Raw genomic sequence first — 72,089 nt, forward strand, 5'->3', positions numbered from 1 at the left:
TGCTCCAAATATCATCAATAATGGTTTGGGCAATACCATGTTATATATGGTATTGATAATTTATATATATAATAATTTATATATACAGTATATAAACACACCTACAGTTTTGATCTTAGGCATTTCATTAAGTTATTTATTTCTACTATAACACTTGTGTTCCTGATATTATTGCATTTAATGTGGCCTCGTTGTATTTATTCTTACAATAGATTCCAGATGTGGTCAAGCTACAATTTTTTGACTAAAACTAGACTAAAATTAAAAGACTTTTAGTCGACTAAAACTTGACTAAGATACCTTGAGTTTTCTTTTGACCAAAACCAGACTAAAATGACGGGACTTTTAGTCGACTAAAACTTGACTAACAAAAAAGAGATGTGAATGACTAAATATGACTAAAACTAACAAGGACATTTGGCACAAGACTAAGACTAAATTAAAAATAGATGACGAAATTAACACTAATACATATAAATACATACACACTGTGAACTATATATATTTTGAATTTTTATTATATTAATTCTTTATATTACTCCTTATGTTTACCTTCTGCTCTATGTTTATGTTCTGTGAAGCTGCTTTGAGACAATGTCCATTGTAAAATGTGCTATACAAATAAACTTGAATTGAATTGAATTGAATTGAATGAATGTCAGGTTCTGAAAGAGTAAAAAGGGGTAACTCACCTGCCCCTCTGACCAACACCTGCTATGGGTCAAACATTTAAGTATTTTTTGATGGTCCTCTTTCTAGAATAAAGAGTGTTAATATTATTAAAGTTAAGAGTATTAATTTACCATCATGCATCTGCACCGCCTTCAGGTAGCTCATACATCAAATCAAATCAAATTTTATTTTTCACATACACATATCAGAGTATCACATACACATACATCAGAGTAAAGAGCCAAAAACACATCAGCTCCCTCTTACCTCAAAGCTCTTATCACTCCTCACACTTCACCTCACTCCCTCAAGCCTACCAGCACTTCTCCACTGGTCCCACCATCTCTCAGTGTAAGAGGTAGGTACACACCTAGTAGGTGGAGGTAGGTATTCTTCTCTGTTCTGGCATCAAGGTGGTGGAATTAACTTCCCCTAGATGTCTGAACAGCTGAGTTACTGGCCGTTGCCAAATTACAGGTTAAATCCTACCTCTTATGTAATTAAAATGAAAAGCTCCTAAAAAAGTTTTAGGCTGACGGTTTCCTAAGTCTGTGTCCTAGTGAACCAGTGTTTTGTTTCATTGATGGAGATTTCAAAGCACTTTTTTCTGTCGCTCTGGATAAGTACATCTTCTGTACTGTTAATGTAAAAACACTAACCACGGCTGTCTCTGAAAGGGAACAAACCAGAACTCATTATCCACATCAATAGCTGAAAACAGCAGTGTGAATTTGGAATGCTGTCAAAACAGGTCAGCTAGACATAGGTCTGCTCAGGTCAGCTAGACATAGTGGAATGCAATCAATATATGTATTAGTTACATGACAATAAACTGTAACTCCAGAGAGATTTTTGTGCACTTCCTGCTACAGGAGATGAGGAGCTGCAGGTTTTAACTACAACGTCCTGTTTGAAATCAGTCATTATAGGTTGAATTTCCTCAATAGCTTCCTATGAAAATGAAGTTTTTCCGCTGCTGATGTGTAGCGTGATGTTAGAGTGAGTGAGTCTTCATCCAAGAGCCATGTGAGCTGATAACATATTGAAATGGCTTTTGTTACAATAATAAAATATTCATATTTTTTCAGAATTCTTAGCAGTCGGGTCTAGCTAGCAAGCTGTAAGCTACTCCAGGGAAATTCTGTAATATACATGCATCTGCTTTGACCTTACACTAGACTAGACTGTTGTCCTTGTTCATATTTATCTATGCAACTAATGATTCTTCTTAAAAAAATTGTAAATGAATGTCAAGTATTTAATGCAAATCAATTTAACATTTATGGCATTTGGCAGACTCCCTTATCCTGAGTGACTTACATTTTATTTCATTTTATGCAACTGATCACTTGAGGGTTAAGGGCCTTGCTCAGGGGCCCAGCATATCCCAGCTTCCTGGGATATTGTTACGGTGCAGGACAAAGGCGAGTGAGGATCCAAATGCAGATTTTCAAGTTTAATAGTCCAAAACACAAGAAACAGCTAAACAGACAGGCAGACAGACAGAACAAGGCAACAAACAGGGCTAATAGGAAACGGGAACAGGCACACCAACATCCAACATGCAACAACGACCAACACCAGGGAAGTGAACAAACAGAGTATATATAAGAGACAAGAACCAATCACACAGCAGAACTAATTAGAGACAAAGACAAGACACCTGAAGGAGAGAAGGAGTACAATTAATGTCCATGGAAACCAAAGAGTGGGCGGAGCAAACAATTAACAACCGGGAAAGACAGCAGACAGGAACAGGACAGAAACACAGACAGACTCATAACAGATATAAAGCATCCAATGAAAGAGCAAGTCTGAGTGACTTGTGAGAGTGGTCAAGAGACAGCATCCAATCATCCCAGTTCACCAAACTCTCTATGACCATGAACCCTCCAGATCTGAGAAAAGCTATTCATAAAAAGTTAAAATAAATGTGTTTTTAGCCTGGATTTGAACACTGAGACTGTTTGAGACCGAGTCCCGGACACTAATTGGAAGTCTGTTCCATAATTGTGGGGCTCTGTAAGAAAAAGCTCTGCCCCCTGCTAGAGACTGTAGTACTTAATGGTACAAACAAATATCCTGAAGCTTTTAATCAAAGTAGGTGTGATGGATCATAAAAAAAAAGTAGGAGTGTGACAGATCATAAAAAAACTAAAGATCTCTCAGGTACTGTAGCTATTTATTTGTATGATACAGCTGCAAATAAGTATTTGAATCAATGTTAATATTTGGTACAGTAGCCTTTGTTTGCAATTACAGGTCAAACGTTTCCTGTAGTTTTTCACCAGATTTGCACACACTGCAGGAGGGATTTTGGCCCACTCCTCCACACAGAACTTCTCTAGATCAGTCAGATTTCTGGCCTGTCGTTGAGAAACACGGAGTTTGAGCTCCCTCCAAAGATCCAACCCACAAGCCACGCCAGAACCTTGATATGCTTCTTACAGAGCCACTCCTTGGTTATCCTGGCTGTGTGCTTCGGGTCATTGTCATGTTGGAAGACCCAGCCTCGACCCATCTTCAATGCTCTAACTGAGGGAAGGAGGTTGTTCCCCAAAATCTCGCAATACATGGCCCCGGTCATCCTCTCCTTAATACAGTGCAGTCGCCCTGTCCCATGTGCAGAAAAACACCCCCATGCTTCACAGTAGGGATGGTGTTCTTGGGATGGTACTCATCACTCTTCTTCCTCCAAACACGTTTAGTGGAATTATGACCAAAAAGTTCTATTTTGGTCTCATCTGACCATACAGTAACTTTCTCCCATGACTCCTCTGGATCATCCAAATGGTCATTGGCAAACTTAAGATGGGCCTGGACATGTGCTGGTTTAAGAAGGGGAACCTTCCGTTCCATGCATGATTTCAAACCAACAGTAACCTTGGAAACGGTGGTCCCAGCTCTTTTCAGGTCATTGACCAGCTCCTCCCGTGTAGTTCTGGGCTGATTTCTCACCTTTCTTAGGATCATTGAGACCCCACGAGGTGAGATCTTGCATGGAGCCCCAGTCCGAGGGAGATTGACAGTCATGTTTAGCTTCTTCCATTTTCTAATGATTGCTCCAACAGTGGACCTTTTTTCACCAAGCTGCATGGCAATTTCCCCGTAGCCCTTTCCAGCCTTGTGGAGGTATACAATTTTGTCTCTAGTGTCTTTGGACAGCTCTTTGGTCTTGGCCATGTGAGTAGTTGGATTCTTACTGATTGTATGGGGTGGACAGGTGTCTTTATGCAGCTAACGACCTCAAACAGGTGCATCTAATTTAGGATAATAAATGGAGTGGAGGTGGACATTTTAAAGGCAGACTAACAGGTCTTTGAGGGTCAGAATTCTAGCTGATAGACAGGTGTTCAAATACTTATTTGCAGCTGTATCATACAAATAAATAGTTAAAAAATGATACATTGTGATTTCTGGATTTTTTTTTTTTAGATTATGTCTCTCACAGTGGACATGCACCTACGATGACAATTTCAGACCCTTCCATGATTTCCAAGTGGGAGAACTTGCAAAATAGCAGGGTGTTCAAATGCTTATTTTCCTCACTGTACTTTATAGGTTAATAATAGTGTTTTATAATTAATGTGAAACTTGACTGGAAGCCAATACAATGAGGATAAGATAGAGGTGATGTGTTCATATCTTCTGGTTCTAGTTAGCTGCTGAGTTCTGGACTAACTGGAGCTTGTTTATGCTCCTACTGGAACATCCAGACAGTAAAACATTACAACAATCCAACCTAGAGGTAACAAATGCATGAACAATAGAATAGTGTTTCTGACTTGATGAATTTAGCTATTTAATGAAAATTGGTTTGGTGTAAACACACACAATGTTTAATTATTATTAAAATAATTAAATCTTTATTACAGAGACTTTATTGACGTGCAGCTACAGTTCATACAGATATCTGTTCAAATGTTATTAAACCTCAAAAAATATGATCTACCGAAATGATACTACACACACACACACACGCACACACACACAAGCATCGGGCATTGCAATTCATTAGGCCTCCAGTAAAAACAAAAGCTTCTCATTTGTAAATATTTCACACTTGTTATATGCATTTGTCCAGCTGGGGGCAAAATCTGATCTACCAACAAGCTTCACACACACACACACACACACACACACACACACACACACACACACACACACACACACACACACACACGGGGGTGTGTGTGTGTGTAGCCTGTTGTTGGTTGATCAGATGACATCAGGTGGGCAAAATAGATATTACACACAGAATGGTGATCATTGTAAAATTTTTGATTTATAAGAATTCAAGTCAATTTGGCCTGGAAAAAAACAGGTTTTATTATTTGCTGACATTAAAAATGGTCAAAATGGTTTCAAAACAATCTCCTGCCTTTGAAATATACCAGCTTGTAATTGTGCATCAACTTTTGTGCCTCTAAAGTGAAAATAATTCAAAAATTTTTTAACTAAAAAATTAGGCATTTTTTAAATATAAATAAGGTTTATTATACCAAATATATATAGCTTTTTTTTTTTTTGCAAAATATATTGGACAGGATTAGGAACGAGTACATCAGAGGGACAGCCCATGTTGGACGTTTGGGGGACAAAGTTAGGGAGGCAAGATTAAGATGGTTTGGACATGTTCAGAGGAGGGAGAGTGAGTATATTGGTAGGAGAATGTTGGACATGGAGCTGCCAGGCAGGAGGCAAAGAGGAAGGCCAAAGAGGAGGTATATGGATGTAATTAATGAGGATTTGAAGCTAGTGGGTGCAAGTGTTGAGGATGCAGAAGATAGGGTTAGGTGGAGAGAGATGATTCGCTGTGGCGACCCCTGAAGGGAAAAGCCGAAAGAAGAAGAAGATGTTAATATGTTAGACTAAACAAGTTAGACTAAAAAGGTGAAAAAAAATGGCTATCATATATACTTCATTTTTTATAAGCAGACAAATCAGACAAGATCAAGTTGACTCGGCACTCCTAATTTGCATTGGAGGAAATTATAAGGGTTAAATATTTTTTTGGTGATTTTTGTAGGTATTTTTGCTTGATTAACAAAAAAATATATATATATATATATATATATATATATATATATATATATATATATATATATATATATATATATATAAAATGAGTAGCCACACTGAACTCACATTTATGATCAATGGTACAATGACCACACCCAAGAGTCGTGTTAGCTCATGTTACAGCAGATTGTGTTCTGCCTCATGAACAGTACAGCAGCGAGGCCTGAAACTTGTCTGCAGCATTTCAGAGGCATCTGGTTAAAAGTATCTGTATTAGATTAGATTTACTTGTTACAGGAAATGCATCAAAAGCTTTTTGCAAATACTGACATGCCATACTTTCTGCTAAGAGATCAGATTTAAATAAATATTTATTGACTACCAAGCATACAGTTTTACAACACTTTAAAAACGTTGAACAGAAAAGTAAACACTTGGTTAAAAAATACTATTGGTCTAGTATGCTTTTCACATGCAAAGAATTTGGACCCTCAAAGATACAACCTTAATAACACCACTATACAGTCTTTATAGCATTGTCTATAAACAATGGTATCATATAAGAGAATGAAGATCCTTTTTGTCCTGAATGAAGACATTTCTCTCCTGTTGTACTTAAGATAAACACAAATTTATTATTTACTCTGTACATTTTGTCTTTCTTTACACATAGACCTGTATAAAGTGAGCTCGCTTATTTTTTTTACTTGTTTTCACAACTTTAGTATTTCTAATTTTTTTTAAAATCAGTTAAGGGCGGTGAACAGCAGAACCTCCTAAACTCATAACCTTTATATACTTAGTACTTAATCGTAGTGAATCAAAAAGAAATGTTTTTCCATCTCCAAGGTAAAGTTGAGTTTTAAATGCTTTTCTATGTTTATCTAAATCGGTGGACTGTACTTTCAGTTACTTAATAGACACCACCTTATAATCTACCGATTCATCAGTGTGTTAGATTTACCAACAAACTCTGTACATTTCTATTTTTTGTGTTTGTATAAAAGCTGATGTAACGGAGTTAAAAATAACATTGATACTAATTATATTCATGGTGTTGAAATTACGATGGCCGGGAAGTGCAAAACAAATTAACAAAACCCAAACCAAATTAACAAAACGGAAAACACATTAACAAATCCCAAACCAAATTAACAAAACCCAAACCAAATTAACAAAACCCAAACCAAATTAACAAAACCGAAAACACATTAACAAAACCCAAACCAAATTTGGTTTGGGTTTTGTTAATTTGGTTTGGGTTTTGTTAATTTGGTTTGGGTTTTGTTAATGTGTTTTCGGTTTTGTTAATTTGTTTTGCACTTCCCGGCCACCGTAATAAACACTAGTTAAAATATATTCTAAATAGTGATATTGCTATATAACATATTGTATATTCACATTGCATTAATCAGCACACAGCTAAATAAGAACTAACATTTTAAGGTAAATAAAAGTTCCCAATTACGAGATGTTTCTATAAAGTCACTCTTAATATCTGCTTGCAAATAGTCTGTATACAATACAGTATATATAATTTTACATCACACAAGATTTCAACAAATGTAAGTAAAACTTACTCTTCAGAAATTATATCCTCGCTCGCGGATCAAGTCGCTCTTCAAAATACAAACGTTCGTCGCCGGAGTCCTGCTCTTCATCTTCATCTGAGGAAACTTCCTCAGCTGTAAAGCGTGTCATCTTCCCAGCGCGTTGATAAGTGAATGAATCTGTTAAAACTTTATGCTTCTTACATTGTTTGGGGGCGTTGATCTTATTTGCATAGCCCGCTCAGGTCATTTTCATATGAATGGCGCGCACGGCGGTAGGTGGGATCACATTAGTGGTAATGAGGTCGAGCCAGAAAAACTGTACCACTCTTTACTTGCATACAGATTACACAAAAAGACAATATTTGCTTTTGATTTTAATTACCTCATTTAAAAGTAGACATTTCAAGCTTTCATTAGACATATGTATCATGTTCGTGTGATAAGTATTGGCGGAGTTATCAGTTCATGTTTGTAACGTGTTTCAGGAAGAAGGTCAAGTTCACAGAGATGTCTGAATGCACACCCTGGATATTTTCTTTATTTGCCAAAAGCACAGCATTTTGTTGTTAATATAAAGGCACTCAAATAAAAGTAGACACTTCACAGTTTCGAATGATGTATTACATGTATGTGTATGACTATGAATGACGGAGTATTTTAAGTGAACTTCACGTTGAAGAGGAAAAATGCGCCAAAGACGCGCCGGCGCGTCTTTCGACCCCAGAGGGTTAAACACACATACCTGGAGAAAACCATGAATGGGGTCCCACGAGAGGGCGGTGCCAAAAATGACGCATAGCCAGGTAACACGAACCCTGCCTTTATATAAAGTACACGCATCACGTGATCAGATGAGCAATTAATCTCTCACTCTGCTACACTGACATATTCAACATTTCCCTGAGCAGCTCTGTTGTTCCAACGTGCCTCAAGACAACCACTGTTGTACAGTGTCCTGCTTCAATGACTATCGTCCCGTCGCACTCACATGCATTGTAATGAAGTGCTTTGAGTAGCTCGTCATGAGGCATATCAAGACCCAGTTTTCACACTCACTGAACCTTCTACAGTTTGCACATTGTCCAAAATGCTCCACGGATGATGTTATTGCCACGGCCCTTCATTTAGTCCTCACCCACCTGAACAATAAAGGCACTTACATATGAATGCTGTTCAGAGACTTTAGTTCAGCATTCAACACAATTGCACCTGATTGGGAAGCTGAGCCTGCTGGCCACCGCACTGAGCACTGGAGCCCCTCAGTGCCAACAGGCTTTTGTGGAGGTAAATGTTGCCCCCTGTGGTGCCCCACTTTTACATTTCCCTGACTTCTCGCTCCTTTTTGTTTTAAAAGACTGACATGACAGTCAGGGAGCTAGGGGCCATGTTGTCCCCAGTGGTGAAGGTGGGGAGTGCCCTATGCTGAACATCAGCTGCAAGTGCTTGATATTAGAGAGCAGGTACAGCATGATAGAGATGGAGTGTCTGGCCATCAAATATGCTGTCCTCACCCTCTGACACTATCTGCTGGGACAGGCCTTCACAGTATATTCGGACCTTGTCCCACTCCAGTGGCTCCAATGCATGAAGAATGACAACATATAGACCATTTGTTGGTATCTGGCACTTCAGCAGTTTAAGTGGTTCAGGTGAACAGATAGCTGTGGAGGATTTTCTCTTTCTTTTATGTCCTGTGGTGGGAGTTGGAGTCGGCTACAGGCTGGATCGCTCCTACCGAGTTCAGACATTTGTGCTAAATTATATCAATGTCTGTTCTCTGTTGCAGTGAGCTGTGACAGAGATAAAAGAGGGAAATACGAGAGCTGGAGATCTGTGGTGTATCATAGTGATGGTGGACCTTCTGCGAGTTTCTTCAAGCATGAACTCTTTAGCTCAACTAGATCACATTGGTCACCTCTTACCAAGGTCCTTCTGTCTAATTGGTCAGATTGATCTCAGATTGATCTCAGAAGAGGAAAGGTAAGAGTGTAGGACTGAGAATAGGAACTCTGAATGTTGGTACTATGACAGGGAAAGGTAGAGAGCTGGCTGATATGATGGAGAGAAGAAAGGTGGATATACTGTGTGTACAGGAGACCAAGTGGAAGGGTAGCAAGGCTCGTAGTATAGGAGCAGGATTCAAGCTGTTTTATTATGGTGTGGATAGTAAGAGAAATGGGGTAGGTGTGGTCCTGAAGGAGGAGTTTGTGAGGAATGTTCTGGAGGTGAATAGAGCGTCAGACAGGGTGATGAGTCTGAAGTTAGAGATTGAAGGGGTGATGTTGAATGTTGTTAGGAACATAAAGTGACTTACAAGAGTGGAGGTAGGAGAACACAGGTAGACTACATCCTTTGTAGAAGAGGCAATCTGAAAGAGATTAGTGACTGTAAAGTGGTAGTGGGAGAGAGTGTAGCCAGACAGCATAGGATGGTGGTGTGTAGGATGACTCTGATGGTCTGTAAGAGGAAGAGGTCAAAAATAGAGAAGAAAACTAAGTGGTGGAAGCTGAAAAAGAAGGAATGTTGTGAGGAATTTAGACAGAAGTTGAGGCAGGCTCTGGGTGCTCAGGTAGTGCTGCCAGATGACTGGGAAACTACAGCAGAAGTGATCAGGGAGACAGGGAGAAAGGTGCTGGGTGTGTCATCTGGAAGGAGGAAAGAAGATAAGTAGTAGTAGTAGTAGCCTTTATTGTCACTGGTCACAGGTACCAGCGAAATTAGCCATCAACCTGCCCATACATACAATACATACAATACAAGGGGAGGACAGGACAGGAAGACAGGGGATTGAGAAGAGATACAGCATAACATGAGGGAAGGGAGGAGAAAAAAAAACAACAACCCCCAGACTATCCTCCGGTGGGGAGTACAGTGTGGGAACAAGAAAAAAACACCTCAGCAACATAAGCACATAAACAGTACGCCATAAACACATGACTTGCAACAGGGGAGGGGAGTGGGGGGTGGAGGTAATCCAGCACAGGCAAGCAGCCATCAGGTCCTGCGGCCTTTCGGCGCTGGTCACAGACCCGCTTGTCAGACTGGCGGTACAAAGTGGCGAAGGCGTGGGATGGGGGGTGGGGGGTGAGTGCATATCTTTATATATGTATGTGTGTGTGTGTGTATGTATGTAAGTGTAGGCCTGGAGAGTCGTTGCTCCCGGCATCAAATCTTGGTGTGCCTCAGTCCGCAAGATTGTCATAGCGATACACAGCAAATTGCCATGGAGACAACCTTGATTAGTCCCAAAGAGAGTCAACAATCAGCAGGTGTCTGTAGAAGTGGGGGAAGGAACGCAAGAGCGTCTCGCTGCAGTGCTCTGCCGGGGGAATTGTTGTTCCAACAGCGGCCTTGGCCGAGGCCAGTGCTGGTTGAGAGGAGCCGAAAGCAGATAAGATTGGGATTGTTTAGTAGATTGGGATTGTTTAGATAAGGAGACTTGGTGGTGGAATGAGGAAGTTCAGGATAGTATCCAGAGGAAGAGATTAGCCAAGAAGAAGTGGGATATGGACAGGACTGAAGAGAATAGACAGGACTACAAGGAGTTACAGCGCATTGTGAAGAGGGAGGTGTCTAAGGCCAAGCAGAAGGCATATGACGAGTTGTACACTAGGTTAGACACTAGAGAAGGAGAGAAGGACTTGTACAGGTTAGCTAGACAGAGGGATCAAGATGGGAAGGATGTGCAGCAAGTTAGAATTATTAAGGATAGAGATGGAAGGCTGCTCACAAGTGAGGAGAGTGTACAGAGGAGATGGAAGGAATACTTTGAGGAGCTGATGAATGAGGAAAATGAGAGGGAAAAAAGAGTAGGAGGGGTGAACTCTGTGGAACAGGAAGAAGATAAGATTAGAAAGGATGAAGTCAGGAAGGCTTTGAAGAGGATGAAAAGTGGAAAGGCAGTTGGTCCTGACGACATCCCGGTAGAGGTCTGGAAGTGTCTAGGAGAGGCAGTAGTGGAATTTTTAACTAGTTTGTTCAACAGGGTTTTAGAAAGTGAGAGGATGCCTGAGGAATGGAGGAGGAGTGTGTTAGTGCCGATCTTTAAGAATAATTGTGATGTGCAGAGTTGCAGCAACTATAGGGGGATAAAGTTGATGAGCCATACAATGAAGTTGTGGGAAAGAGTAGTGGAAGCTAGGTTAAGGAAGGTGGTGGAAATTTGTGAGCAGCAGTATGGCTTCATGCCCAGAAAGAGCACAACAGATGCAATTTTTGCTCTGAGAATGTTGATGGAGAAGTATAGGGATGGTCAGAGGGAGTTGCACTGTGTGTTTGTAGACTTAGAGAAAGCGTATGACAGGGTGCCAAGAGAAGAGCTGTGGTACTGTATGAGGAAGTCAGGAGTAGCAGAGAAGTATGTCAGAGTGGTGCAGGACATGTATGAGAGGAGCAGGACAGTGGTGAGGTGTGCTGTAGGTCAGACAGAGGAGTTCACAGTGGAGGTGGGACTGCATCAGGGATCGGCTCTGAGCCCCTTCCTGTTTGCTATAGTGATGGACCAGTTGTCAGAGGAGGTCAGACAGGAGTCTCCTTGGACGATGATGTTTGCAGATGACATTGTGATCTGTAGTGAGAGCAGGGAGCAGGTGGAGGAAAACCTGGAGAGGTGGAGGTTTGCGCTGGAGAGAAGAAGAATGAAAGTCAGTCGTAGTAAGACTGAGTACATGTGTGCCGAAAGAAGAAGAAGAAGATCTCAGTTTTGATGCACACCTCTAATCTAATTTTATGTTTAAGGTGTTGGGCTACTGATCGGAAGGTCTTGGGTTCAAACCCCAGGTCCACCAAGCTGCCACTGCTGGGCCCCTGAGCAAGGCCCTTAAACGTTGCAAGTCACTCTGGATAAGGGTGTCTGCTAAATGCCGTAAATGTAGAGTAATCGGAGGATCTGCACTTTCTGTGGGAGAAACATTACAATCTAAAAGATTTGTAACATTTTACAAAACATTGTTGTGATATTTGGGGGGCACGGTGGCTTAGTGGTTAGCACGTTCGCCTCACACCTCCAGGGTTGGGGGTTCGATTCCTGCCTCCGCCTTGTGTGTGTGGAGTTTGCATGTTCTCCCCGTGCCTCGGGGGTTTCCTCCGGGTACTCCGGTTTCCTCCCCGGTCCAAAGACATGCATGGTAGGTTGATTGGCATCTCTGGAAAATTGTCCGTAGTGAGTGATTACGTGAGTGAATGAGAGTGTGTGTGTGTGCCCTGCGATGGGTTGGCACTCCGTCCAGGGTGTATCCTGCCTTGATGCCCGATGACGCCTGAGATAGGCACAAGCTCCCCGTGACCCGAGGTAGTTCGGATAAGCGGTAGAAAATGAGTGAGATGAGAGAGTGTTGTGATATTTGATTCAATAGAAGGACACTTCTGTCTTGTTGGTGTTGTAGAACCTGGTCACTCACCCACACAGGCACAGACCCATAAGATGGAAATATAAAGGAGGGACATGATGTCTGGAAGACTCTTGTGGAGTGTTGGCAGATTTTCTGAAACAATCCAAGAAAAGTGCTCTGTGTAATTGTTTTGTGCAAAATACATCACTCTTATTTACAATGCCTTGTGTTTGTATTCACCTTTAACATGGTATGGGTTTGCTTGCCTCTTATTGGTGTATTTTAATTAAGTGTCATAACAGTGCATATGAAGTAGAGAAATCTTGTTGTGAACTGACTCTGTGACTGACTGGTCTTAGTGGTACTAATGTTATGTAGTGGGTTTAGGGTTAGGGCTTGTTTTGCTTGAAACACGATAAAGATCTCTTTTCTTAGCACTGCTACAGGGATCAGGATATGAGTTTTAGTGTTTTTATTCATTATCAGATTGATAAGAGACTCAGTAATATCGTTAGTTCATGCAATATTCATACACACTGTGAACTTCCTGTCTATGAAAGACAACTTGAACTCAGTGACTGCTGAGAAAAACATCCAGTTAACCTTCATTAAACAATGTCATGAAACACAGTTGTTTAATCAATTAAAAATCTGCTCAAGGATTGTTGGCATGCCTCTAGAGAAGCTATATGACTCAACTTATTATAATAATTTGTTAAGACTGGCTAATAATATAATTTCTGATCCCAATGGTGTTCTGCATAATGAGTTCGAATTATTACCATCAGATCGGAGGTACAGAATCCCAAGATTTAAAAAATTGAAACTGAAATACTCCTTTGTGCATCAGGCGATCCTTGAGCTAAATAAGACACTTAATTGTAAATCGTAATTTTTTTTTTTTTTTTTTTTTTTTTGAGTTTGTGGATTATGTGATGTTGTGTAAGAGATGATTGCTGCAAACATAGAAAATATACTGTGATGCAAGAAAAATTTCAGACATGTTCTGACAAACTATTATATCGTATCATGAGCTAAAACCCTGCTTTATCACATTACACCATTTCTGCAGATTTTAGTTTACACATAAAAAATTGAAGAGGCCACAAAAATTCACATGCGAACATGTGACTGTACACAATAATTCCAACAAACGTTGTCAGTGTAACAATTGTTGTCCGTTGTGTGACACACAACCATCACGAACTATAAATTTAAAAAAATTATGAGATGTGGTAGCTCAGTGGTTAAGGAGTTGGGTTACTGATCGGAAGGTCATGGGTTCGAACCCCCAGGTCCAGCAAGCTGCCACTGCTTGGCCCCTGAGCAAGGCCCTTAACCCTCAGTTGCAAGTCACTCTGGATAAGGGTGTCTGCTAAATGCCGTAAATGTAAATTGACGACGTACACAAGACTCTGGTTGTCTGTTCTTTATTTTATTCACCACAGCAGTGTCAGCAATTTTCTGCTGAACTCATACAAACATGTAACAATTCCATATTAACAAAATAAGAAAAATAAACTTGAAAATCACATACCTGAGAAATACATCAAAATGTATAACACTGGGTGAAAACACTGCAGACATAAACCACTGAAATAAGAAAAACATAAAATAAACAAACTTGCTCTCATTAAAGGCAACTGTGTTTTCCATTTAGCTATCAAAAAGTGATAATAAGTGAAAATAAAAAGTGATAAGAGTCATATTAAACACACTATTATCACCCTTATAAAAGTACCATAAACAGAGAGAAGAGAAACACTCTTAACCGCAGCAGTGTCAGCCATTTTCTGCTGAACTACGGCAAGCGCGCAAGGACAAAATAATAAATGTCTGCAATGCATTAACCACTAGGGGCGCCAAAACACCATTTGACTTAATTTATCCTCTAATTTCATGTATTTCATACGGTGGCCGGGAAGTGCAAAACAAATTAACAAAACCGAAAACACATTAACAAAACCCAAACCAAATTAACAAAACGGAAAACACATTAACAAGTCAGACAACCCGGAAGCGGTTGGTATAATTTGTGAATGGAAACTTACCATCATCGGACGAGACACCTTTCATTCACATGTATATCTTTAATGACAGTCGTCTTGTCCAATGATCAGTAAGTTTCCATTCACAAACTATACTTACCGCTTCCGGGTTGGTATAGTTTGTGATTGGACAAGACACCTGTCACTCAAAGTATACATGAAGTTCAACAGTCTGCCACAGGGAAAAGTTGGAATGGATTAATGGAATGGATTACTGTGGATTAATTCTGTTATTTTCTTGAACGGAGAACTTTATTTAAACGGAGAACTTTATACATTACACATAAGATTCCATACCTGTATATCTTGAGTGACAGGTGTCTTGTCCAATGATCGGTAAGTTTCCATTCAAAAAACGATACACTACTGTTTCTGGATTGTCTGACTTGTCGTTGTGTTTTCGGTTTTGTTAATTTGGTTTGGGTTTTGTTAATGTGTTTTCCGTTTTGTTAATTTGGTTTGGGTTTTGTTAATTTGTTTTGGGATTTGTTAATGTGTTTTCCGTTTTGTTAATTTGGTTTGGGTTTTGTTAATTTGTTTTGCACTTCCCGGCCACCGTAGTTTATGCCTCAACTAGTCTTGTTTACGTGACTATCTGTTCGGGTGTAAATGTATCGATGTGGTGTCGATGAGCTGTAAATGTGCCCGGAGATATGTCATGTGTTAATGTTTAGCCATAAATATGTCCGGTAACGGCCCGTTAACAAACATATAGAGCGCTTCTCTGTACCCAATTATTTTATCTCAGCTATGTTTAACTGCCTTAGTTATTGCTTTATAAGTTTGTTACTGTGGAGAATACATTATATTAATTATTAAAAACTTTTGTAGGAATGTGGCTGCATCACTCTTGTCTTCACCTGCACCGGCTGCAACACTTTCACCTTCGTTTGATGCTCGCACGGGGGCGCGCAGCAACGAGAACAATAAGGAGTACGTCCACATGTAACCATTTTTTTCTATTATGCATGCAGAATATTTGTATTACTGATGTGGAAAATACATTATATTAATTGTGTTGCTTTGTACTTTGCAAATACATGATACTAATTATGATATTTTTTTAGGAATGTGGCTGCAACACGTTCACCTTCGTCTGATACTCGCACGAGGGCACGCAGCAACGCGAGCGACATTCATCCAGTGTAAGCCACATTTACCCTTTTTTATGTTCTCAGTATTAGTAATACTGGTGTGTTGCTTTGTACTTTGCAAATACATGATACTAATTATGATATTTTTTTTAGGAATGTGGCTGCAACACGTTCACCTTCGTCTGATACGCGCACGAGGGCACGCAGCAACGCAACTGGGAACAAAAAAAGAGTATGTCCACATGTACCCATTTTTCTGTTATATTGTATATTAGTATATATTAGTTATATATTATTATTACTAATGTGTTGCTTAGTACTTTGGAAAATACACGATGAGACTAATTATGTTTTTTTTTTTTTTTTAGGAATGTGTCTGCATCACCTTTACCTTTACCATCACCTGCTACTCACACACGCTGTAGGTCTCTTTCAGTTCTCAAAGCAACTGAGACTAATGTGTGTTCAGTTAAATAGGAACTGTTTTGTGCAATGGCATGACGACATTTAAACTCCATTCTCAAAGATTCACAGTGTGTGATGGCTTACAAATTTATATCTTATTTTTTATATTGTAAAGAATCATTCCATACAATAAAGCTTCTTGACTCTTGACTCTATTGTATTGTTCATGTTTTTTTTACCATTGGTAAAATAAAAGTCTTATTTTGTCAAGTACAGATATAAAAGTCTTTTGTACTTTATTGTACACTATTTTATTAAACTACAAGCAAAAGATTTTCTCTTTGAGTCTCCCCACACTCATTCTTTTGTCAACACAATCCAGACTAAGCCATTAGGGGGTTGGGCCTCCTCAAGTGTGAATCATCAATATTCATGACCATTGACCCGCCCTCGCATATTGCCTTTACACAGCAAAAACTGTCTTACAAAAGTTAAATCAATGTATTGTTTCATGTGAATGAGTGGGTAAAATGGTTTTTACATCTTTTTGTAGCAAATTCTCAACTCTACAAGAGTAGAGAACTTTATTGTTTGTGAACAAATGTTTAGTATGTGTTTCTTGGCCTTATTTCAGCAACTTTTCTTTTTCTTTTTTTTACTAACCACGCATAAACATAATTTACTTAAAAATACAAACATGTACATACATTTTACGTGCATATTATTGTAGCCCAGTTTGTGATGAATACAGTGTTATGTGATATTAGCCATTAATATGTTTTGAATTAACTGAAAAAAGACCAAATGTAAGAGCATGTCAGAACCTCTGCCAGTGTCACAAAATGGTCAGACCCCAGAGGGTTAACAGCGTGGTAATTTGTCAGACAAATTTTATATGCGTGCCTACTCACGTGCCTTGTTTAACTAGGACGATATTGTTCTGCTGTTGTTGGCGTGGGCTGCCTGCTATCTCAGGTATGTGCGTTATTTTTTTGTTTGATACGAACTGGTGTACTGAAACTTACGCATGGCACAATTTCAGTGTGGGTTGGCATCCAGTTTGTGAACCAGAAAATTCCAACTAGAGAAGACGATTGCATTTAGTGAGTTTTATAACTGCTAATCGCTGGTATGTATAATTTCGGTCCCTGTTTACTGCGATTTATTTATTTATTTGTAATAACCTACTGTTATATGCTCGGCAGGTTGATCTGGTTGTCCAACTGTTTTCTGAGGGATGAGAGGGTTAAGTCCATGGGTATGACTGTGCTGCTCTTTTGCCTCTGAGAATACTGTCGTGGGTCGTTCTGACTCCAACTCGGCACAACAAGGCTTCACGCCGTGTACCGGTATTTTAGTCGGCATCTCTGTTTGTTGTATGTTCACTCTTCCCTCTGCTGAGGCGTTGAACGGCGAGTCACTTAGTCGATGTCTTAGTTTTGTTTCTTTATTTATTTAATGTAGTTATTTGTCTTAATACTCCTCTCTGTGTATTTTGTTTGTTTATTTGATGGATGTGATTCAATATTATTATTAGTTTGCCCCTTGGTCCTGGCTGAATGGAAGTATGCATCATTAAATCTACATGTACACAATTTGTATTGGTGATAGTAAATCTATTAAATCTGTATGTACTAACTATTGTTAATTGACACCATCTCCTACTGTTACTCAGTATGTCTTTTGCTCTTTCTGAGTTTGGGCTATTTGGGTTTCATTAGTGATTAGTTTTATTTTGTTGATTTTATATTGTATATTTAATTCCAATTGAGAGGAATTTCTGTTATTGTTTTGGTTTTGTAATATTCATTTTTTTGTATTTAATTTACTTTTGTTGTGTTTAATTTACTTTTGATATACTTGTGCTGGGCGGGTTGTCTTTGGAGGGGAAGGAAGTAATTGATGTACCTATCCAGGGTGACTTTTTTACATTGGGTGCTGTGTTTGATGTGTACCTTTCACACGTGTGAGTGGTGTGGCTTGACACTGTGCTGTAGCTGGGTTGGATATTCTCTTCTTTCTCCCTGAGAGGCCTAGTCATTTCAAGTATGTTTTATTTGTTTTGTTTTTTTGTTATAAGTGACGGAAGATTTTATATTCATTTTGAAAATCTTAATCCTGCACAACTGTAATAATAAAGCTTTATTGTGTTATTCTCTTGCCCTCGTCTCTTGCTCAGTCTCATTAGGTAACGAACTTGTGCGGTGCGAACTTAATCATTGGGGGGAGGGCTGGTCTTCCTTGCTCCTACGTTGTTCTGCACCTCAAACTTAGCAGAAATCGTTCAGTGCATCTGGGAGTGAGGCATCACTATCACAGTCAGGTGAAGCTGTCTTGTAGTTCGTTATCTCCTGTATGCCCTGCCACATGCGCCGGGTGTCTCAGCTGTCCTGGAAGTGGCTGTGGATTGTCTGGGCATGTGTGTGCTTTGCCTCTCTGATGGCATGGGACAGTTTGGCCCTTGCTGTTCTTAGGGCCACCCTGTCCCCTGTTCTGAAGGCTAGGTCTCTAGTCCTCAGAGCACGCACGTTAGCAGTCATCCACATCTAATGTGTGGTGATGGTCTTGGAGACAGTCATGTCATCAATGCTCTTGGTGATGTAGCTGGTCACTGATGCCGTTTTCTCCTCCAAGTTAATGGTGTCGCCGTTGGTTGCAGCCTCCCTGACGATATTCCAGTCAGTGCACTCAAAGCAGTCCTGGGGTCTCATTTATAAAACTGTGGAACAGGGGACAGGGTTTTAGTAGGATCCCTACTAAAAGTTTACGTACGCCCAAAAGCCAAAAATGGGCTATGCCAAAAAAAATTCCGATTTATAAAACCGTGCGTACGCACTCCTCTAAGCAATGTTCCCTTTATAAATCACAGATCACCCACAGATGTGCGTACATGAACCAGCCTCAAATCCCGCCCTGTACATGCCCATTTTTAACCATAAATAGTCAATGCAAATCACTGCGTGGGCACGAGAGTGGACCTCGTTATAATGAGTTTCCTCTGCGCTCTGCGGGTTTAAAAATGGGTTGAGGAGCCAGCGTCTCAGGGGGTAGCCACTGTCGCCTGCAGGTTATAATTATATTAAAAACAAAATTGTTATAATTATATTAAAAACAAAATTGTTACAGTTTCTACTTTTTAATATTGTTAAACTCACTAAGAAGCCAGCCATCATGTACTGCGCGTGCATTTAGTCTGTTCCCTACACTGTTATGTGTAAAGATAAAGGAATCATGTGTTGAACCAGGCCAGCGTGCCACAATGTTTGTGAGGGTCATGTTGGAGTCACATATGATTTGCACATTAATAGAATGCACATGCTTTCTATTATCATAAGCAAATCCATTTTCAGATGTGAACTTATAGCAACATGAGCGCAGTCAATTGTGCTGATTACATTTGGGAAACCAGACATTGCTGCAAACTGCATTTTAATTTCGGCCTGTTCTCACACAGTGTAGGTGAACCTGATGTATCGACTACCCATATTAAGTATACCATTCAAAACGACAGATATTATGGCACTCAGGGACGGCTGTGATATACCAGACCTATAGGGTGAGATGATAGATTCCAATAGAATTATTTCATATACAAAAAGGCCTTAGAGACAAAGTTGAGGATTACTTATAGTTTTTTTATATAAATAATTTACCTGTCTGCCAATTCCCGCTGGAAACAGCCAGTTGCCAAGAACCCCAGAGTGGTGAGGACTTGTATTTGGACTGGGATGGCATGGTTCTGGCGTGTTGCCCTCTCTAATACTGGACCCAATTCAGCACATAGATCTAAGAGCACAGCTCTAGGGAATCTAAATCGGCTTATTAGCCAGTCATCATCATGGTCCCTGAAAACTCGTTCTCTCCTTATTCTGCCATTGGCGTAATCCTCCAACAGTGCCAGCAGTGCCATCATGAAGCATTACATACCCGGGTCACCGGAGGATTTATATGTTTCTAGCAATTAGACTGACTGTTATCATCTTGACAAAATCACAGAATTAATTTGTGGGTGAAAATTTAAGACGGAAATGTTACAGTGAACACAGTAACATTTACAGTTTCTTCATGACGGTTTGTAATGAACACCGTAATAGTTAGGACCGATGATGAGTAGCGATTGTGCTTCATGACTGTATTTGCAGACTTTGACATTTTATGATATATGTACATTAAGGAAAATATTTCGTTTTTACACTGTGTTCTGCAGTTCTCTAATAAAAGGGTATTTCATGCTATTCTGTATCACATGTAGTCACGCCGTCTCCTCCTGCGCTCCCGTTGTGGACAATGTGACTGTAAGGCAGCGCTGATTATTCATTCATTCATTCATCTTCTACCGCTTATCCGAGCTACTCGGGTCACGGGGAGAATGTGCCTATCCTCAGGCGTCATTGGGCATCAAGGCAGGATACACCCTGGACGGAGTAGCGCTGATTATTATTATTATTATTATTTTATTTTTAATACATTTTGAATTACGTTTGGATTTTACTAGATGTATATAGCCTAAAACAATCGGCACAAATAACACTGTTGGATTTAATCCTCATGATAATGTGGATATAACGTATGAAATGGGGTGAAAATTAAATGTCATTAATTCTTAGAATCGTTCTTCTCACATGTATTTTCTACAATCTAACTTCAGTTCACGACCTCACCATCTGTGTCGCCAATTCCCTTTGTCTCCAGAATGTGCGTACGCACGTCTCAAAGTTTGCTTAAAGGTGCGCACATTCTCCCGTCAAGTTTGTTTTTTATAGATCACAACCTTTGCGCGAAAACTGGCGTACGCACGTTTCCAGCCCCGTTTTGTGCGTACGCACGCTTTATAAATGAGACCCCTGGACAGCAGAGGTAGCTCCTGCTGGCCAAGTTTTATATAATAATAATAACCTTTATTTTCTATAGTGGCTTTAAAAGCACATCTCAAAGTGCTTTACAAAAGCAAATAAAACAACAAAAATACACCACATAGTATAAAGATTAAAATTAAAGCAACAAGAATAGACTATAAAATAAGCACAATGTAAAATTACAATTAGTCAATTAAAAGCTACCCTAAAAAATTAGTTTTAAGCTGAGATTTAAAAATGCCAAGAGATTTTGCTTGCCTTATCTCAGTTGGTAAAGAATTCCAAAGTTTTGGAGCTAGTGAAGGAAGGCAAGTTTTCACCTGCCTCAGAACCGGTTTAGAGTTAACCGTCTGAACAGTGGTCTATATCCTGGAATTAGCATAACAGAAATTTTTTGACTATTGACTCTTGAGATGTGGTCTGAGTAGCCGAGGTGGGGGCGGGGCTTCACACAATGTTTGTGTAAACAAGATCCAGCATGTTTTCCCCTCTTGTTGCAAAGTCCACATTCTGAAGGAATTTAGGGAGCAGTGACTTGAGATTTGCATGATTAAAAACTCCAGTGATGATAAACGCGCTCTCACTTTCTACCGCTTATCTGAACTACCTCGGGTCACAGGGAGCCTCTCAGGCGTCATCGGGCATCAAGGCAGGATACACCCTGGATGGAGGACACCCCTGAGGAACGGGGAGAACATGCAAACTCCACACACACAAGGCGGAGGCGGGAATCGAACCCCCCACCATGGAGGTGTGAGGCGAACGTGCTAACCACTAAGCCACCGTGCCCCTGATGATAAATAATTCAATTCAATTTATTTGTATAGCGCTTTTAACAAACCCATTGTCTCAAAGCAGCTCTATAGAAGTACTGAAACAGAAGAGAGAGAAAAAAATAAATAAATATGTAATAATAAGAAGAAAAATAAGGATAAAAATAAATACATGAATATATACAATTAATGTTTCAAATGAAATTAAAAAAGATTAACTTAAAATTTAAAATACTAGATATCTCTCCCTATCCCTAATGAGCAAGCCGGAGGTGACGGCGGTGAGGAAAAACTCCCTGAGATGATAAGAGGAAGAAACCTTGAGAGGAACCAGACTCAGAAGGGAACCTTATCCTCATTTGGGTGACACTCTACAGTAAATAATGTAAATAATGTCCTTTCTACAACAGTTTATAATAGTGCAGCCGAGAGCTCCTGAGGAACTAATGGGTCATCGTAAAAACTCACCACAGACCTGATTTCTGATAAAGACCAGACCAAACAGCTGACTGACACAACATTGGTTCAAAGAAGGCATGACAGTCTCAGGGCGGCTTCATCCACAACAATCCAATAAAAGTTATTAATTAAATGAACAAAACCACACCAAGGTTATTGATGCTGAACCGATAATGTTCCCAGAAATCGATTTTCAAGCCGAGTGACCTGTCATGACATGATCATCCACCAGAGGGTAGACCAGTTTGGAGAATAAGTTTGGTCGTCATTCTCGGTGGCCTAGTGATTACTCTGCCCCTGTGTCTTGTTATCTAAGACTTACAACCTTAAATTTTGCTCAGTTTGTAAAAAGCAGAAATAAAGAACTATAAAACAAAGACACCAAATGCAACACATCTACTAGAAAATGTTGAAGAAAAGTGTTCTTGATAACAATGTCATACAAAATTCTACAGCAAAAAATAAATCTCAGTATATCCCACGGTTATTTTTATCACCAGTGGCTTTTATGATCTAAGCCTGTTTGGAAAACCTTTTCAACCCTAGATCTACCAGGTGAAGACCCTGTGCACAAAGAAAACAGAAACCATCCCAGGTCGGAGCTTCAGTGAATAGACTACGTTCACAAGGTCACTGAATTCACCATCTTTACAATGTCACCCACTCGTGTCCAACATGAGAAAGACAGGAGAGAACATTCCAGAGTGACCATCTCAGCACCTTCATTTACCCTTTTTGGTGAGCAACAGAACATCTTTTTGAAGGTGGGCCATAGTGCATACTCAGTTCAGTCTTTTGATGGCCACCAAACCTTTCAACATGACCACTAACAAGCACATGTTAAACAAAGCCCACTAAGATCCCTGTGTGCTTACTCTGTATATGGCTCTGGATCTTTGAAGATAAGTTTTGTATTTTGAAAGCATGGATATTTGAGATAAATGTAAGTTGTTCTGGATGAGGGTTTCTGCAAAATAATGTAAATGAAGCACACCCCAGGTTGGAAGCCATGGTGGATTCTTCAAGGCCACCTGAGTTAAGAAGGTGGTCCTCTGTTACAGGAGGCCAAACAGCAATGCAGACCCACACCCTCTTTCCATCCAGACCAAGATGTATGACTTTCTCGTTTCATCTCAAGAAGTTCATACCATGAGATTCTGGACCCTTCAAAGTAATGATTCAAAGGTCACCCATGTAGACTTATAGTTGGTCTGCTTCTCCACTCATCTTTTATATGTTGATTTTATAATAAACCATTTTAACCCTCTGTCTGGTCTCTTTTCCTGTTTTCATGTCAGTGTAGGCGACTGCTTGTCTCCTGACAGGACAGAAATTGCTCTAAATATCTGATCAATTTGTGTGTCATCACATCACATCCTGGATCCAGAACCTGAAGACGCCACCTGAGCCAACTGATATTTTCCATTGAATTCACCTAGAGGGTTTGGTGTCCACTAGAGGATGACAAGTGAATCTCTAGGAGCTACAGAGAGGGAAGGTCCCGGGAGTTTTGCCTGCCAGTTTAATCCCATTTATTTTCTGTAGCATGTGTCTGAAACCTTTCTGAAACCTTTCTTAGATTTTTTTTTTTGTCCAGGTTTGTTCTCTCTGGGTTTTTGTGTGATCTCGGCCTTGTTTTGGCGTGTATGACTTTTTCTTGTTGTCTGTTGCATCTGTTGTTACCTGGTTAAGATTCTGTATTTATTTTTGCCTGCCATTACTGTTCATGTCCCAAAAATATCTGATTTATTTGTTTAAAATATCTGATTTATCTGTAAATGTTCTGAATATATCTGTATACTTTTGGAAACCCCCTTTTGTGGTTTATTGTCTTGTAAACTTCAGGCTCGAGTCCGCTCTCATCACTGAAGGTCGCTCGGTCTGGAGTGGGTCTGGAAGCCATGCTGCCGTGTGAATGGGGGTCATACAATAACGCCATATCTGCGACGCCGTATATCCAGTGGCAGACTTTCAGAAACATGGTGTTCGAGCGAAAGGGTCCAGAGCATTTTCAGGGCGAGGCTTACCAAAACCGTGCTGACGTTCCAGAGGATATGCTGTTGAAGGGGAACTGCTCCCTGCGTTTGACTGACATCCGCTTTAGTGATGCAGGAATCTACGAGTGTTATTTGGTGGTTGGGAAGATGGGCAACAGGAGGAGGATCTTCATCCAGAGTGTGCAGCTCTCTGTTCTCGGTGAGGCCTCATATATGAGTACATTTCATTTATTAGGATTTCGACTAATAGCACAAATTGACACAAAAATGTTAATTTGCTTCTTTGTCAATTTGAAGAACTGCCAAGTCGATATTTTAGACAGACAGAAGTGGAGTAATTCACTGTCTTCTGTTAAATACACAGTCTCAGTAATGTTCGTATATTAATTGACAGCCACATGTATAAGATTTAATAATACAGTCAAGAATACATACGAGTTTTATATAAAACATTTTATTAAGCAATTTTCAAAAACAAATATTTTCTTACACAAAATATTTTCACACTGTTAGTTTAGTACAGAGTTGTTTTATTTATTGAACAAACGTACATTATGTACAATATGTTTTAAATTTCTCCTTTCTTGGCACAATTCTATTTGATTACAGTAAAAAATCTCCTTTCACGTGTTGTATCGTGTACGATTGTTTACGTGACTAGTAAAAAGTGAATGTGAAAAAAACATTTGAGCTGGAAAACTTTCAGACCAAATGAAAACTGGTGGAATGTGTAGGAATGTGATTCTGCTGGGGTTTAAACAATCATGCAGCATGTTTATGTAATATATAATAACTCTTTTTGTTGAATTGCTAAAAAACTTGGACACATGCAGTTATAACTTCAGGACGGCATCGGTTATGCCACCCAGCTTTGTGTTAGGATGATGAAAGTTCTGTGAAATATAATTGTTCACTTTTAGAAACGATAAAGTTAAAAATCAATCATTATATTTAATTAAATGAAAATCACAGACTGCATACTGTGTATATACTGTATCATATAATCATTATAAAATCCTTAGATATTATTATTTGTTCTGTTATCTAATTGTTGTTATAAATTCTTCTTCATATGTTTTCAGAACCTTCTGAACCCACGAGACAGAACACGATGGATAAACAATTATATTTAGGTTTGTGAGAGAACAAAGAGTCTATTATAGAATTTATAAAGAATCACATTTCTCATATTTATGATTTTTGTTAATGGTACAACATCATTAAAGTTTATAAAAGGTGAAATAAGAGACTTTCTTCATGTTCAGTAGATTCACATAAGCAAACAGATTAACATGTTACTAAAATAATTCACATATACACAAATACATACAAGACAAATTTTAAATATTATTTTTCATTCATCAAATTTGTATTGTTACTTCGTCACTAACAGTTTTTAAAGGCCACATTGTGAAGTCTCCTTCTTGATTGATGATGTAACATTGGAAATAAAATATAACTGCTATGTACACACGTGGACAAAATTGTTGGTACCCTTCGGTCAAAAGAAAAGAAAAACTCACAATGTTCACAGAAAAAACTTTAATCTGACAAAAGTAATAATAAATAAAAATTCTATGAATGTTAACCAATGAAAGTCAGACATTGCTTTTCAACCATGCTTCAACGGAATTATTTAAAAAAATAAACTCATGGAACAGGCCTAGACAAAAATTATGGTACCCCTAACTTAATATTTTGTTACACAACCTTTTGAGGCAATCACTGCAATCAGACGATTCCTGTAACTGTCAGTGAGACTTCTGCACCTCTCAGCAGGTATTCTGGCCCACTCCTCATGAGCAAACTGCTCCAGTTGTTTCTGTCTTTTCTAGACGGCATGTTTCAGCTCCTTCCAAAGATGCTCAATAGGATTGAGGTCAGGGCTCATAGAAGGCCACTTTAGAATAGTCCAATGTTTCCCTCTTAGCCATTCTTGGGTGTTTTTAGCTGTGTGTTTTGGGTCATTGTCCTGTTGCAAGACACATGACCTGCGACTGAGACCAAGCTTTCTGACACTGGCCAGCACATTTCTCTCTAGAATCCCTTGATAGTCTTCAGATTTCATTCTACCCTGCACAGATTCAAGACACCCTGTGGCAGATGCAGCAAAGCAGCCCCAGAACATAACAGAGCCTCCTCCATGTTTCACAGTAAGGACAGTGTTCTTTTCTTGATATGCTTCATTTTTCCGTCTGTGAACATACAGCTGATGAGCCTTGGGGAAAAAGGTTCCATTTTTGTCTCATCTGTCCATAGGACATTCTCCCAGAAGCTTTGTGGCTTGTCAACATGTAGTTTGGCATATTCCAGTCTAGCTTTTTTATGATTTGTGTCCTCCTTGGTCGTCTCCCATGTGGTCCACTTTGGCTCAAACAACGACGGATGGTGCGATCTGACACTGATGTTCCTTGAGCATGAAGTTCACCTTGGATCTCTTTAGAAGTCTTTCTGGGCTCTTTTGTTACCATTAGGATTATCCGTCTCTTTGATTTGTCATCAATTTTCCTCCTGCGGCCACGTCCAGGGAGGTTGGCTACAGTCCCATGGATCTTAAATTTCTGAATAATATGTGCAACTGTAGTCACAGGAACATCTAGCTGCTTGGAGATGGTCTTGTAGCCTTTACCTTTATCATGCTTGTCTATAATTTTCTTTCTAATCTTCTGAGACAACTCTTTCCTTCGCTTCCTCTGGTCCATGTTGAGTGTGGTACACACCATGTTGAGTGTGGTGTACACACCATGTTGAGTGGGGTACACACCATGTTGAGTGGGGTACACACCATGTTGAGTGTGGGGTACACACCATGTTGAGTGTGGGGTACACACCATGTTGAGTGTGGGGTACACACCATGTTGAGTGTGGGGTACACACCATGTTGAGTGTGGGGTACACACCATGTTGAGTGTGGGGTACACACCATGTTGAGTGTGGGGTACACACCATGTTGAGTGTGGGGTACACACCATGTTGAGTGTGGGGTACACACCATGTTGAGTGTGGGGTACACACCATGTTGAGTGTGGGGTACACACCATGTCACCAGACAACACAGTGACTACCTGGAGCCCTATATATAGGCCCACTGACTCATTACAAGATTGTAGACACCTGTGATGGTAATTAGTGGACACACCTTGAACTAACACGTCCCTTTGGTCACATTATTTTCAGTCTTTTCTAGGGGTACCATAATTTTTGTCTAGGCCTGTTCCATGAGTTTATTTTTTTAAATAATTTCGTTGACGCATGGTTGAAAAGCAATGTCTGAATTTCATTGGTTAACATTCATAGAATTTTTATTTATTATTACTTTTGTCAGATTAAAGTTTTTTCTGTGACCGTTTGAGTTTTTCTTTTAATTGACCGAAGGGTACCAACAATTTTGTTCACGTGTGTAGCTGCCAATAAGGGGGGATTTTTACTATTATAATAAATGTAGATTTAAAAGGGAAACAAAATAAAAGTGAGAACAAAGTTGGACATTATTATTATGGAGGCAAAAATTAGGGTGTTTTCAATGTTTTACTTTTTTTTTTTTAATGATTGGGATGATGATCTCTCTCTCTCTCTCTCTCTCTCTCTCTCTCTCTCTCTCTCTGTAGAAAGCAGTGTTGGAGTGAACTATCCCTCCCTCCCTCTTCCCTTTCTCCTTGTCATGCACCTGTATCTACTCTGACCCTGAAGGTCATAATGATGATGAGCCTCAGTCGTCCCTCACCTGAGTCCTGCAGTGGCTCAGTAAACTACAGGGTAAACGGCGCTCTCTCAGGGCATCAGGGAGCAAGTACACTAGAGGAAAGCGCCCTAACCCCTTATGTGCTCCGGAGGTGTCGTGTTGTGAAACCTGTGTTAAGAATCGATTTGTTTGATATTCAAATCTTTTGTTTCATGCTGATTTCAGTTAGATTATTAATATTGATAATAAGAATAGAAGCAGAATTATTTAAATAGTATTTACATTAAACATCTACAATAAGCTTCGCATTAGATAAAAGGTTTATATCCAAAACTGTAAGGTTGCTCTTCATATAATTATACAAATTAGGGTTATCTGTCTGAGTATTATTCTATCTTATTATCTTATATATAATTAAATGTCTCAACATTATTATTAATGGAGCTTTCTTATTTATTTATATGAATAAAAATGCCTTATTTAAATGTTTGTGCTGAATCCTTACAAATCACAATAAAAAACTCACAACTATAAAAATCTCATTCTGTCATTTCTACAGAAATTCTACAGGATTTCTTTTCTAGTAAACTGAGAGAAATTAACAGTGTGTGTTGTGTAGAAATGCTCACAGTAAATTGTTCACAATAAATAATTTAAAAAATCGTATTATAATTATTAGTATTTATTATTTATTTAGTTTTAAGTTTTTTCTAATTTCAAATGATCTTATATCTGTGAGTATTTAATATGAAATGTTTAAACAAATTGCTCTGAAATTTCCTCCAATACCAAAATCACTGTAGGGTTAAACTTTAATGAAACTTTAAGAAATATGATAAAGAAATATGAGTCTTTTCCTTCCTGTGGCTACATGTAAGTTTTGGTTATTGTTGTTTCTTTCTTGTCTTTTCCCTTCATTTTTTTACTACTTCTTGTGAAGATGAGATTATAGATGATGAAGATGATGTTATATTGTGAACAGTATCTGTACAGCGTCCTCAGGTATCCTACAATACCATTATCAATAATAACACCACTGTAACAGTCACTGCTCAGACGGTTGATGTGTAGCTCCAAGTACACAACAACAACAACAACAACAACAACAACACAATTTAAGATTTATCTAGGCCAAGAAAGTCACCGTGAAGTCAAAGGTCAGCAATCAGGTCTGTGCTGAACTCAGAGTTTACGATGACCCATTAGTTCCTCAGGAGCTCTCATCTGCACTATTATAAACTGTTGTAGAAAGGACATTAATTACATTTACATTATTTACTGTAGAGTGTCACCCAAACGAGGATGAGGTTCACTTCTGAGTCTGGTTCCTCTCAAGGTTTCTTCCTCTTATCATCTCAGGGAGTTTTTCCTCACCGCCGTCACATCCGGCTTGCTCATAAGGGATAGGGAGAGATATATAGTATTTTAAATTAAGTTATTTTTTTAAAATTAATTTTAAACTTGAATTGTATATATTCACTTATTTATTTTTATCCATAATTCTTCTTCTTCTTCTTCTTCTTCTTCTTCTTCTTCTTCTTCTTCTTCTTCTTCTTATATATTTATTTCTTTTTCTCTCTCTTCTGTTTCCATACTTCTGTAAAGCTGCTTTGAGACAACGGGAAATTGTTAAAAGCGCTAAACAAATAAATTGAATTGAAATTGAAAGGTCAAATCCAAGAGAAGATCTGATAAAGCAAACCAAGGGTCAAGTTACACAAATCCCACAAGCCTTCATGTATTATGTATAAAGGCTTAGAACTAATTCATTATTCACAAACACACACAGTGAGAAATTTAAATCAAGTCAAGAAATTTTTACTATCATTTTAATCATACAGTAAGAGTCGTGAATTCAGGGTAGATGAGGAGACAAGATTCCTGAATTATTATTATTATTATTATTATTATTATTATTATTATTATTATTATTACAGAAACAGAAACCACTCAGATGCTGCAGCTCATCCAGTATCAGTTAAATCCTTATTAAATCGCAGCTCTATAAATATTTTATAGACAGGTGAAGAGGAGGAGGATTCACACAGGTATATCATTTACTATACAGATATACAGAATCCTCCCCTTCACCTGTCTATAAAACAGTCACCTGAGGATGAACAGTGTTATCATGAACTGTAGGTGTGTGTTAGACGTAGAATGAGATTGTCAGGGACACGGGGATAAAAACAGACCCAAATGCAGGATAGCTAAAATAAACTGATTTATTAAATATAAATACAAATCAGGGACAAGGACACGTGACACAGAACATAAACAAACCCACGTGGCCAAAGTCCAGGCTGAGTCCTGACACTGATACTCAGTTCTTGGAACTTCACTCCCAAATCCAGAAGGTCGTTGACATTAATCCATCACTACATAATAACTGTAGGTTATAAATGCTTACGACACTGTTAACGGTGGTTTACAGCAGGAGCTCATAATCTTTATACAAATCATACTGAATCACAAGAAATGTTTTTCCATCTCTAAGGTAAAGCTGAGTTTTGAATTCTTCTTTAGTTTGATCTAAATCTGTGGTCTGTACTGTCAGTGGTTCAGTGTTCTACTTCAGATGCCATATGTTGTGGCTCCTTTAAGAGCCGAGCGGCATTTTAGGAACAGGCTGCCGCTTCATTTATCATGAGTACTGCATGTATGATGATTATGATTATTTATTTATTATTTCTTTTGCTCATTTTTAAGTTATCTTCTGATTAACAAGTAACGCTGTTGTCAGGAGAATAAAGCAGGAGTTGTGGAACGCGACCTGTCTGTGTTTTAGAACTGGAGTTAGGCGAACGATCCCTTGACCCTGACTCAACACGTTACACACCTAATAATCCACCCAATTCCAGTTAATGCTCAGATTCATCAGTGTATTAAAGACAACTCCACATGTTTGTATCAAAGCTTTCCGTCTTTCTTCATAATGATTGTGTACACGTGTTATACTCAGTCACGTGTTCATATGTGAACTGAAAGGTAGATTTCTGTGTATAAAGTAAATCAGCAGAAATGGTGTAATGTAGTGATAGAGCAGGATTTTTAGCTCCTAGCATTGTTTAGTGAAGGCTGATTAGATTTAGTCGTCAGCAGTTAGTTCAGGTTGTTTATGATGTAACGAGTCTATTATTAATCTGAAACTCAGTAAAAACACTAAAACTCGTATCCTGATCCCTGTAGCAGTGCTGAGAAAAGAGGAGATCATCTTAATATTAAATGTTACATAAAACATGGTTGTATTCTCTGTATTTATTAGTTTCTGAATCACCTCCTGGGGCACGGTGGCTTAGTGGTTAGCACGTTCGCCTCACACCTCCAGGGCTGGGGGTTCGATTGTGTGTGGAGTTTGCATGTTCTTCCCGTGCTTCGGGGGTTTCCTCCGGGTACTCTGGTTTCCTCCCCCGGCCAAAAGACATGCATGGTAGGTTGATTGACATCTCTGGAAAATTGTCTGTAGTGTGTGATTGCGTGAGTGAATGAGAGTGTGTGTGTGTGTGTGCGCCCTGTGATGGGTTGGCACTCCGTCCAGGGTGTATCCTGCCTTGATGCCTGATGACGCCTGAGATAGGCACAGGCTCCCCGTGACCCGAGGTAGTTCGGATAAGCGGTAGAAGATGAATGAATGAATGAATCACCTCCATTTAATTTATTGGTAAAATAACTAGATGAATGTGTGACTGCTTTAGAGGATTCAGCACAAACCTCCTTATTTCACAAATTTAATGTTAAAGTGAAGGATTTACTCAATAAATAATTACAGATAGACATTCTATACTACAACACACTGCAGAGTAAAACAATGTTTACTGTAAATTTAAATCTAATAAATGATTAGTGATGAAATGTTAAATGTTGTGAACTTTCACGAGTTAAAAGTAATCAGTCAGAACTTCAGTTCAAACAGCCACCTGCGTGTGATTGACACGTATTTATTTTCCACTTAAGGAGCTTTGTCATGGATTTGTTAATATATGGATTATATGTTGCTTCACTAGATGTAGTATTTATACCTTTTACATAATACTACAGTATATTATTTGTGGTCATGAAGTAAATGTTTATATCTGTAGAGAAGTGAAGAAATGAACGTGTCTAAAATTCTTCTTTTAATTTTTCCTCCAAAGCAAAACCCCAAAAAAAGGAAGACGTAACACCAGCTCCCTCAGGTGAGTTAATATCTATACCAATTTAAATAAATTAGAAATCCTGAGGATCGTCATTTATCTTTGACTTTTTTCAGATAAAAGGTTTATCACGTTTTTACCCAGACGTATTAAGATTTTATATAATAATATTAAGAATAAATAATTTGTCTGTTTCCAGGTGAAGCAGGAATAAATTGCCCTCATCCTCTGATCCTCATCATGTCCTTCCTCATGTGTTTACTTTTCGCACGTTGAGGAAACTTCAGTGTGATCACGAGTACAGAACCTTCTGTGAGCCGAGAGATTCGCCTTATAAAGTACAGAATCTATTTTACAAAGAGAAAAGCAACAAGGATCATTTCAATGTTCTTCAACTGTGAGGAGAACATTTCAGTTTGATGCCCAGAATAAGCTGTGATGCTGATGTAATCCACTCGAATAACTGAACTGATAGATCAAATATATCTGTCACTATCTCTCATACTTGAGAATAAGTGTTTCTTATTTACACTTTTATATATTTGTTTTTCTTTTTCTATCTAATGCATAGCATGTTTAATCATGTAAAATACATGTATATATATATATATGTGTGTATTTTTTTTAGGTGTGAAATGGATTATTAGAGAAGTTTATTTGAGTGTTGTTGACGTCACTTGTGTGCCAGCAATGGTGAAAGATGCGGGCTGCATGTTTTTGTCAGCTGCTCAACTTAATCCATCCTTGCGAATCTTTGTCTAAATACATGCCTGAACTGTTTCATTGCTTTAGATTTGCAGCATGTGTTCTATGAACTGGGACTGTTTCATCACAGTGTGATTGTTATGGATTCGGGTCGATAAGGACGCGATACTGTGGAATCTATACTGATGGACTGCACCCTCACAGGACTGTAACTACAGTTTGTTTCTTCAACGTTAGGATTACCTCAATTGGGAACTTTGGTACTTCTACATTTGGTTTTGGACTGTTTGGGATATATATGTGTAAATATATATCTATTTTCTTTTGTTACTGTGCTTGTTGAATAGCATCTGTTATTGTTCAGTGGGTAAATTGTGCTCAAATGTTTCTCTTTGTTAAATGTGAACAGAAAAAGAAACTTACAATACAGTTTAAAAGTAAAAAGAAAGAGTTTTAATACATTATTCACTCAGGTTAATTTCTGTGTTGGTGCCTTTATTCAAGCAGTTATACTAAATAAGATTAGATTCCATATAAGTGCAGACACACTATTCTTAAACATTTTTTTTGGTGTGAGACCCCGAACCCGGGACTCCAGACATTAAATTATTTATAAATTGTTATTTTAAGTGTTTGGTGATCTCAGACCTAGTAGATATTTTCCTCCTTTTCTTTAATGTGAATCCAACATATGGGTTACACTGAAACACCACAAGATCGGCAGACCAGAAAGATTCAGCATTACTGAGAATGTGATACATTCATTCACTCATCTTCTACCGCTTATCCGAACTACCTCGGGTCACGGGGAGCCTGTGCCTATCTCAGGAGTCATCGGGCATCAAGGCAGGATACACCCTGGACGGAGTGCCAACCCATCACAGGGCACACACACACACACACACACACACACTCTCATTCACTCACGCAATCACACACTAGGGACAATTTTCCAGAGATGCCAATCAACCTAACATGCATGTCTTTGGACCGGGGGAGGAAACCGGAGTACCCGGAGGAAACCCCCGAGGCACGGGGAGAACATGCAAACTCCACACACACAAGGTGGAGGCGGGAATCGAACCCCGACCCTGGAGGTGTGAGGCGAACGTGCTAACCACTAAGACACCGTGCCCCCCAGAATGTGATACACGATTTACCAATTTTTTTTACATTATAATTTTTATTGAAGATGAGATTCATTGTTTGATTTCACTGATTGTCTCTGAGACTCTCAGCCTTCCTTCACTGACCCAAAGACACTCCTTATTTTTACTGCTTTACTGTAAACTACAGTTAAGTTCATCTGTAACTGTGGAACTGAACCTGAATTATCTGTTGGATCACATAAATATCACGTTTAAAAGAAGAAAAAAAAGATTTTATAGCCTTGAACTAATTATGATCTGGCATATATGGCACATCCCTACCAGCAAACCAGCCGTTTATTAATCTTCATTACATTATGAAGAGCACATTATGTACATTACGTGTACATAAGCCTTAGATGGAACAATGGTGACATGCCTTTCATTCTGTTTGCTCTCAGGTCACTGTCCCTTCAGCTGCTGCTTTTGAAATAAACCTCATTCAGTTACTGTGAACTATATTGATGTCTTATTCAATCTATTATATTTTAAAATATATGACAGACATTGTACATTAGATTATTTCATATTTACCATGTGTACAATATGTAATATGATAATTATATATAATATATTATGTAATATAAATCAATATATTTAAGATATATGTTCCCATATAAATCTGATTATAGTATATTATCACATAATTTTACATATATATTTACATACATTAGGTTTACATACTCAATTACATACTCAATATATCATTTCATATATTTTGGGACATATTTCAATATACATAACAATATATTAAATAGTATATTACGTATTTATTCAATATATGAAAACGGCAATAATTGCAGTATTTTCCGATATATTGCAATATATCACTTACATATATAATATATCATTAGTAATATATTATGATATATTATATATGTAAATGTCACAATATATGGAGACGCATGAAATATATTGTCACGTAATATATTGAGAAATATATTTTTGTTGCGTAAGGGAAGATGTTATAAGTGATAAAAGTACTCAGATAATATGAGTCAGAGTGTTTTAACTTGGGCAAAAGGCACAAACAAAACAAACCAAAAGAAAAACAGATTTCAGCTTTTATTTCCTGACGTTTATGTGTAGATGTAAACCAAATGTGACCACTGAAGATTCAGGAGACCAGGAATGTTCTGTAGGAATAAAAACAGTCGCCATTTTGTACTGATGTGTACGTGCAAAGTACTCACAGATAAGATAAGAGAAAAGTGTCAAATCAAGAATGAGGATAAAAACAGTATGACCTAAAAAACAGACACATTATGAGTGAGTGAATGATCAGGATTAAGGAAAAACCTCTGTGCTATTCAGGCATCTACATCTCTACACATAAGGACAGGACATACTTAAGGAGAGGACATATGAATATCATATTAAATGTAGGCTTTAAGCCTGACAGGAGTCAATGTAATGCTAGTTTCTTCTACCTGTGATTGTTCCAGAAACACAAATATTGTCTTTGTTTGTCCTGATTGATTGATTTATTGTCTTTGTTGTTTTTTGTACGGTGACCTTGAGTGTTCAGAAAGGCGCCTTTAAATAAAATGTATTATTATTATTATTATTATTATTATTATTATTATTATTATTATTATTATTAAATACAGCAACAGTGAATCGTGACATAAGTTAACAGGAGGACGGCAAAGAAAACCTTCAAACACAGTACAATCCTTTTCTTTGCACAATGGCCCATGCAGACTGGTCAGTGCTGATGTTGTGTCTTGTAGTGTTTTGTTTTGTCTGCACTGTCTTTTGTCTCACACTGTTTACACCAGGTTACACAGATACACTTCATGTGTCTAGGACTAACTTATTCTCAGTCCTTAGCTCTGTGTTGTTCTACTGTATGTAGCTCCATGGTCCTGTAGATCGTTGTCCTATTTCACTGTGTACTGTGTCAGATATATACAGTATGGATCAAATGACAATAAAAGTTTGTGTAAAATGTAAATAAAGACAATCACACTCGCAAATCATTTAAATGTTATGTTTGATGGGCAAATAGTTCATTCCCACTCTGGAGATTTCAGCATCTAATGAACACAATATCATTCAGAAAATCCACAAAGCACAAGGCCGAGTATGAGACCACATGGTGGTGATCTGTGGTCCCTCAGGTGGCACTGTGTTAAACTCAGATATATTCTGTAGTGAAAATCACTGCATGGGCTCAGGAACACAAAACCAGTAAACCCAATCTGATGCTGCATCCACAAGTTAAAACAAGTTAAAACTTTACCCTGAAAATGTAGCAGATTACTGCTCTATTTCTCCATCTCATTTTTTACTAAGGTTGATTGGCAGTGGCCAAGTACATGTGTGGTGCTTATAGTATATTACAGTAGGAATGGTTAGCCAGAAGGAACAAATTCCTACCGTATTATATCCCTTTCAGGTTAATTGCCACTTATGCTTGTGGCGTGGACATCACATGGATGGTGGAGTTGGCCCAGGTGTGGAAGATAAACAGTGAAACTTTTGGCTAAAGAGACAGACAATTGTACGTTTCCCTCTGTAGAACACCGTTGGTCTGCTTATTTGTACTTTGTTTTCTTAGCGGTCTTTCCTCGTGTGGCTGTGAACACGTGAGCTTAATAGCTCCGAATCAACATTCAAAGTATCTTCCTGGTTAGAAAGTAAGCCTTCTAAATATTTGTTATGAATATCTTTGTCTTCTCCTTTTGTATTTAGTTTTGTAGTTGATAAATGTAATTGTTCTATCTTCAGTTATTTGTTAAGCCAGACTGAGTGGCTGTCTTTACAATTTTCCCTCCTCGCTCTCAGAAGCTGCACCTGGGTGTGTAAGTATACATGCTAATCTGTATTTTAACTAGTGTAACTTGTGTATGTGATTTAGACTTATTTCCTCTCCTTTGTTGGATAGAAGCTGAGGATAAACGAGTGGCTGACTTTACATTGGTGAAGTTTCCCTCATTTATCACGTAAAGACTTGTCTACTGTTCGTAATTTTCTACACATCTAAGATTAGTAGGTTATTATTATTATTATTATTATTATTATTATTATTATTATTATTATTATTCTTACAGAAACTTTATATTATTTATGAGGTGCTTCAGCTCGGTCAGATATCTGTAGACTCCTTAACAAGGCAGTGAATGATTTATTGTACATAATTTCTGGACATTGTGTAATTATAGACATTTAGTGTGTTAGAGTGAAAACACAAAAACCCTGTAGAACCTGAGAAAAGACAAAGAGAATCTGAAATGTAAATATATTGCACTGTTCATCCAGCATCTTCAAATCATTGAGTAAATACTTCCTCTCATTGAGTAAATCTGTTCGTGTGAGTATGAATAGTTTAAACATAAACTCTAGGCAGGTTTTACTGGTGGAGTGAGATACGTGTTATTCCAGATCTGCAGTGGAAATTTACTCCTATTTCTGGTAAAGAACAATCCATCCTTCTTTCTATTACCCCATGAAAAGAGAAAGTAAAAGCTAGCTGCAGTCAGTGTTTGTAACACGACACTGTTAACGTCGCTGGACAAAAGAACCTCATCAACTGTGATTTAAATCTTAATATTCAAGGAAATAATGATCTTCTATCTGTAAGGTAAAGCTGAGTTTTAAATTCTTCTCTTTGTTTATCTAAATCTGTGGTCTGTTCTGTCAGTAGTTTAATGTTCTAGACTCTGCTCTGTGTGATAAACACAATCACTGATCCTTTATTCACACTGATGGACCTTTTCTCTAAGAGCAGATCCTTTATTTCAGAGACACGATTACTTATTCAGAGGGAGGATTAATGTTAAGGTGATAAACATCCACCTAATAGTTTGCATCAGGATACTAGTATAACAATTATTATATGCTTTACTTTACAAAGACAACACAACAATGGGTTAGCGTTCATAAAAGGTTCTTAGAAAAAGGATCTATTTGTTTTATTCATTCCTCACAAATATTACCATAAATTACAAATAGTATCATCTTGATTTCAGTTCCTATAAAATACGGGGCATGACCCACTTTACCCTCATGCATTTCTTTCATTGTCTGATAAACATCATGTTTCCTGCTATAAAACTGTGTACCAACATTTTGCGATGTTGATCCTGGTTTGGTTTATAAACCTCAAAGGGTGCATTAGACTAGTTCACAGATGGCAGCTAAGTGCATAAAATTTTACCTAGAAGCTTTAAATTTATTAATTTGGAGACTTTGTGTAGTTCAACAATCAACGGCTTTTTTGAACTGAGCAGCTCGCTCAACCAAAATGTCATCATCACCTGGACTTCCTGCTACATGACATTAGCCTCCATTAACATCTGCCTTGTGAGTAGCCTACAGTCTCTGCTGTGTAGCTAAGTTGTCTTTGTTTCCACCTAAAGTCACCACAACAGGACAGACAGTGAGTTTGTGTTCCTTTTATGGAAAGACATTGGATATCATTACCATGGATACTATCTGTTTGTTGTTGTCTCGCTTCATGTGCATTAATGTGTATGTGGTGAAAAGTGTGTGTGTGAGAAAGGTGTGTAGTTTCATCCACTATGCTGTTGGCTTTGCGGATGCAGTGTGTGGTGTAAATGTTCATGGTGTAGGTCAACCTCCTCTCTGTATGCTGACTTGTTCATTCTTGCTGATGAGACCCAGACCTTGTTCAGTCACTTGTCATTTCAAGACTGGACTTCTGTAGCTCTCTCTGTCAGGTTTATCTATGAACGCAATTTGTCCTCTACAAATGATCCAAAATGCAGCTGCATAACTTGTTTTCATTCAGTCTAAATTCTCACATATTACCTCACTGCTGCGATCTCTCCACTGGCTTCCAATAGCTGCAGGCATCAGATTTAAAACAATGATGCTCGCCTACAAAGCCAAAAATGGACCAGCTCCCTCTTAGCTCAAAGCCCTCATCACTCCTCACACTGCACCTCACACCCTCAGAGCTACAGCACTGCTCCACTGGTTCCACCAGCACCAGGAATGAATGAATAAAAAGTTATTAACTCCATATCAATAGCTGTCAATAAATATGTGATCAGTAATAGGCTTAATGCTAAATAAAAAAAAACATTTATCAGTAACAAAGTAAGACATTATTACATATTACTTAGTGTAAAGATTTTTAGAAGTCATGTACACACGGGGTGGCACGATGGCTTAGTGTTTAGCACGTTCGCCTCACACCTCCAGGGTCGGGGTTCGATTCCCGCCTCCGCCTTGTGTGTGTGGAGTTTGCATGTTCTCCCTGTGCCTTGGGGGTTTCCTCCGGGTACTCCGGTTTCCTCCCCCAGTCCAAAGACATGCATGGTAGGTTGATTGGCATCTCTGGAGAATTGTCCGTAGTGTGTGATTGTGTGAGTGAATGAGAGTGTGTGTGTGTGTGTGCCCTACGATGGGTTGGCACTCCATCCAGGGTGTATCCTGCCTTGATGCCCAATGACCCTGAGGCACAGGCTCCCCGTGACCCGAGGTAGTTCGGATAAGCAGTAGAAGATGAATGAATGAATGAATGTACACACACCACTTCCACCAGCAGGGGGCAGAGTGAGCCATGACTGATGTCACACTACTACAAACACGGTCATCATTATAACACTGATGTACAATTATTAATGTACATCCAAACCATCTGAATGGACAGATTACAAAAAAATGACAATTTGAAAGTAAGTTTTCAGGCAAAATAAAGCAGTTATTAAAGAAGTTACACAAACTCTCTCTCTCAGCAGTTTTATTAAGATCTGTGTGTGACATCAGTCAGCTGTTCTGTCACTTTTATTTATAACGTGTCTCTGTTTGTTTGTTTCAGAAAATCTGCCAACACTCCACAAGAGTCTTCCAGACATCATGTCCCTCCTTTATATTTCCATCTTATGGGTCTGTGCCTGTGTGGGTGAGTGACCAGGTTCTACAACACCAACAAGACAGAAGTGTCCTTCTATTGAATCAAATATCACAACAATGTTTTGTCAAATGTTACAAATCCTGTAGATTGTAATGTTTCTCCCACAGACAGTGCAGAATCTCTGGTTACTGTATCAGCTCCAGTGGGTTCCACAGTCATCCTGCCCTGTAAACTGACTGAAGAGTTCAAACCAACATCACTTATTAAGTGGAAGATAAATCATTTCATTGTGTTTGAGAGAAGCAGTAATGGTACACATTCAGGGTTAGGATATGAAGGACGTGTGGATGTTCCTGTGGACGAGCTGCGTAAAGGAAACTGTTCCCTGGTGATGAAGAACGTCAGTTTTACTGATGACCAAATCTACAAATCCTTTACAATGAACATTAATAACCCTGTGGAAATGAAAGAAATTAACAGTGTTAATCTCTCAGTCTATGGTGAGTAAAGTGTTCAGTGTAAAATATTGACTAATTATAGAAGTCACAGTGTCTCAGATAACAGAGCTGGAAATAAGGAACAATAACAACATCTATTATAGAGAGGAATCAATACTTTATTTAGAGTTAACAGATGATGTGTTAGAAAAATACACAAATACAGACATAAATAAGACACAGACAATATTTTATTTGTAGAAAGTTTGTCAGAAAGGTTCAGAGGTCATCTGGGTGAGATTAGAGATGTTCATCAGGACTGAGATCCTGCAGCAACAATTAAAACACTTTTACTTTCATGTGGACAAGAACAAGTGATCAGATATGAAGCTCACAGGACAACAAAAACAATCAGTTTCTATAAAAGAAATAAAAATATAAAGTTCCTAACATCAGATCATTTCCTAAAAGGTTTTTCTGTGTCTCTGAAGGTCTTCAGATATCAGCTCCAGTGGGTTCCACAGTTGTCCTGCCGTGTGATTGGAGTCATCTGTCCATCAAAACTCCTCACGTTCAGTGGTTTATCGGTTCTGAGACTGTGTTTGATCGAAAGGGTAAAGAGATAAATCAGAGTGAAAGATATGAGGGTCGTGTGGACGTTCCTGAGGATGAGCTGCTTAAAGGAAACTGTTCCCTGGTGATGAACATCAGTGTTAATGATACAGGGATCTACAGCAGCTCCATGTTAATTACAGACACACAGGAATCTGTCTTGGTCCAGAAGGTTAAACTGTCAGTTGTTGGTAAGTGGATTAATCTCAGACGATACTGAGTACGACACATATCAGTACACAAAGTTTAAAATGTCTGGAAAGTTACTGAGTGACTTGAGCAGCATGTTTCCTGTAGATGTCAGTGTTTTTCAGTCCTGGTTGAGAGAGAACTACACAGTTTAATGTTCCCACAGATCATTCTAAAGCTTTTCATGGCTGTGTTAGACTGAGTGAGGAGAACACACACCTCCTGTCCTGTATTTCACTACTGTTTCAGCACACACTCAGTCACTTCCTCTCAATAATCAACACTCAATCCTCATCTAAGAGCCTTGTGATCTGATAAAGTACTGAAATGGTTCTTAACCAATAACTCTGATCTGACATTGATAAAATATCTTCACTTTCCATTTCCAGTTGATTAAAACATTATAAATGTAGAATAAATGAAAGTGATCCAGTGTTTGTGATCCTTTCACTCTGAACAGGGTTTCATGGAAAAAGCAGTACATTAGGATGGAAAAAGGAACCTGGTTAGATTTTAATGACATGACAAGGGTGTGTGTCTAAAGTACAGGGCTTTTCTTAATCTGGTGTGAGCTCCAGTTCTAAACATCTCTTATTGTTCCTGGATAAACTTTAATAAAACACTTCATATTATTATAGCAGCACAACACTGATTATTATTTAAGGATCAGTGATGACATCATCTGCATGTATGGCTGAAAAACACTGAACAATATCAGTAAATGTAGTCTGATGTTTGATAGATTTTCTTTGAGGACACGTTTTCCTCAGCGCTGTACTGATATCTCTGTGTGGTTTAATGTGTGTTTTAGAGGACAGTGTTAATGAGGGAGGATCTTTATATGAGGATTCAGACTTACACCAGACTGGAGGGATCATTTGGATTATTTTATATGTTGGGATCGTAATCTTCATCATCTTTGTCATCATCTGTGTGTCTGTGTACTACAGAAGTGTGAAAGGTAAAACTGGTTAAAATTGTAGGTTTAATGTCTGAAAGAATCAGAGAGAATTTTTGTGGTAATTGTGTTTAACATGTGTCTAAATTTATTGTCTAATATTATAATTTTGAAATATTTATCTTATGTTTATGAAAACGGAAAATCATCACCTATCAGCTCGCAGACGTGCCGCCAACTCCACTGAACAGGTACAAAAACAAAAAAAATGTAATTAAATTTTAACCACTTTTTTTGTTAAACAAAAGACATCATTGAATTCTGGTTTTAGTTCAGGTGGGGAGTTTACAGAAACATGGCAACCTGCCCTACTTTGGGTCATTGTCATTTTAAAGGTACATTAGACAAGATCAGAAACTTTGGTCAGAAACATTTGCTCAAAGTTTTATTTAAACTTTATACTTCTGGTCATTCTGTGGTACTTTATTTTCTGTGTTATTTTTATTTCCTTTTCATGGAGCAGTTTTTTTGAGCACAGAGAATGATCTTGATGTGCAGGTGAAAGTTCAGACTGAGATGGAGGGAAGGGGCTCCGTGGGATTTCTATAAATGACTGAGACGAGATTCAAACACAAACAAACCTGTTTCAGTCACATAATACACTCGTGTTGAGGTCATGACTTACATCAGTATTATTTATTCACTATGTTCCAGGTTCTATGTGTTAGGAACAAAGAGAAAAAACTGGACTTTTACATTAAAGTAAAAACATTGTCCTGTTTTTTTCAGTCACCATCACACACTCAGTCTGAAGTGTTCTGACTCTTACACTAATATTATTTATTTATAGGATTTATTATCAGTTATTAATCTAATATGAAGCCACAATAATAAGCCAAGTGATTAAGGGGATTAAATTAGAAATGTGACAAGAAAAGTGTGAAATATTCTAATAAATGTAAGTGAACAGAATTCAGTAAACAGAACAGTGCAGTTAATGTCAAAGTTTAGACAATAAACAGAAAAAAACTCTTCAGTGTTTCTTCATCATCTGAATCTGAATCTCTCTACAGGATGGAAACAGACATCATCACAGTGTTCAGAACAACACAACGTCCGACAGTGTGACGTACACAACAGTCGCCACACAACCATAGAGTTAATGACCAACACAAGGTGGCACCAATTATTTATTTATTTTCTTTAGAGATGAACTTTGGCATTTTTTACATGGTATAAAGTTGTTATTTTCACCACCTTCTCCTCTCCTTTCCTCTCTCAGATGGTCTGCTCTGATCTCATCATGGATTTCAGATCATCTTAAACTTCATCCCTGCACCACTGAGCTGATGTTCATCTCTGGAGCTTCATCACCATGTCAGGATCTTCTGATTTACTGCAGAACTCTCAGATCACACATCATGGACCATCAGTTACTCTTCTATCTAACCTGACTTGGTCTTGGTCATGTGATGTTACACTAAATAATGAACTGTGAACAGCAGTAATTTTTACACTTATATTTTTATTTGTTGTTTTATTTTGATGTAGTTTGTTGTGTTTACATTGCAGCAGTAAACACAGTATGTACAATGGCTGAAGTCATGTGTAGGAACTTTATAGCTGAGGAGGAATCTGGGTTCAGTAATATAAATTAATATAATGTACTGCTACTGAAGTTTTATTACAGGGGAGTTTCTTTTTACTAAATCTTTACTTTTTTAAAATCTAATGAGAAATATTAGTATGCATGCATGAGTGTGTGCAAGCATGTGGGTACTCTATGTGTGACTGTGTGTGTGTGTGTGTGTGCGCTGCATAGGAGATACTGTTTGTGCTAATAGCTAGCAGATGTATAAGATTAAGCCTTTATTTTTGTCACATCTACATTACAGCACAGTGAAATTATTTCTTTATATATTTTATTTTGTCCCATAACTTTGTTTGAGGTCAGCCAATATCATGGCATTTCCTAAACAAACTACTAATAGAGGGATGCCTCACTGCCACAGACTACTGAATCATTCTGGCACTTTATTATTATTATTAAATTACCACTTTGGGGTGTTTTACAGGAGCAGGTTGTTACATCCAAAGACATACATTTTGTCTTGTCCTGTAGTTGTTGTGTTGTCTCCTGCTCTCCTGTGGCTCCTCCCACTGTCTGCTCTCAGGTCACCTAATTGCTTCCTCCCAGCTGCACCTTTTTACCAATCGGAGGGAAAGGAGTTTAAAAGCAGAGCAGAAGGCTCAGTCAGAGAGACCTTTTTTCTCCGAGAGCATGATCTGTGTCCTGCCCTGTGCAGCGTATTGAATTCCATGTTGGCTTGCTATCCACTGTTATAGTAATCAGTGACTTTGGTGCTGATTGTTCTTTTTGTTATCTCGTGTAATTTTGGGAACGGTAGGGAGGTGGGTGCCATTTTATTTTGTGGATCCTTGTTTTCTCCTGTTTTTGTGTTAGCTAGGGAGTGAGTTCAGGTATCTGTTATTTATTTTACTTTTGTGTTCTAGGTTATGAAGATTTCCACTCCCCAGGCAGTGAACTTTTTTGTTATTTTGGCGTTGCCCCCTCCTGAGATTTTGTTCCCTTCCTCAGTTGAACTTTCCTGATTTACTTCCTGTTATATCCAGATGCTTAAATAAACCTTTTAAATTTGATACAGAATGTTGTTGGTGTGGTGCTGTGGCAGGGTCTGGGTTATGCTCTTTCCTCTTTTTAATGTGTTAGGTCCTAAAACCCCTAGATACGTGAGCTAAAGAAATCCAGGACAAGCCCCCACTAATGTTACGTAACATATTAGTGGGGGCTTGTCCTGGATTTTTTTCTCTCTCTGAGAAACGTTTGGTCTGCCCGTGGTGTTGATTTAATTTTAGGCTGAGTTTTGGTCTGATTCCCTTTGTGTAATATTGATAACATGGATTCTTTGTGTGGACATAGGAGTTTGGCTGTTTTCATTTTTTGTTTGGTTGAAGTGCAGTGTGTATGAGGGAAAATGAAATTTGATCTGTTTACGTTTTCACCAACAACGGAAGTTTTTAATCAATGCAGAAAAAAAGATTTGTTAATTGCTGATTTCTTTAATGTCAATGTGTCCTGGGAGGCTGCCAAGCACGTGATTAAGGAGGAGCTGTATTTCGAGTTGATGAATACAGGTATTCTACCTGCTGAGTCACCACTGGAGGTGGCAGAGCAGAATGTAACGGTAGGAGAAACTACTTCTGCTTCGGGTTTACCTTTTTCCACTGAATCTTTTCTTGATCCGTTGACTGCAATCAAGTTAAAAGAGCTTGACTTGGAGCTAAAAAAACAAGAACATGGCATTAAAGCTCTACAACTCCATACTATTGAGGTTGAGGCGCAGCGTGATATTAAATTGAAATCACTTGAATTAGAAGCTGAAGCTTTACGCAGAAAGCCTGTTCCCCTCCCACATTTAAGAGCTCCATCCTCCCCAGCATTTGGGAGTGCACAGTCACACTCCAGCACGGTTAACTATGACCCGGTGAGCCATATCCAGCCGAACTTTGATGTGGCGAAGTATGTAAAACTGGTACCCCCTTTTAGAGAAGCTGAGGTAGATTCCTATTTCACTGCTTTTGAACGCATCGCTGCTAAACTGGGGTGGCTGAAAGATATGTGGGGGCTTCACTTACAGTGCAATATTGTAGGTAAGACACAGGAGAATTGTTCTTCACTTCCCATTGAGCAATCTCTCGACTATGAGATTGTCAAAGCAGCCGTATTGAGAGCATATGAATTGGTTCCTGAAGCCTACCGTCAGCGCTTCTGAAACTTAATGAAAACAGCCAAACAAACGTATGTAGAGTTTGCTCTGGAGAAAAAACTCTCTTTGAGAAGTGGTGCCTCTCTAAAAAGGCCACTAGTTTTGAGCAGTTGCAGGAGCTTATTTTATTGGAAGACTTTTAAGAATTGCACTCCCGAACCTGTTGTTCATTTGAATGAACAAAGAGTAAACACGCTCTCTGAAGCTGCTGTGATAGCAGACGAGTTTGTGCTTACCCATAGGACAGTTTTCCCGTCTTTACGCCAGTCCAAACATGTTTTTTAATACTGAGCCGACGGAGAAAGACGCGTTTTAAGGAAAAGGGCAGATAAGGGTTGTAAAGTTGATACAAAGTGCTCTACTAACAAACGTTCTTCTGTTTGGATCCAGGCCATTTTATTACTGATTGTAAAACATGGAAACAGAAAAATGCTGTTGGAAAAACTAAGAGTGTGGCTTTTGCTCAGGCTGTCTCAGTCTCTAAAAACTGTTCAGTGACGGCAGAGAGTACAGGGTATGCCCCCTTTATCTTTACTGGTTCTGTTTCTCTTTGTGCTGACTCTCTGGGTAAATCTATCTCCATTCTAAGGGACACGGGTGCAATGCAGTCATTTATTTTAGCAGATGCTTTACCATTCTCTGCTGAAACATACTCTGGAACTGATGTGTTTGTCTGTGGAATTGAGTTAGGATGTGTGAGGGTGCCGGTTCATGTGGTTCATCTCCAATCTGATTTGGTTACAGGTTTGGTTCCTCTTGGGCTGCGAACTGAGCTGCCTGTGGATGGTGTAAGCTTTATTTTGGGGAATGATTTGACAGGTGGTATGGTTTTCCCCTCCCCAGTTGTTGTAGATGCGCAAGATATTTCTCCTGATTCTGATGTTGCTACTTGTTTCCCTTCTGTATGTAGCCAGGTGCTAAAATGTACATTATCGTGGTGTTTTAAAAATGGTCATGGCTCCTTTAAGAGACGCACGTTCTCCTTTTTTTTCAATAAAGTTTGCGAGTTTTGAAGCTGTGGGCTAAGTCGGAGAAGCCATCTTTTTCACGTGGTGAGAGAACTTAGTTTATTGTGCTTGCCGCGAGTTGGTGATTGTTTGGGACACATTTGGATTTAATGTGCCTGTGATGAGTGAATCTTGTGGTAATTTAACAGATTAGGTATGTAAACTTCATTATTTTCATATGTAAAAGGTTTAATTACCAGGTTTATCCTTTATGTATGAATGTTTACGTAATAATTTTGCCAAATGTACATATGCTTGGTTTAATGTATGTTTTGCATCAGGACCGGCCCTGGCCAATTTGCTGCCCTGGGCAGGATTTCACCTGGTGCCCCTGGAATCACAGACAATTGTGTTCCGATCATTTTGTTCATAAACTTACACAGAAACAAACTGCACAGCTTTGTCCTGTTTTTCTTTATTTTGAAAATATTTTGGAAACAAACACAAACTATATAAAAAAAACTATATTACGGAGACCTTGCTTTCCTTGCCTTTCTTACAGCAATAAAATATATATATAATAAATATATAAATAAAATACTTCTCAGGTAATAAAATATATATATATATATATTCATTCATTCTCAGTTGGGCGCACAGGCGCCCCTAGTGGTGGGCGGCGCCCTTAGCATTTGCCTATTCTGCCTATGCACAGGGCCGGCCCTGTTTTGCATGATGATTGTTTAAGGAAAGAAACAAGTAAAACGGCTGAACTAATGTGCTTTTATTTCTTTTGTACATTAGCCACTACCATATTTTCTTAGTATTTGTTTGTAATTGACTGTATTTAACAGTATTAGTAGCTAGTATTAGCTCGTATTAGCTAGTAGAATTTGCTAGAATGTTTAAGTGTATATATATATTTTTTTTGTTTAACCTGACTTAAGTATCTCAATTAATAGTGGAATCTTGTTTTTTTGTTAGAATATGGCCTTCTGGAGTGTGTTCTGATTTGATTTAAGTGAGATTTAACCTCATCATCTCCAAATTCATACAAGATTCATCTTTTTTTGTAATTGTTTAAATCAGACTTTTGGTTTTGTTCAAATTTGCTCCCATCGACCGCTGTATTTTTTTTCATTGTCTTCTTACAAACAGCAGTCAGATTAAACCCCAGTTTGAGAAAAGCATTGTTGCTTCCGGTGTGTTGTGTTCTTTATTACACCCGGCCACATGTATTTCCTGCTTGTGCAGTTACGCGTGCTCAGTCACAGAAATGGAAGGACACTGTGAGTCTCACTGGAATGTACTTTATCACACCGCAGTTTGCTCCTAGTGATTCTGTGAACTCAGATTTGGGTGCAAAAGCTTTGAAATTTGATAGAGAGAACTTAATTGCTGCTCAAATATCTGACCAATCTTTAGCGCCCTGTGTTGAACCTGCTGTTCAGCTAGAGGACTCTAGAAATAGTAGAATAGCCTTTACTTGGGAAGATAATGTTCTGATGCGTTGTTGGAAGCCATGTAATGTTGATGAGGCTTTAACGGTCTACCAAATTGTTTTGCCCTCTGATTATCGTTCTCAGGTATTGCAGCTTGCTCATGAACATCCTCTCTCTGGCCATCTTGGGGTTAATAAAACTTACAAGCGAATTTCCAGATACTACTTTTGGCCTCGATTGAAGTCTAGCGTTTCCAAATTCTGCAAGTGTTGTCATGTTTGCCAACTAGCGGGTAAGCCTAATCAAATCATTCCTTCTGCTCCCCTCCATCCAATTCCAGCGGTGGGAGAGCCGTTTGAACGTTTAATTTTGGATTGTATTGGGCCACTACCGAAATCTAAATCAGGACAACAATATGTTTTGACTTTGATGTGTGGTGCCACCAGGTTTCCAGAAGCTGTTCCGCTCCTTACTCTTAGAGCCCAGGCGATAGTGAAGGAGATAGTTCTGCTCAACGTTTGGGTTACCTAAGGTTATCCAAACGGACAGAGGTACTAACTTCACTTCAAAAGTGTTTGCTCAAGTGTTGAAAGAGTTGGGAGTTGACCATAGATTATCCAGCACATACCATCCAGAGTCCCAGGGTGCGCTGGAGCGTTTTCACCAAACCCTGAAGTCCATGCTACATGCATATTGTCTAAGCACTGGTAGAGACTGGGTTGAGGATTTGCCATTATTAATGTTGGCAGTTAGAGAGACTGTGCAGGAGGCATTGGGTTTGGGCCGTTGAAACTGCTAAGTGAGCAGTTTTTGGTAAAATCCAGTGTCTAGTAATGTCTTGGACTATGTAAGTGCTTTCCGTAAGCGTCTCCATAAAGCTTGTGATGTAGCAAAAGCTCATATGTTAACTGCACAGTCCAAGATGAAGTTACAGTATGACAAGACGTGTAAAGTGCATCTTCCAACCTGGCGATTTGGTTTTTTAGTCTTGCTTCCTGTTTCAGGGTCAGCATTGCAGGCTAAATTCCCTGGCCCTTATGCAGTTGAGAAAAGACTTACTGAAACTGATTATGTAATCTCTACTCCAGATCGGAGGAGGAAAAGTCGAGTGTGTCGTGAATATGCTGAAGGCTTATGTCACAAACGAAGCCGCAAAAAAAAATCCCATGTCTGATTTATCTGCAGTTACTGCTGCCGCACTCCCTACTACATATTGTCCTCTGCAGGATAATCTAGAGGTGCATGAGGACCGAATATCCTGTATGTGTCTAAACAATTCTGCAGTGCTGAATGACTTGGACTCATATCTTGCTCACTTGCCCCAGAAACAACGTACAGATGTATTTGAATTAATAGGCAAGTACCCCACCTTGTTTTCTCTCTTGGACTCTGTACCTATTAACCAGCATCCGTACCATGTCAATCCACATAAACGAGAAGTAATGAAATCAGAGGTTGAATATTTGTTGCAACATGGGTTTGCTATACCCAGCCAGAGCCCCTGGAGCTCACCATGCTTGCTTGTTCCTAAATCCGACTCGTCCTGTCGTTTTTGCACTGACTACCGAAAGGTTAATAACATCACCAAGCCTGACTCTTTTCCTCTTCCCCGAATAGAGGACTGTTGACAAAGTTGGTTCTGCTCGATATGTCACCAAACTGGATCTGCTGAAAGGGTACTGGCAGGTGCCCCTCACGCCTCGAGCCTCAGAAATCTCTGCTTTTGTTACCCCTGACAACTTTCTGCAGTATTCCGTAATGGCTTTTGGGATGCGGAATGCACCTGCGACTTTCCAACGCCTAAAGCATCAGTTACTGTCAGGGGTGAAGAACTGTGAGGCTTACCTGGATGATGTGGTCATCTATTCAGCTAGTTGGGAAGACCATCTGAATAGTCTTAACCAGGTTTTTAGTAGGTTATCTGTGGCATAATTGACTTTAAACTTGGTGAAGTGTGAATTTGCGAAGGCTGTTGTTACCTACCTTGGCAAGAAAGTAGGCCAAGGGCAAGTAAGGCCGGTTGAAGAAAAAGTTGCTGCGATACTAGATTTTCCTCTTCGTACTAATAAAAGGGAGTTAAGAAGGTTTCTTGGTATGGCCGGTTACTACAGAAGTTTCTGTAAAAACTTTGCTTCTGTGGTTGCCCCATTGACAAACCTCCTTAGCACCTCTACGAAATTTGTATGGGATGAGGGTTGTAATTGTGCATTTAATGCTGCCAAAGACCTGTTGTGCCATGCTCCAATCCTTGCTGCTCCTGACTTTGCTATGCCCTTCAAGCTGCAGGTGGATGCGAGTTCCTCAGGTGCGGGTGCTGTCCTGCTGCAAGAAGACTCCACGGGCATAGAACATCTTGTGAGTTACTTCTCCAGAATGTTTACCAAATGCCAACAGGGTTACAGTACTATTGAAAAGGAGGCTCTAGCCTTAATATTGGCACTGCAACACTTTGAGGTATACTTGGGAGGTAGTTGTACTCCAGAAATGGTTTACACTGATCACAACCCCTTGGTATTTTTGGGAAGAATGTGTAACTCGAACCAATGACTGATGCGCTGGTCTTTGATAATGCAAGAGTACAATCTCAATACCCAACATCAGAAAGGTACAGAAAATGTTGTAGCTGATGCTCTTTCTAGAGTATATAATGTGGACAAACAAAATGTGGAATAGTTACCATTAACTGTTGTGAATACCTTTCTTGATTTTGCAAACACCCTAGTAGAAGTATTGTTTGTAAATTATGAGTGGGGGTGTTGCGTCCAAAGACGTACATTTTGTCTTGTCCTGTAGTTGTGTTGTCTCCTGCTCTCCTGTGGCTCCACCCACTGTCTGCTCTCAGGTCACCTAATTGCTTCCTCCCAGCTGCACCTTTTTACCAATCGGAGGGAAAGGAGTTTAAAAGCAGAGCAGAAGGCTCAGTCAGAGAGACCTTTTCTCCAAGAGCATGATCTGTGTCCTGCCCTGTGCAGCGTATTGATTTCCATGTTGTGCTCGCTATCCACTGTTATAGTAATATAGTAATATAGCAATCACACACTATGGACAATTTTCCAGAGATGCCAATCAACCTACCATGCATGTCTTTGGACCGGGGGAGGAAACCGGAGTACCCGGAGGAAACCCCCGAGGCACAGAGAGAACATGCAAACTCCACACACACAAGGCGGAGGCAGGAATCGAACCCCCAACCCTGGAGGTGTGAGGCGAACGTGCTAACCACTAAGACACCGTGCCCCCGGATTATTAGAGTTAAGATTATTAATTTATCATCATGCATTCTGCACTGGCTTCAGTTAGCTCAATACATTAGAGTAAAAAGGCAAAAACACATCAGCTCCCTCTTACCTCTAAAGCTCTTATCACTCCTCACACTTCACCTCACTCCCTCAAATCTACCAGGACTTCTCCACTGGTCCCACCATCTCTGTGTAAGAGGTAGGTACACACTTAGTAGGTGGAGGTAGGTATTCTTCTCTGTTCTGGCATCAAGGTGGTGGAATTAACTTCCCCTAGATGTCTGAACAGCTGAGTTACTGGCCGTTGCCAAATTATAGGTGAAATCCTACATCTTATGTAATTAAAATAAAAAGCTCCGTAAAAAGATTTAGGCTGACGGTTTCCTAAGTCTGTGTCCTAGTGAACCAGTGTTTTTTGTTTCATTGATGGAGATTTCAAAGCACTTTTTTCAGTCGCTCTGGATAAGGACGTCTTCTGTGCTGTTAATGTAGAAACACTAACCACGGCTGTCTCTGAAAGGGAACAAACCAGAACTCATTATCCACATCAATAGCTGAAAACAGCAGTGTGAGTTTGGAACGCTGTCAAAACACTGCTCAGGTCAGCTAGACGTAGTGGAATGCAATCAATATATGTATTAGTTACATGATAATAAACTGTAACTCCAGAGAGATTTTTGTGCACTTCCTGCTACAGGAGATGAGGAGCTGCAGGTTTTAACTACAACGTCTTGCTTGAAATCAGTCATTATAGGTTGAAGTTCCTCAATAGCTTCCTATGAAAATGCAGTTTTTTCATTGCTGATGTGTAGCGTGATGTTAGAGTGAGTGAGTCTTCATCCAAGAGCCATGTGAGCTGATAACATATTGAAATGGCTTTTGTTACAATAATAAAATATTCATAGCTATATTTTTTCAGAATTCTTAGCAGTCGGGTCTAGCTAGTGTAGCAAGCCGTGAGCTACTCCAGGGAAATTCTGTAATGTACATGCATCTGCTTTGACCTTACACTAGACTAGACTGTTGTCCTTGTTCATATTTATCTATGCAACTAATGATTCTTCTTAAAAAAAATTTGTAATTGAATGTCAAGTATTTAATGCAAATCAATTTAACATTTATGGCATTTGGCAGACTCCCTTATCCTGAGTGACTTACATTTTATTTAATTTTATGCAACTGATCAATTGAGGGTTAAGGGCCTTGCTCAGGGACCCAGCAGTGGTGGCTTGGTGGTCCTGGGATTTGAACTCACAACCTATATCATAACTAAAAAGGAAAACCAAAAGGTGAGAGAGAGCCTGAGAGGTTCCTGGGATATAAAGCATCCAATGAAAGAGCAAGTCTGAGTGACTTGTGAGAGTGGTCAAGAGACAGCATCCAATCATCCCAGTTCACCAAACACTCTATGACCAGGAACCCTCCAGATCTGAGAAAAGCTATTCATAAAAAGCTAAATTAAAAAAATGTGTTTTTAGCCTGGATTTGAACACTGAGACTCTGTTTGAGTCCCGAACACCAATTGGAAGTCTGTTCCATAATTGTAGGGCTCTGTAAGAAAAATCTCTGCCCCCTGCTAGAGACTGTAGTACTTAATGGTTCAACTTCAACTTCAACTTTATTCATTTATATAGCATATTTTACTGCAATTTCAATTGCCCAAAGTGCTGCACAATATTATAAAAAGCATAAAGCAATATATATCAAACCGATTATAACAAATATGAAAGACAGATGAAAAATAATATACATAAAAGGGAAAAAGATAAAATGAAATAAAATATACAGTATAAAAGCATCAAGAAACTATCAACGAACGCTAAATTAAAAAGATAAGTTTTTAACTGAGACTTAAAACCTTCTAAAGTTGAGGCCTGCCGAATGTGCAAAGGGAGGCTGTTCCACAGTTTTGGGGCGATGACCATGAAAGCTCTATCGCCCCTAGATTTTTTTGAGGAACGGGGAACTGCCAGTAGAAGTTTATCTCCTGATCTCAGTGACCTGACTGGAGTGTGGTCCTTTAAGAGGTTGGTGATATAGTTTGGAGCGATGTTGTGAAATGCTTTAAAAACCATCAATAGAATTTTGAAATCAATTCTATACTGGACTGGAAGCCAGTGAAGAGTAGATAATACTGGAGTTATGTGTTCTCTAATTTTTGTGCCAGTTAGAAACCTAGCTGCCGTATTCTGCACTAATTGTAGACGAGATAGATTGTGTTTGCTTATCCCAACATACAGAGAGTTGTATTAGTCCAGTCTTGAGGTGATAAAAGCATGCACTATGACCTGTAGGTCTTTAGTATTATGGATGGGTTTCAGCCTGGAGATCAGTCTAAGTTGATAAAAACTACTCTTTACTACTGACTTAATCTGGTTGTCAAAGCTGAGGGAAGAGTCAATAATAACACCAAGATTCCTAACAGTGTTTTTTTATACAGTAGGTATATCCAGTGGGGCAATAGCACTAGACATAGCTTTCGTAAGTTTTGATGGACCAAAGATAATTATCTCAGATTTTTTTCATTTAATTGAAGAAAATTGTGCGATAACCAGAGTTTGACTGCATTCAGGCAGAGTACTAAAGGCTGTAGTGAGTTCAAATTTCCAACTTTAAAAGGCAAATATAATTGAGTACAAACAAATATCCTGCAGCATTTAATCAATGTAGGTGTGACGGATCATAAAAAAAACTAAAGATCTCTCAGGTATTGTGGTGTGAGACCATTAAGTGCTTTATAGGTTAATAGTGTTTTATAATCAATGTGTAACTTGACTGGAAGCCAATACAGTGAGGATAAGATAGAGGTGATATGTTCATATCTTCTGGTTCTAGTTAGGACTCTAGCTGCTGAGTTCTGGACTAACTGGAGCTTGTTTATGCTCCTACTGGAACATCCAGACATTAAAGCATTACAATAATCCAACCTAGAGGTAACAAATGCATGAACTAGTGTTTCTGACTTGATGAATTTAGCTATTTAATGAAAATTGGTTTTGGTGTAAACACACAATGTTTACTTATTATTAAAATAATTAAATCTTTATTACAGAGACTTTATTGAGGTACAGCTACAGCTCATACAGATATCTGTTCAAACTTTATTAAACCTCAGAGCTGCCTGAGAGACACTGACTGGTGTCTGGTACAGTTACAGATCAGCTCTGTGTTTAAATGAATCTTTTGTGTAAGCTTCATTAAACATCTGATAAGCCAATAAAAAAAGCTTATGCGAGTCACAATACTGTGCAGTGATGATTTATTTGTACGTGAGAATCTAGATATAATGTAATGTATTCACAGATTGCGTGAGAGACAGAAACCACAAAGAAACCCTGAGGAACGTGAGGCAGAATGAGAATATGTAAACATGCTACCCCGTTAGTCCTGCTCGCTCAAGATTTAAATCAACTTTACCATCAGCTGTCTATGAAACATTCGCTTTAGGATGAATAGCATAGCAGTGAACTGTAGGCATGTATTAGAGGTCACCAGATGTAGTGATTTTTCATTGTCTCTTTATTATATTGTGACATGTTTTGTGACAAGGAGCTTTTTTTGGCTATATTTAAATTTGTGGTGATTTTTGTAGGTATTTTTGCTGATTAACACAAAAAAAACAAACATACAATGAGTAGCTACAATGAACTCACATTTATGATCAATGGTACAATGACCACACCCAAGAGTCGTGTTAGCTCATGTTACAGCAGATTGTGTTCTGCCTCGTGAACATCCAGCAGCGAGGCCTGAAACTTGTCTGCAGCATTTCAGAGGCATCTGGTTAAAAGTATCTGTATTAGATTAGATTTACTTGTTACAGGAAATGCATCAAAAGCTTTTTGTAAATACTGACATGCCATACTTTCTGCTAAGAGATCAGATTTAAATAAATATTTATTCACTACAAAGCAAACAGTTTTACAACACTGTAAAAACGTTGAACAGAAAAGTAAACACTTGGTTAAAAAAAATCAACAACATAAGATCAGAATCAGGTTTATTGGTCTAGTACGTTTTGTACACGCAAAGAATTTGGACCCTCAAAGATACAACCTTAATAACAACACTATACAGTCTTTATAGCATTGTCTATAAACAATGATATCATATAAGAGAATGAAGATCCTTTTTGTCCTGAATGAAGACCTTTCTCTCCTGTTGTACTAAAGATAAACACAAATTTATTATTTACTCTGTACATTGTGTCTTTCTTTACACATAGACCTGTATAAAGTGAGCTCGCTTATTTTTTTTACTTGTTTTCACAACTTTAGTATTTCTAATTTTTTTGGGGAGTGATTTTGAGGGAGTTACTTGAGCTTTTCACAGGGAGGAGTTTGGCAACACTGAGTAAAAGCCTGCAGGCAGATCTTGTTTTGCTGTGGCACTGTTAAGGGCGGTGAACAGCAGAACCTCCTAAACTCATAACCTTTATATACTTAGTACTTAATCGTAGTGAATCAAAAAGAAATGTTTTTCCATCTCCAAGGTAAAGTTGAATTTTGAATTCTTCTCTATGTTTATCTAAATCTGTGGGCTGTACTTTCAGTTATTTAATAGACACCACCTTATAATCTACCTAACAAATCTAATCTAATTCCAGGTAATGGTCAGATTCATCAGTTAAATTCACCAACTAACTCTGTACATTTCTATTTTTTGTGTTTGTATAAAAGCTGACAACGTTTGTTTAAATGATTGTGTAGAGTCACATGTTCGTGTGTGACTTTTTGTGGCCTCTTCACTTTTTTATATGTAAACTAAAATCTTTAGATATGGTGTAATGTGAAATAGCAGGATTTTACCTCATGACATTGTTTAATGAAGGTTAACTGGATGTTTTTCTCAGCAGTCACAGAGTTCAAGTTGAATTTATGATCTAAATTGTGTCGTCTATCATAGACAGGAAGTTCACAGTGTGTATGAACATTGCATGAACTAACGATATTACTGAGTCTCTTATCAATCTGATACCGAGTAAAAACACTAAAACCCGTATCCTGGTCTCTGTAGCAGTGCTGAGAAAAGAGGAGATCATCTTCATCTTAATATTAAACTCTAAGCTGTGTTTAGGTCCTGTGAAAATCTACTCTCTTAATCTGAATAAACTTTTAATTCCAGAGTCTTTAAGGGCTCTGATCCATCAGTCCCACTGCTCACCACAGAGGTGTGTGTTATTACATCAGAATGTGCTGAAAACTAGGAAGCAATATCAATCTTTCAACATAATTTTATTCATATTTCTTTAGATTATATTCCCCATTATTTTATGATAGAATATGTTCATCTTCATATTTCAAATACAAAAATAAAACATCAGAATTTAACTGCATTAAGTTCATTTAATTATGTTGACTTTGTAGAAGCCAACATTCTGTTTTCCTATTTAAGTTTAGACAAAAATTTATACTATTTAAAGCTTACTTCCGGTACCGGGTCTCAAAATGGCCTTTTTTCCCATAGACTCCCCTTATAAACTTTGGAGGTTTATAACTCGGCAAGCTTTCGAACTATCTACACTAAACTCGGCTCCTTTAGGGTGAGACTCTGAACAATGTTTTATATTGGTGTACCGACTGGACTTCCGGTTGTCTCGCAGCCCCGCACACAATATATTCAAAATCAAAAAACGTTTTACAACATGGACATGTGACATATCAAAACACTCAGAACAATGAGGGGAACCTCCTCACATGTATCACACGTGACGTCACGTGATGTCACGTGAAAATAAAACATTTTGCACAACATGGGCATGTGATATATCAAAACACTCAGCACAATGAGGGGAACTGCGTCGCGGGTATTCTGATGACGTCACGTGACGTCACATGATGTCACGTGAAAATCAAAAATTAGCACAACATGGATAAGTGACATGTTTTGGCAACCTAGCTTTCTGTCCACTTGCCTCCAAAAAGCACCATCCGTTGGAAATACTTGCATCGTCAAAGCCAACATCAAAGTATGTCACGACGAACTTTACAAATCTAGTAGCTTGTTTAATTTTACTCACCAAAACCTCCTCTGATATTTGTTTCTTAAATTGAATGTGTGAACCTTTAATTCACTAATTTAATGTTAAAATGATAGATTTACTCAATAAATAGTTATAGATAGATATGCTGCACTACAATACATTGCAGTTTTACACAATGTTTTCATACTCATTATAACCTAATTTAGGTTGATGAAATGAAAATAGTTTAGTTGATTAAATTAGTTCCAGTATCTGCCAAGCAAAACAAGCCTTAACCCTAACCCTAAACCCATATCATTACATATCATTAGTACCACTTAGACCAGTCACAGAGTCAGTTCACAACAAGATTTCTCTACTTCATATGCACTGTTATGACACTTATTTAAAATACACCAATAAGAGGACAGCAAACCCAGACCATGTTAAAGGTGGATACAAACACAAGGCATTGTAAATAAGAGTGATGTATTTTGCACAAAACTACCACAATTACTCAGAGCACTTGTCTCGGATTGTTTCAGAAAATCTGCCAACACTCCACAAGAGTCTTCCAGACATCATGTCCCTCCTTTATATTTCCATCTTATGGGTCTGTGCCTGTGTGGGTGAGTGACCAGGTTCTACAACACCAACAAGACAGAAGTGTCCTTCTATTGAATCAAATATCACAACAATGTTTTGTCAAATGTTACAAATCCTGTAGATTGTAATGTTTCTCCCACAGAAAGTGCAGATCCTCCGATTACTCTATCAGCTCCAGTGGGTTCCACAGTCATCCTGCCGTGTAAACTGCCTGGCATGTTCAATCAAACATCACTTATTCGGTGGAAGATGAACGATGAGCTTGTGTTTCAGCGAAGCATTAATGCTTCGATTCCAGGTTCGGGATATGAAGGCCGTGTGGATGTTCCTCTGGATGAGCTGCGTAAAGGAAACTGTTCCTTGGCGTTGAAGAACATCCAAATCACTGATGACCGTTTCTACAAAACCTTTACAATGGAACATGTGGACACTACAAATGTGAAAGTAATTACCAGTGTTAGAGTCTCAGTCTATGGTAAGTTAACTGTTCAGTATAAAATACTGACTTATTATAGAAGTGACACTGTATGACATAACAGAACTGGAAATTAGGAACCACATCTATTTTAGAGATGCATCAATACATTATTTAAAGTAACTGTAAACATAAAAATAAGATGTGCAGAGGTTATATTTTTTAGAATGCTTGTCAGAAATTAGATTAGAGGTGTGCATCAAAACTGGGATCAATCTGACCAATTAGACAAAAGGACCTTGGTGAGACCTGACCAATGTGATCTAGTTGAGCTACAGAGATCATGCTTGAAGAAACTCGCAGAAGGTCCACCATCACTATGATACACCACAGATCTCCAGCTCTCGTATTTCCCACTTTTATCTTTTATCTTATGTCACAGCTCACTGCAACAGAGAACAGACATTGATATAATTTAGCACAGATGTCTGAACTGGGTAGGAGCGATCCAGCCTGTAGCCGACTCCAACTCCCACCACAGGACATAAAAGAAAGAGAAAATCCTCCACAGCTATCTGTTCACCTGAACCACTTAAACTGCTGAAGTGCCAGATACCAACAAATGGTCTATATGTTGTCATTCTTCATGCATTGGAACCACTGGAGTGGGACATAGTCCGAATATACTGTGAAGGCCTGTCCCAGCAGATAGTGTCAGAGAGTGAGGACTGCATATTTGATGGCCAGACACTCCATCTCTATCATGCTGTACCTGCTCTCTAAGATCAAGCACTTGCAGCTGATGTTCAGCATAGGGCACTCCCCACCTTCACTGGGGACAACGTGGCCCCTAGCTCCATGTCTGTCATGTCAGTCTGTAAAGCAAATAAAACAACAAAAATACACCACATAGTATAAAGATTAAAAGTAAAGCAAAAAATGGACTATAAAATAAGCACAATGTAAAATTACAATTAGTCAATTAAAAGCTACCCTAAAAAATAAGTTTTAAGCTGAGATTTAAAATGGCAAGAGATTTTGCTTGCCTTATCTCAGTTGGTAAAGAATTCCAAAGTTTTGGAGCTAGTGAAGAGAAGGCAAGTTTTCACCTGCCTCAGAACCGGTTTAGAGTTAACCGGTCTGAGCAGTGGTCTATATCCTGGAATTAGCATAACAGAGATGTGGTCTGAGTAGCTGAGGTGGGGTCGGTGGTCCGCACGGCAGGGGGCTTGCACAATGTTTGTGTAAACAAGATCCAGCATGTTTTCCCCTCTCGTTGCAAAGTCCACATTCTGAAGGAATTTAGGGAGCACTGATTTGAGATTTGCATGATTAAAACTCCAGTGATGATAAACAATTCAATTCAATTCAATTTATTTGTATAGCGCTTTTAACAATTCCCATTGTCTCAAAGCAGCTCTACAGAAGTAGTGAAATAGAAGAGAGAGAAAAAAGAAATAAATATGTAATAATAAGAAGAAAAATAAGGATAAAATAAATAAGTGAATATATACAATTAATGTTTCAAATTAATTTTAAAAAGATTAACTCAAAATTTAAAATACTATATATCTCTCCCTATCCCTGATGAGCAAGCCGGAGGTGACGGCGGTGAGGTTAAACTCCCTGAGATGATAAGAGGAAGAAACCTTGAGAGGAACCAGACTCAGAAGTGAACCTCATCCTCATTTGGGTGACACTCTACAGTAAATAGTGTAAATGTAAATAATGTCCTTTCTACAACAGTTTATAATAGTGCAGCCGAGAGCTCCTGAGGAACTAATGGGTCATCATTAACTCTGAGTTCAGCACAGACCTGATTGCTGATAAACACCAGAACATACAGCTGACTGACACAACATTGGTTCAAAAGAAGACATGACAGTCTCCGGGTGGCTTTGTACACAACAATCCAATAAAACACTAGCTGACCATGCAGATCAATCCCTGGCAAGGTAACCACCGGGCGACGAGACTCCAAGAGGTAGAACGTCAGAATTGACGAAGTAGTTCAGTAAGAAGAGATGATCAGGCTAGGAACTTGGAACATCCGGAGCTCAGGAGTGGCATATATACAGTAGCTCGACAGAGAGAGAGAATAAACAGGCTGTTGGGTTGAACATTCTGCAGATCGCTAATAGCCCCATAGAGTTCACATAGAGCTTTATAGTGACTCTCTGTGAACAACGTCGCAGCAGTTTCTAGGGTTTGTCTTTAACCTAGCATGGACACCAGCCCACTTAGCATGCTTCTGCTTCCTCGAGCACCGATTTTGGCGTCCCCTCACCTGATCAATGACATCAGGCGATGCCGAGGACTGGAGGCCTGGTCTCCAAAACAAACCTTTACACCACATCATCGTGCAGGTTGGTTGTTGCACGATTTCTGTACTGAATAAACATCTGGCGGTCGTATACATGAACACAGCTGTATCTGGTGTCCATGTACTCTGAATAGATGGGCTAAGAACGTAAATAAGAACATATTGGATCTGGAGTGGCCACTGCAACACACTGCAGACTACATGTGAGTGCACAATCAATAGAAACCAATAGAAATAGAAACAGTAGACTGATAGAAAGTTCATGAGACTGTTTAGTGTTTCGTCCTGTTCTAAGCCAAAGGATTATGATGAGCTGACTGAAATATCAATTTGGAATCTGAATACTCAATGTGATATTTCAGTTTTTCTTTTAGCACAAATCTATTTTTTGCTTTGCTACTATGGAGTATGTACTGTTAGATTTATGTGGGAAAAATAAGATAAAGAATAATGGAGGGGTATGAATATTTTCTGAATGCACTGTACTACTACATCTGTGTCTCAGGAATATGAACATTTCTAAGGTTTATATCTTATTTTCAGTAGATGTGTGGATGATGATATAGATTCTGTAAAATAAATAAAAACTTTAAAGTCTTAAACTGAGATAATTTCGTAAAATCTTTTTCTGTGTCTTTGCAGCCATTGAGATATCAGCTCGAGTGGGTACCACAGCTGTCCTGCCATGTGATTGGATCGGTTTGTACATAACAAACCCTCATGTTGAGTGGTACATTGATTCTGAGATTGTGTTCGAGCAAAAGGGTGACGAGTCATTTGTGGGTGCAGGATATGGGGGCCGATTGAATGTTTCTAAGGATGAGCTGGTTAGAGGAAAATGCACCCTGGTGGTGAAGAATGTCAGTGTTACTGATGCTGCTGTCTACAGAAGTGCAATGGTACAATCAGACAATCAGAAATCTGTCTTGGTCCAGACGGTTAAACTGACAGTTTTTGGTAAGTGGATAAATCTCAATTCACCTTAATTTCAAGTCCCAACTCCATGGTAAACATCATTGCTTAATTTTTTGTTATTTAGGCAACTGTTGCAGCATTACGTCGCTCTCTCTCTACCTTTTCTTCATGCAGATTTATTCGATCTTTGGTACATCTTGACTTATTGTTTATTATCCATGAAAAGCTATCAAATATTTATATTTATCTGTGTGCTAGAAAACGGGGGTGTCTTTGTGAATAAAATTCATGAGCCGAGTAAAATCAGGCTTTGTTCACGTAAAAGAATGATGTGTATTTGTTACTGACGGTAACTAAACATTTAAAACTATAGTATCAGATTTTAGAACTGTTTTAGATGCCAGAAAGGTTCAATATCCTTAGATGGAAAAGAAAGAAAGAAAAATCTGACAAATAAAGACTTCTTTAATATTAATATATTTAATATATATTTATTACATTATTTTTGAAACATACAATTTGCTGAACCTTTTATACGTGTCAGAATTTAAAGGGTTCAGTTTAGCAAAGAAAATCTGAAAGAAAGAGAAGTAAATAAAACAATTAAAATGTGGGACAGAGGAGAATATTACTGGATTATATTGTTTGTAAGGTGTTTGATGCTCCTACAGTTATTAGCTAAATATATTTATAACTATAATGAAGAAATAAGTTTAGTAATCAGGTAAGTAAATATAAAATTCAAATATTTAACTAAACTTTTAACTTATATGGCAAATTAAATCCTCATTTGTCTTTGCAAATTTTTAGACCTCATTTTTGTATAATATTAAGAATAAATAATTTGTCTGTTTCCAGGTGTTGCAGGAATAAATTACCCCCACCCTCTGATCCTCGTCATGTCCTTCCTCATGTGCTTGATTTTCTCACGTTGAGGAAACATCAGTGTGATCTGTGTGAGTACAGAAACTTCTGTGAGCCGAGAGATTCGCCTTATAAAGAAAACTCGTTTAAGGAAAAAAACGAGGGAAGATTTCGGTGTGTTTTATCCACGTTGTCAACAAGTCTACAACTGTGAGGAGCAGGAGAACATTATTACAGTATTACTGAGAACATGAAACCACAGATGATATTAGCTAGCGATTTTTTTCCTGTCTGTTTCTCTATTTCATATATATTGGTTCTGATTTTAGTGAAGGTGAGAGTAATGTGTGAAGGTGTCGTTTTATTGGGAGATTATTCTTTGATAAATATCCAGAGTTTTTAATTAAGTGAAGGTCTCTAAAGGTGTTATTTAATTGGGAGTGTATTCTTTAGTATATTTCTGTGTATTTGTTTTGTGACAGTGTGTAGAATTGTTGCTTGATTGGGGGTCTAATCTGTTTTCTTTTAATAAATGTGTAATGGTTTACTGAAGGTGTGTAACATTGTTCTTTTATTTCACCTGATTTTAACCTCACTGCTTTCGAGCATGTGACAGATTCCTTACATTTACCCAGATACACTCCTTAATTTTACTCCTTCAGTGTAAATTAAACAGTAAAATCCAGAAAGTGTGTTCATCTGTAACCATGAAACAGATCCTGGATTATGAAAGCGTAGTGCCTGAGGCATCAGGGTGTGTCTACAACATTATAAATCATTGGTGCGAAGCCGGGGCACAGACCCAGCAGTCATGCATGTCAGAGTCTATTAAAAGTAACTCAGGGTAATTCACCTGCCCCTCTCTGCCCCACACCTGCTATAAAGGGTTTATAATATTTTAAAGGTTTAAAATGCCTGGAAAGTTACAATATTCACAGAAAAGAGCTGAACATTATAAACATTACAGCATGATTAATACCGTGCACTATAAGGTTTAATGTTCCACAGATGATTATAAAACTCATATTTTTCTCAGTTCTGCGCCTCAATACTGCTTTCAGCTCACATTCATGCACTTCCACTTCAGTTGAATCACCTGAATCACTTTTGACTGTTGATGTGAGTTTATTATGAGTGATGTTCATTCAGTCTACATCTAAGAGCCATGAGAACTGATCAAGTGTTAACTCTTCACCCTATAACTGAGAAATATTTTATATCTTCTTTGCCTGATTAAAAGAGCCAACCATGAAAGCCTTTCTCACTGACTGACTCGGGTCTCATTGTTGAATTTAACGAGCCAAATTTGAATTCTGAGCAAATTTTAAGCCAAATGCTGCCAACACTCTAGTGCCACCATTAGAATAATATTTGGGCCTAAATTTAGATTCAGACATCCCTGGATTCTGCAGACAAGTTCATGACACATCCATTTCTGCCATTTTCGACTTTTTTGATACACCAAATTTTGTCGAATCATCACCAAATGTGGCACGTCACCAAATGTGATACGTCTTCTTCAACTAAAGCCTCATAAAAGAAATTTATCAAAAGAATTTGAATACTCCAAACACTTTGCCCATTATGGGCCAACTCTCCTGACAGCGAATACATCATACAGGGAAGGAGGCTGTAAAATACTTAAACATGAACTGAATTTGAACTCTTTAAAGTGTAAAATTTGAACAGGACATAGCAAAGGAATTTGAATATTCATAAACGCTTTTCTTTAGTGCTGCCAAATGAAAAAAAAAATCAGGAAGTGAGGCTGATCTCAGCAACGACTTTGCACACTGATACCAAACCTGTTAGACATGTTGTGGACCATGAACTGAGGCTACGCAGTAAATTTGTTGACAGCACCACCTAGAGGACAATATAATAACAAGCTCAAAATGCTTACATCTTATTGCAACTGTACAAAAAACAGAAACCCAGCAATACATATATGTATAAAAAACAGTACTTGAAAATGGTCTTTAGGACCTGGTCATGAAACGTGTCCAAGATATTTCTTGATTGATCCTCCAATAATAGAACTCTAATAACTTTTACTTTTTTCCTATCATTTAAAGAATTTGTGCAAAATTAATTTTTTCTTCTAATTCCCTGAATTATGCTGAAGTGAATGTACACAAACATCTAAAAAATCGTGTACTTCCTGACCAACCTGGACAATATATCATTTCGAATACTCCAAATGATTTGCCTGTCAAATCCAGTCAGCCAACAAACTGCACACTGAAGACGCCAATCAGGAAGTGACCCTGATCACAGTAACATCTTTGTGTATTGACACAAAACTTGGTAAGCATCTTCAGGATCATGATCTATAATATATATATCATATAATATACAACTATATAAGGACATCTACAGCACGCGGTGATGGACCAGAGCCAGGAAGATTGTAAAGGATCTCAGCATCCCAACAATGGACTCTTTTCTTTGTTGTGTTCAGGGAAACGCTTCCGCTCCCTGAAAGCAAACACAGAGAGGATGAGGAGAAGCTTCTTCCCACAGGCCATTTGGAGTTTAATCCAGGAAACACCCAGGATCTGGTACTGGACCTCTCTCTCCACCCCCACTGTTCTATTTTTTTTTTTTTTTTTTTTTGCAATGACACTTTAATTCTGGACTGTCACTGTCACGTTAACCCTGGACTTGCACAGCACAGTGCCACTTTATACACTATTTACACACCATACTGCACCTGGACACTTTAAGGACAATCTCTAAAAACCATACACATTTATGTATATGTATATTTATGTATATGTATATACATTATTTCTTCATCTATATTTTCATATTTTTATATAGTTTTCTTATATAGTGTTTTTTCTTATATAGTTTATACTTTATTATTTATTCTTAATTTATTTCTTGCTTTTTTTATACTTTTTATATATTTTTTTTTATTCTTATACCGCACAGTTGCATAAAGCATTTCACTGTATATCGTACCCTGTATGTATGTGTATGTGACAAATAAAATTTTATTTGATTTTTGATTTGATTTTAATACATCATACAAAAAAATGATCCAAAAGCCTGATATTGAATATATCCCAACAAAACATATTAACTTTGCAAAGCTGAGTCATGAATCAGGTAAACTGCAAGTAAATCCTTATGAGGTAGAAATATGAAATATTAAGAATAGAAATATGTTGAATCTAGCCATGGGGGTCACAGTCCAGTGACTTCTGTGCCGGTCCCAAGCCCGGATAAATAGAGAGGGTTGCGTCAGGAAGGGCATCCGGCATAAAACATTGCCAAATCTAACCATGCGAGTTGTCAGTAAGAATTTCATACCGGATCGGTCGAGGCCCGGGTTAACAACGACCGCCATCGGCGCCGTTGACCTACAGGGCGCCGGTGGAAATTGGGCTACTGTTGGTCGAAGGAGTAGAGGAGGGAGGAGAGTGCACAGACAGAGAGAGAAGAGGAAAGGTAAGAGTGTAGGACTGAGAATAGGGACTCTGAATGTTGGTACTATGACAGGGAAAGGTAGAGAGCTGGCTGATATGATGGAGAGAAGGAAGGTGGATATACTGTGTGTACAGGAGACCAAGTGGAAGGGTAGCAAGGCTCGTAGTATAGGAGCAGGATTCAAGCTGTTTTATTATGGTGTGGATAGTAAGAGAAATGGGGTAGGTGTGGTCCTGAAGTAGGAGTTTGTGAGTGTGGCAGGATAGTTTACTGTTGTGCCGTCAGGTAGTAATAGCCTATCGGAGAGCGCCGCTGTGTATAAAGGAGGGTGTCCGGTTCATGGTGATTGAATGCGCGTCATTTCGAGGTGCTCTTCCGGTTTCCGGTTCCGTGCTTCAACAGAGGCCGCTGGGTGTTAATGGTGCGGCTAGCTGCACGGCGGTTCAGCTTTGTTCCAGTTACTTTCAGTTGCCTGGGAGGTAAGAGGCTGTTAGCAGCATGGCTATGCTGTTTTGTTGTGGTCGTACAATAGGCTAATGCCGCACGTATGCTTTATTGTAGTGTTTCGCAACGGAAAGAAAAGGGTCAAAAACAATTTCTGTTGTGACAGACTGTCTACCCCCAGGTATGTGAGTTTGTTTTATCTATTTTTATGTGAGACGCTAGGTTAAATGCCGGGGGTGTAGTGTTAATTGCTTTATTTCCCCAGTCAGTGTTATTTCGTCACCCGATGTTCATCCATATCCGGTTTATTACTGAACCAGTACTGTATCTGTGATTTGGTGTGGCAGACGGCTATTTCTCCGGTATGCACTAGCATGTTATTTAGGGGTTTTTCTGTGGGTTTTAGAATTTGTGTTTTTTTTAATGCACTTACTTAATGTGCATAATATTTTCTGTTAGGTTCCGGGGAATTCCTGCTGTATGTGCAGTTGATGCTGCACCTTGTTCCCGGGACAACGCTGCTGTTTTGTTCCGTGTTAATTTTTTGGTGTTTTGTGTTAAATTGCTTTGCTCCTCGCTAAATTGTTCTCTTTGGTAACTGTTTATTTTTGGTTTCGGTTTTGTTTCTTGATTTATAGCCACACTGTTACTTTCTTTCTGACACTGTTACTGTGCTCTAAATCCTACCTTGAGGTAGGAAGCCTTTTTGCTGAAGTCAGTGTGGTAATTAGTTATTTTGTTACTTCATTTAATTGCTTTGTCCTGATATCTAATTTATATATTTTCTTGGATTGGTTTATACTTCCTCCTGGAGTTTTGTAAACCTTTACTCTTTTTGTTTGTTTATTTGGTTTGCTTTGGTTGAGCATTTTTAATTCAACTTTAACATGTATTGTTTCTTTTGTTTTGTGTACTCTCTGTAGGAGCTGTAGGCCAAAAGGCCGAGAGGCCTGACTTTCCCTCTTTTCGAGTGTGTTTCTGTGCACCGTGTGCTGTGTGACCACCTACAGAAATTTCACTGAGCACTGAGTGAGTGTGTTGTGATTGAGCACATGCATGGTGTGGATATTTAAACCTACTTCTGTTTCAGCCTGTCTTGTGCCGATCAGCTGCAGCCCTGCATGAGCTTTTGATTTTCTTTTTTTTTGTTTATTCTGAAACTTTATTTTACGGGTTGTTAATAAATTAAATTCTATTTTTGTACCCACGTCTCCTGCTCATTTATTAATCGGTAGAACGAATTTGTGCTCCTTATAGTATTGTGAGGTGATTCATATTTCCCTGGGTGAGAGTCCCAGGGTGGCGTATTCTGTCATTTACATATTTAGGTTTGCATATTGTGCTTTCCGTCCATTTACCACTCCGTCACATGAGGAATGTTCTGGAGGTGAAGAGAGTGTCAGACAGGGTGATGAGTCTGAAGTTAGAGATTGAAGGGGTGATGTTGAATGTTGTTAGTGGTTATGCCCCACAGGTAGGTTGTGAGTTAGAGGAGAAAGAGAGATTCTGGTGTGAATTCGATGAGGTGATTGAGAGTATTCCCAAGGGTGAGAGAGTGGTGATAGGAGCGGATTTTAATGGACATGTTGGTGAGGGGAACACAGGTGATGAGGAGGTGATGGGCAAGTTTGGAGTTAAGGAAAGGAACCTTGAAGGACAGATGGTAGTAGACTTTGCTAAGAGGATGGACATGGCTGTGGTTAACACGTATTTTCAGAAGAGGGAGGAACATAGAGTGACTTACAAGAGTGGAGGTAGGAGAACACAGGTAGACTACATCCTTTGTAGAAGAGGCAATCTGAAAGAGATTAGTGACTGTAAAGTGGTAGTGGGAGAGAGTGTAGCCAGACAGCATAGGATGGTGGTGTGTAGGATGACTCTGATGGTCTGTAAGAGGAAGAGGTCAAAGATAGAGAAGAAAACTAAGTGGTGGAAGCTGAAAAAGGAGGAATGTTGTGAGGAATTTAGACAGAAGTTGAGGCAGGCTCTGGGTGGTCAGGTAGTGCTGCCGGATGACTGGGAAACTACAGCAGAAGTGATCAGGGAGACAGGGAGAAAGGTGCTGGGTGTGTCATCTGGAAGGAGGAAAGAAGATAAGGAGACTTGGTGGTGGAATGAGGAAGTTCAGGATAGTATACAGAGGAAGAGATTAGCCAAGAAGAAGTGGGATATGGACAGGACTGAAGAGAATAGACAGGAATACAAGGAGTTACAGCGCAGAGTGAAGAGGGAGGTGTCTAAGGCCAAGCAGAAGGCATATGATGAGTTGTACACTAGGTTAGACACTAGAGAAGGAGAGAAGGACTTGTACAGGTTAGCTAGACAGAGGGATCGAGATGGGAAGGATGTGCAGCAAGTTAGAATTATTAAGGATAGAGATGGAAGGGTGCTCACAAGTGAGGAGAGTGTACATAGGAGATGGAAGGAATACTTTGAGGAGCTGATGAATGAGGAAAATCAGAGGGAAAAAAGAGTAGAAGGGGTGAACTCTGTGGAACAGGAAGTAGATAAGATTAGAAAGGATGAAGTCAGGAAGGCCTTGAAGAGGATGAAAAGTGGAAAGGCAGTTGGTCCTGACGACATCCCGGTAGAGGTCTGGAAGTGTCTAGGAGAGGCAGCAGTGGAATTTTTAACTAGTTTGTTCAACAGGGTATTAGAAAGTGAGAGGATGCCTGAGGAATGGAGAAGGAGTGTGTTAGTGCCGATCTTTAAGAATAAGGGTGACGTGCAGAGTTGCAGCAACTATAGGGGGATAAAGTTGATGAGCCATACAATGAAGTTGTGGGAAAGAGTAGTGGAAGCTAGGTTAAGGAAGGTGGTGGAAATTTGTGAACAGCAGTATGGCTTCATGCCGAGAAAGAGCACAACAGATGCAATTTTTGCTCTGAGAATGTTGATGGAGAAGTATAGGGATGGTCAGAGGGAGTTGCACTGTGTGTTTGTAGACTTGGAGAAAGCTTATGACAGGGTGCCAAGAGAAGAGCTGTGGTACTGTATGAGGAAGTCAGGAGTAGCAGAGAAGTATGTCAGAGTGGTGCAGGACATGTATGAGAGGAGCAGGACAGTGGTGAGGTGTGCTGTAGGTCAGACAGAGGAGTTCACAGTGGAGGTGGGACTGCATCAGGGATCGGCTCTGAGCCCCTTCCTGTTTGCTAAAGTGATGGACCAGTTGTCAGAGGAGGTCAGACAGGAGTCTCCTTGGACGATGATGTTTGCAGATGACATTGTGATCTGTAGTGAGAGCAGGGAGCAGGTGGAGGAAAACCTGGAGAGGTGGAGGTTTGCGCTGGAGAGAAGAGGAATGAAAGTCAGTCGTAGTAAGACTGAGTACATGTGTGTGAATGAAAGGGAGGGAAGTGGAATAGTTAGGTTACAGGGTGAAGAGGTGAAGAAGGTACAGGAGTTTAAGTACTTGGGGTCAACAGTCCAGAGTAATGGAGAGAGTGGGAAAGAAGTAAAGAAGCGAGTGCAGGCAGGTTGGAGTGGGTGGAGAAAGGTGTCAGGAGTTCTGTGTGATAGGAAAGTATCAGCAAGAATCAAGGGGAAGGTGTACAGGACAGTGGTGAGACCGGCCATGCTGTATGGTTTAGAGACAGTGTCACTGAAGAAGAGACAGGAGTCAGAGCTTGAGGTAGCCGAACTGAAGATGTTGAGGTTCTCTTTGGGTGTGACAAGATTGGACAGGATTAGGAACGAGTACATCAGAGGGACAGCTCATGTTGGACGTTTGGGGGACAAAGTTAGGGAGGCAAGATTAAGATGGTTTGGACATGTTCAGAGGAGGGAGAGTGAGTATATTGGTAGGAGAATGTTGGACATGGAGCTGCCAGGCAGGAGGCAAAGAGGAAGGCCAAAGAGGAGGTATATGGATGTAATTAATGAGGATTTGAAGCTAGTGGGTGCAAGTGTTGAGGATGCAGAAGATAGGGATAGGTGGAGAGAGATGATTCGCTGTGGCGACCCCTGAAGGGAAAAGCCGAAAGAAGAAGAAGAAGAAGAAGAATAGAAATATGTTGAAATACTGTATGTAATATTAAGATGACTGTACAGTTTGTTGTTGTTCTTTTGGCTGCTCCCTGCTTGTGGTTGCCACAGTGGATCATCTGATTCACCTATTTGATTTACATTTACAGCATGTGGCAGACTCTCTTATCCAGAGCGACGTACATAAGTGCTTAAATCTCTATCACTGGATACATTTTTCTCAGAAATGCTGAATGTTTGATATTTCATTGTATTGTCTTTATTTATTTACTGGAATTTCTTTTTGTTTTTTAAATCACTAGCTTTAAGATTTTTTAGTCTCATACTATCTTGCAGGTCAGGATTATAGTTAGCTAATAGGGATATCAGACATATTTATCATATATATCTTCAGCACACAGACATAGTGTTCATCATAGATTTTTACTGATTAATATTCACCATCACCATCACCAAAAAGTGTCTGTGTGTTTGCATGTGTGTCTGTGTATGTGCATGTGTGAGTGTGTCCGTGTGTGCGTGTGTGTCCGTGTATGTGTGCATGTATGTGTGTGTGTGCATGTATGTGTGTGTGTGTGCGTGTGTGTGTATGTGCGTGTATGTGTGTTGTGTGTGTGTGTGCGTGTATGTGTGTGCATGTGTGTGTGTGTTCGTGCGTGTGTGTGCGTGTATGTGTGTGTGTGCGTGTGTGTACATGTATGTGTGTGTGCGTGTGTGTGTGTATGTGTGTGTGTGTATGTGCATGTATGTGTGTGTGTGTGTGCGTGTCTGTGTGTGCATGTGTGCGTGTGTGTGCGTGTGTGTACATGTGTGTGTGTGTGCGTGTGTGTGTGCGTGTGTGCATGTGTGTGTGTGTCTGTGTGTGTGTGTGTGTGTGTGTGTGCGTGTGTGTGTATATGTGTGTGTGTGTGTGTGTGTGTGTGTGTGTGTGCGTGTGTGTGTGCGTGTGTGCATGTGTGTGTGTGTCTGTGTGTGTGTGTGTGTGTGCGTGTGTGTGTGTATGTGTGTGTGTGTGTGTGTGTGTGTGTGTGTACATGTGTGTGTGTGTGTGCGTGTGTGTGTGTATATGTGTGTGTGTGTGTGCGTATGACATACATATGATTCAGCACAAGTCATACAGAGATTTAAATACAGAAGCTTGATTATGATCAGTACTTCACAGACAGCCATGAAGCGAGCGAACCAAGACAGGAGACAAGTGTTCCTCTGTTTGATGTTTATGGACCAGCTGAAGTCATATGTAGAGGAAACAGTAATTAGTTTGAAAAAGGCTGTAAATAATAACATTATATCTTTAAATAAGAAGAAATGTCTTAATTTGGTAAAAGTTCCTGAATGCAGTTCAGCTGCTTCTGATCAATTATAATCCAGTCTGAGGGGTTTATCAGGTTCTATACCCTTCATGACCTACAGGCTTCTGAACAACACGTACTTGTTATTTTTAGATGTAAAAAGAGTTTTAGTTTCTGTAGAAGATTTGTGTGTGAAGATATGTGCTGAAATAAACACATGTAACATATAAAACACATGAAAAAACACAAGTGTCTAAAACCACAGATGGTGGCTTTAAAACATGAAGCCCAGCTTTCACAGATTTAATTAAAATGTGGCAATAGTAAGCTTTCAATTCAATCCAGATCAAATATGTCTCTACAATATCACACGGTTTCTTCTTTAACAGCAGACAGTTTCTGGGAACAGCGCAGCCTGTGTGGAAATCTCGTTTGTTTCCTAGCAGCTTACCTTTTTTTTTTAACACAAAATGTCTGACATTGCTAATGTTGCTAATGGTAATGATAATGTTAGCTAATGATGAGATGATTTTAAAGAAATCTTTGAATGTTCTTACACTGAGACTAAAATAATTCTAAGGAGACCAACAGCC

General features: G+C 38.9%; 2 protein-coding genes and 1 long non-coding RNA gene across 5 annotated transcripts; all 3 read left to right on the forward strand.

Annotated features, from left to right (window-relative positions):
- Positions 1 to 6,443: 6,443 nt before the first annotated feature.
- Positions 6,444 to 44,615, forward strand: LOC132857242 (uncharacterized). 3 transcript variants are annotated; one of them, XM_060887256.1, is made up of 9 exons: positions 30,226 to 30,388; positions 31,157 to 31,321; positions 39,669 to 39,752; positions 39,872 to 40,204; positions 40,633 to 40,944; positions 41,754 to 41,903; positions 42,060 to 42,091; positions 42,914 to 43,016; positions 43,123 to 44,615. In XM_060887256.1, the coding sequence occupies exons 2-8, from the start codon at positions 31,315 to 31,317 to the stop codon at positions 42,995 to 42,997; spliced, it is 1,002 nt and encodes a 333-aa protein (XP_060743239.1). In that variant the 5' UTR covers positions 30,226 to 30,388; positions 31,157 to 31,314; the 3' UTR covers positions 42,998 to 43,016; positions 43,123 to 44,615. The 3 variants fall into 3 exon arrangements, with proteins under 3 accessions (XP_060743238.1, XP_060743239.1, XP_060743240.1); XM_060887255.1 differs by lacking the exons at positions 30,226 to 30,388; positions 31,157 to 31,321 and adding an exon at positions 6,444 to 6,543; XM_060887257.1 differs by lacking the exons at positions 30,226 to 30,388; positions 31,157 to 31,321 and adding an exon at positions 37,337 to 37,463 and having other exon boundaries at positions 43,123 to 44,614.
- On the forward strand, positions 15,701 to 16,334 carry LOC132857298 (uncharacterized). The gene is made up of 3 exons (XR_009649533.1): positions 15,701 to 15,770; positions 15,873 to 15,951; positions 16,088 to 16,334. It is a non-coding gene; the product is annotated as an uncharacterized LOC132857298 (long non-coding RNA).
- An 11,007-nt stretch (positions 44,616 to 55,622) lies between the features above and the next one.
- On the forward strand, positions 55,623 to 62,893 carry LOC132857405 (uncharacterized). Its single transcript, XM_060887361.1, has 5 exons — positions 55,623 to 55,748; positions 57,764 to 57,847; positions 57,967 to 58,299; positions 61,205 to 61,519; positions 62,336 to 62,893. Exons 1-5 carry the CDS (start codon positions 55,730 to 55,732, stop codon positions 62,410 to 62,412), a joined length of 828 nt encoding a protein of 275 aa, XP_060743344.1. The 5' UTR covers positions 55,623 to 55,729; the 3' UTR covers positions 62,413 to 62,893.
- The last annotated feature ends 9,196 nt before the right edge of the window (positions 62,894 to 72,089 follow it).

This window comes from Tachysurus vachellii, chromosome 14 (assembly GCF_030014155.1).
Source record: "Tachysurus vachellii isolate PV-2020 chromosome 14, HZAU_Pvac_v1, whole genome shotgun sequence".
In the NCBI taxonomy this organism is placed as follows: Eukaryota; Metazoa; Chordata; class Actinopteri; order Siluriformes; family Bagridae; genus Tachysurus; species Tachysurus vachellii.

What these genes read in the sequence shown, in the direction of transcription:
- LOC132857242 (XM_060887255.1), top strand. An exon ending in GGTTAAACTGTCAGTTGTTG is followed by an intron (nt 40,945 to 41,753) that starts GTAAGTGGATTA and finishes TGTGTGTTTTAG; the next exon opens with AGGACAGTGTTAATGAGGGA. An exon ending in GTACTACAGAAGTGTGAAAG is followed by an intron (nt 41,904 to 42,059) that starts GTAAAACTGGTT and finishes ATCACCTATCAG; the next exon opens with CTCGCAGACGTGCCGCCAAC.
- LOC132857405 (XM_060887361.1), top strand. An exon ending in ATGGGTCTGTGCCTGTGTGG is followed by an intron (nt 57,848 to 57,966) that starts GTGAGTGACCAG and finishes TTTCTCCCACAG; the next exon opens with AAAGTGCAGATCCTCCGATT. An exon ending in TGTTAGAGTCTCAGTCTATG is followed by an intron (nt 58,300 to 61,204) that starts GTAAGTTAACTG and finishes GTGTCTTTGCAG; the next exon opens with CCATTGAGATATCAGCTCGA.